Genomic DNA, 60,948 nt, shown 5'->3' with positions numbered 1-60,948 from the left:
CATCATTTTCAAAACATTTTCTTTCTACTTGAGCCCTTAGTACCAGCTCAATAGTATAGATTTTAAAGTACTATCGAGGAAAGGAAAATATACATATAAAGGAAAAAAGTTTTAGACTAAAATAAATGGGATGTTCACTTATACGAGTTAAAAAACTTAAGTAACTGAACACTGAGAAAAAATTCGGGTGAAATACAAGACAAAACTTCAATAATGCTCATTCACTAAGGCACATTTTTCTCCCTGCAGGATAAGATATGCCACACAAAATGAAGAAAGTCTGAAAATAGTAAGTATACCGTAGTCTTAAGTTTCCAATTATTGGGCTACCTCAAGAGCAGGAGAATTGAACCAAAGTCCACCGACTTCCAATTCATGATCTTGAGATAGCTTCTTCTTACAGTAGGGTGTTTCACCAATAAGGCCAAAGGAACATTTCAGATCATTTAATCTACCACAGGTATATTTAAGGTAAAGCCTGGTTCCTTGTGGGTTTCCAAATCTCATGATTCTAGTATTGTTTGTGAATAATGCTGTACAGTCCCAAAAGATAAACTCTAAAATTCAGGTTGTCCATACCACCCAGCCAGGGTCACTGAGGGCTGAAAAGAAACTTGGTCAAAGATGCATGAGTAAGAACATGATACAGGGCTGGTTTGCCCATTGGGAGTCTATATACATCATGGTAAGCCTTTTCCGCAAGTTCAGGCTGCCCTTCCTTTGATTACCCACCAGCAGAAGTGAAATCACCTTCTGAGAGAAAGACATCTTTCTGCCACTTGTCTGGTCATGAGTTCCCATTGAACTTAACTGATCATCATTATGGGAGGGAGAGTTACCAAATCAATGAAAGACGCTATATGGTGTCTCTCTGCCCTCGTAATAAAAAACTTACCCCAACCAAGGTGAGGCATCCTCTGAAAAAGGTTCATTTTTCTTTTTAGAATCATTTTATTGGGGCTCATGCAATTCTATCACAATCCATCCATCCATCGTGTCAAGCACATTTGTACATTTGCTGCCATTATCATTCTCAAAACATTTTCTTTCTACTTGAGCCCTTGTTATCAACTCCTCATTTCCCCCCCCTCACCCCCCGGAAAAGTGTTTTTTTTAAGATGTACAAATAAGGGAGTGATAAATGGATCATACGTATTAGATAGACATGCCACTACAGTGGTTGGGAGACTGGATTAAATGATTACATGACCTCAGAACAGATGTTTGTCTTTGTCTTGGGTTTTGTCCCTCTGGTAATGGTAACATACAATATTTGTCCTTTGTGACTAACTAACTTCTCCCATCATGTACCGCAGGTCCACCTATGTTGTGAGGTATTTCATAGTTTGCTCAAATTTTTTTAACAATGCATAGTATTCCATTGTGTGTATAGACCAAAATTTCCTCATCTATTCTTCTAGGCTCCTTTCAGCTTCTTGCTTTGTGAACAGTGCTGCTGTGGACATGGGAGTGCATCCATCAGTTTGTATTATGCCTCTTACTTTAGTGCATGTAACCATCAGAGGTATTGATGTAGCATACGGCATTTCCTTTCCGCATTGTTTTAGGTAGTGCCATATTGTTTCCCACAACGTTTGTACATGTTTCCAGGCCCACCAGCAATGTATGAGACTTCCAACCTCTCTGCGCCCTCTCAAGCACTTGTTATTTTTTTCTCTGTGAATGTGTGTGTGTGTGTTTAAATTGAGCTGCCATTGTTGGTGTAAAGTGGGATCTCACAGTTGCTTTGATTTGCATCTCCTATGACTGTGAACATTTTTTTCATGTGCTTGTTAGCCATTTGAATGTCATTTTGGGTGACCAATCTGTTCATGTCTTTCACCCATTTTTAATTGGACTGTTTACTTTTGGTTTAATTGAGGTCTTGCAGTATTCCATATATTTTAGTGATTAGACCTTTGTACATTATGTTGTTGGTAAAGACTATTTCCCTCCAGTCTGTGACTCTCTTTTGACGAAGTTTTTAAATGTACATAATGGTCTTAATTTTCTTTTGTCTTCTGTATGTTTTCATTGTTATATGTTGTAGATATGTTATATGTTACCTTTCACAGTACATGTATGCCATGCAATAAGGTCCTTAAGTTTGATCCTATTTTCTTTTTTTAAACACAAGGTTGCCCCAATATATTTAAGAGCATATTCATGAATATGCTCATCTTAAATGAATATTGAAATGAAGGTCTTCTTAGATGACTAGTGAAACAGAAAATGTTTTGTTATATATATAGTTACCACAAACAAAACAAAAACAGCTATATTCCCACTTTCTCCTATGCCTTACTATTTTGCTTTTCTGTTAATCTTTATAGAATCGTTAGACCATATAAAGAGGATTCATTCCAAACACCATCCAGAATTCTTCTTGCAGCTAATGGCCACTTATTCCTCATAAAATGTGGAAAATACTTCTTCCATTTATTAATCCAATTAAAAATCATGAATGTTAAACTAAATGTTTCAATCAGAATTCCAAAGATGAGCCTAGCACATGCCCCAACCTGTTTCCATGAGAGAGAGAAAAAAAACCCTTCTCTGCTAAACTTAAGATAAAAGAGTCCAGGGAATGAAAAATCAGGATATTGATATTTTGGCACCAAAGGCTCCAAGTACATTCCTAATGTCGGGAACATATCTTGCAAGTAAAGTGATTAGTGATCGCAAATACATAGCATGAACAAAGAATGGCGAATTCACGAGAATGGAAAATCAGAGGAAAGTTTCATGAGTGTTTTCCTTGCAGGGAAGTGGATTAGAGGAACTGTCAGAAGCACAGCAGGGAGTACGCATAACTTCATAGTCATGACAGCATCATGTGGCAAATATTTTCTATAACCTCATAGTAATTCTAACTCCACTTGCCATAAAAAAATGAGGTAGCCGAAGAATGCAGCTATAAAATAAGTGAGAAAACTTAGAGCAACTGCTAGTTTGCATTGCGTTCTGCATCCTTTTCTTTGACAGGCTTTGGAGTTCATGTATATGAGCAATACTGAAAAGTATGGCAGAGAAATGAAAACCACATGGCTGGCATGGCATACGTACTCTCTTTGTAGACTTGAAAGAGCTTTGGTTTGCAGTCTTCTGTAACATTTGAAATCTGGAAGTATTCCTTCATGTAATTTAATGTCAGAGGAAAAAGAATGGGCCAATTTTTAAAATGATTACCTATGCAAAACAATTAAACACTTCCTAGGTTTTAACAGAATTTATTTTGCTCCCCTCTCTAGAGATGCTCTATTCGAAATGCTGCCCCCTAAGCCACAGATGCAAAGAACACTGTAAAGAAAAACCATAAACTACTTGTGTCACTAAAAAAAGCCAATTTTGGGAAGAAGTGCAAGAGGGAACACAATGGCAGTGCAGAAATTATGAGTAGTCTTTGTCCATTAAGGCACCAAGATCCATTGTAATCTCCAGGTAAAAATTCTGAAATAGCTGCAGAAAGTCCAGTTTTAATAATTAGAAGATAAGATGACATAGCTCCAACATTCTGAATTATTATGGCACCTATCACCACTATTACCTTTCCAGGTAATCCAAATGCACAGTCCAAGCTGACCAGCCAATTGACTCTTCCACCTTTGCCTCTTCAGCCTGCCCCACTCAAGGTTGATGCTCCCCCAGTGTGCCTCCATGCTCCTGGCTTGTCAACTGCCAAGTTAATTTGTGGGGCCAGCACCCTAGCCATCCCATCCTTAGCAGTGCCAGGTGCAGAATTCTAGGCTTTGTCCTTCTGGCATTCTGTACCTCCACCAATGGCCCTATTTTCTATTGATTATCTTCATAGCTCTGGGATTTATATTTAGTTTTTTGGGTGCATCTTGAGTTTGTTTTGTGTCTGGGGAAAGGTATGGGTCCTGTTTTACTCTTCTGCCCAGGGAGATCCAATTTTACCAACACTATTGGTTGAAAAGACTGTCTCTTTCCTATTTAAAGTTTTTTTTTTTACCTTTGTTGAAGATTAGTTGCCTTCAGGTGGATGCATTTATTTATGGGTTTTTGAAGCTGATCTATTGATCTATGTACCAATCTTTGTAGCTATCAGGCTTTTGTGCCTATTGGGGCTGTATAAGAGATTTTGAGGTCAGGTGGTGTGAAGTCTCCCACTTTGTTTTATTTTTTAAGGAATTCTTTGCTGATCTTGGTTGCATAGTAGTTATGTGTTGGGCTGTGATACGCAAAGTTGGCAGTTTGAAACCACCCACAGCTCTGTGGGAGAAAGACAGGGCTTTCTACTCCCATAAATAGTTAGAGTCTTGGAAAGTCACAGGGGCAGTTTTACCGTATCTCATAGGGTCATTATGAGTCAGTATTGGCTCAATGGCAGTGAGTTTTGTTTTGTTTATTATAGTTCTCTTCATTCTCCACATGAAGTTAGTAATTAGCTTTTCCATTTCTTTATTGAATTAACTTGGAATCGAATCAGAATTGCATTGTACTCATTGATGGCTTTGGGTAATATTGACATTTTCACAATATTAAGCCTTCCTATCCATGATCATGGGTCATTCTTTTATTTTTGGTTAAGTTTGTTCTTAAATATTTCATCTTTTGTGAGGTTATTGTAAATGGTATCATTTTCCTGATGTCACTTTCAGAACGCCCTCTGTTAGCATATAGGAATCTGATTTCCTTCTTTTTTTATTTTTTACTTTCCTATTTATTTTGTTGAGAGCATACATTGTAAAACATAGTTTCTACATTTATAGTTGAGTGATACTGATGACATCCTTGCAGCTGTACAGCCATTTGCACCCTTTCTCATTAACATTATTAACCCATAAGTCTCTATCTAATCTTCCATGTATGTGCTGTAAATTTGATCCCACGTAGATTAGTGTTAAAATAGCATAATGCTCAAGCAGACAGGCTAACTTTAAGATGACTTCATGGTATATTTTTGAATGAAGAAGAAAAATTGTAATATCATTCCAGTATACTTCTATGATACACACCCAAACTTGACAAATGGTAGTTTCACCAATATTTTCCTTATACTATTACATTAAAATCAATTGAACTATTCCATTTATAATGGATTTTTAGTAACAACACTTGAAGATGTTGGTTCACCAAGTTAATGCATTACTTCTAAATGTTGGTATATGACATTATTCAAAAAGTTCATGCATATTAATGTCAGCATCTATCTCAACTGAGAAGAAGCTTGTGGCTAGAAAAAGCGTTCTTCATAATCCTAATTTCCACATAGTAAATTACATTTTTTCATGGAAATGAACACTACCAGTTGTTTAGTTGAAGTAACAGGCAGTTTGAGAAAATGTCTGCCAATTCGTTCTTTCAACAAAAATGCTCTGTGAATAAAGTGGGTAAGCCAACTCATGCTCAATCCCACGAGTGCTTTCTGCAATTAAAGCATCATATTTGAGTCTGCATCAAAGCACATTAAATGCCTCTCCCAAGTTGTCACAGAGGCTACTAAAATAATGTGTACTCTAGGATCAAGATTCAATAAATTAATGATTTTTACCTCTTCAACTACATTCTTAAGATTCTAAGTATTCCTGTTGATTTCTTTGATAACTCAATAGATTTTTATTTTAATCGTGTTTAATTTACATAAATTTATTTAGCTTTCATTCTTTTTGTTATTGACTTGTAGATTCATTCTATTATGACCAGATTCGATGCTTTCAGGTTTCAATTTTAAAAAAACAAACTGAAATTTGTTTTGCACCTGAAAATCGTTTGTACCAAGCATAGGTGCTATGAAGTAGAGTGTGTACCATGCTACTGTTGAATGCTGTGCTCTGTGTCTCTCAGGTTCAAATGGTTAATATTTGGGAGATCTTCTGTTTCTTTATACCCTTTTAAAATGGTTATATCCATCATTAAGTGGTGGTGCATATAATGTCCTTCCCTGTCTTATAATAAATTTTCTCTTAAAACTTCTTGTCATATATTAATATTGCCACTCATGTTTGCTTTCTATTATTGCTCATTTGTTATGTCAAGTATCTCAACCCCTACTTTAGTCTACGTATGCACCTGTGCTTAAGGTGTGCCCTTTGTCATATAAATATCTTACTCTTGACTAGAATATTTAATTTACTTATATTCATTGCAATTAATTATCAATAAAGAAGAATTTAGTTCAAACATTTTGTTAAACATCTCCCACCTCCACCTCTCTCCTGAAGAGATTGATAGCTTCTTTGTTTTCTGCCTTTATTTTTCCTTTATTATTATTATTATTTGGATACATTTTATTACTAAATCACTTAGGTTTCTTTTAACACCTGAAAGTTCTGTTATCTACACTAATCTTATCCATTTTATTCTTATGTTATTATAAATTACCACTGTGTAGCCCAGATCCCCCATCTCACTGAAAATTAATTTTATCATATGTACTCAGGTGGTTGTTTAGTGTCAGCACTTTGGATTGTTGGGCTGGGATCATGTTTTCTTTCTAGAGGACTTCCTTCAATATTTCTTGCAGGGCTAGTCTGGTGTTTACAAATTCTCTTACTTTCTGTTTACTTGGGAAAATCCTCATTTCACCCTCACTTTAAAATGATAATTTTGCTGGTAAATTATTTCAGGTTGATAGCTATTTTCTTTCAAGGCTTTGTATATATCACCCCATTGCCTTCTTGCATGCATAGTTACTTGTGAGAAATAAGCACTTAATCTTATTGGTACTCCTTTGTAAGTGACATTTCCCATATCTTGTGCTGCTCGAAAAAAATCTTTCTTTAGGCAGGGTAGAGTCTGGTGCTCCTGCTGCTGCCTGCACTGCTGTCAGTGCCTGTGTTGCCGCTGCCTCAGGATTGGCTATATGATAAGCCACAATCTCAATAAATAAATCTATTCCTCGGTTCTGAAGGGCAGTGGAGATTATTGCCAGGCACAGCACAAACTTTATGCAGACAAGTGAACTGTAGAAATTCATTACTACTCCCCAAGAAGTCCCCATAAGAGTGGGATAACTTGGACATAGAATGCTGAATTGAAATCCATTCACATGGCAATTTTCAAGGGTTCTGACCTGGATAGGGTAAACCTCAGTGCATCCCACCCCTACCCCCGCCGTCCCCCGCCAGTATTACTGGATTGGAGAAGAGCTGTTTCTTGCTAGGAGGCTCATTTAATTTTCAAGTGGAGTATTTTGAAGTAGATTTAATTTTTTTGCATTATTTCTGTATTAATTTTTTTTAAGTTATGTGTAGCCCTATTGAGTGTTTAAAAAAATTAAATTAACATGGCTCGAATGAACTGCCCAGCTTCTGTAGAAGTCTTATTATATACAATCCAACCAATGACCTCAAACAAATATATAGAGGAACTTAAGAAGTATGGAGTTACCACAATATTAAGAGTCTGTGAAGCAACTTGTGACACTGCCCTTGTGGACAAAGAAGGCATTTGATTGGCCTTTTGAGGATGGTGAGTCACCTTCCAACCAAATTGTTGATGACTGGTTAAGTCTTGTAAAAATTAAGTTTTGTGAAGAACATAGCTGTTATATTGCTGCCCATTGTGTTTCAGGGCTTAGGAGTGCTCCAGTGCTTTTTTCTCCAGCAATAATGGAATGTGGAATGAAATATGAATATGCAGTACAGTTCAAAGACAAAAGTGTCATGGAGTTTTTAATAGCAAGCAACTTTTGCATTTGGAGAAGTATCACCCTAAAATGCAGCTGTGCCTCAAAGACTCCAATGGTCATAGAAACAACTGTTGCATTCAATAAACTGGTGCCTAAGGTATTGCTTTGGAAGTGGAACTTTTAGCTAGGACCCAATTTGTCATGTATATTTACCAACATGTTAGTTTGGTGAATGTCTTATAAACCTTTCATAAACGTAATAAAGGCAGTTTAATTAGGCTATACGTGTGACAGAATTTTGAAACCTCCATGTTTGAGTTAAGATCAACTTATATGGACACTTGGTGTCTTACCGTTCAGCATTTAAAAGGTGGATATCATTTTTATTTATTGATCTGTCCTGAAATTCATTCAGTATTGTTTTAAAACTATTTCCATTCCAGAACCTTATCAACATACAAGAAATGTAGTGAGATTAGGTGGCAAAATATTTGTGTATTTTTAGGATCATACAGAACTAAAAAAAATGCCAGGAACTATGAACATTATATATGTGGCTTATTTTTGCAGTTATTTCAAACATTGAAAGTGGACCTACAATGCCTGGTGGGGCTAGATCAAGGGCAATGTAACCAAGAGGAAGTACTGAAACCCGAATGAAGGCTGGACATGATAGTGGGTCAAGAGGAAAGTAAAAGGAAATAGAGGAAATAACTAGGAGGCAAAGGACATTTATAGTGGTCTAAACACAGGCATGTACATATGTAAATATATTTATATATAATGATAGGGAAGTAGAGTTATGTAAATATATTTATATGTTAAGTATTAAGGTAGCAGGCAGACATTGGCCCTCTACTCAAGTACTCCCTCAAAACAGGAACACTTTGTTCTAGTAACCCGGCATTCTTTGATGTTCACCTTCCCGACATGATCGCTGAAAACAAACTGGGTGCATAAACAAATGTGGCAAAGAATGCTGATGGTGCCTGACTTTCAAAAGATATAGTGTCAGGGGTCTTAAAGGGTTAAAGATAAACAAGCAGCTATCTAGCTGAGAAGCAACAAAGTTCACATGGAAGAAGCACACAACCCCGTGTGATTATGATGTGTCTAGGGAATCAGGTATCAAAGACACAAAACAAAAATGTATATGGTTGTGAATAAGGGGGAGGGAGGAGTGGAGACTCAAAGTCCATCTGTAGACAATTGGATATCCCCTTAAAGAAAGTTCACAAGGAAGAGACTAGCCAATCAGGGTGCAGCATAACACCAAGGGAACATATAACTTTCCTCTAGTTTATAATGCTACCTTCCCCCCACTATCAAGACCCCAATTCTACCTTACAAATCCGGCTAGACTAGAGCATGTACACTGGTACAAATAAGAGATCACAACACAGGGAATCCAGGACATGTAAACCCCTCAGGACTAATAATGAGAGTAGTGATACCAGGAGTGGAAGGGGAAGATGGTGGGGAGAAAGGAGGAACTGATAACAATGATCTACATATAACCCCCTCCCTGGGGGGAAGAACAACAGAAAAATGGGTGAAGGGAGACAGCAGTTGTAAGACATGAAAAAAAATTTTCAAGGGTTCATGAGGGAGGGGGAAAATGAGCTGATACCAAGAGTTCAAGTAGAAAGAAAATGTTTTGAAAATGATGATGACAACATATGTACAAATGTGCTTGACACAAGTATGTATGGATTGTGATAAGAGCTGTAAGAGCCCCCAATGTGTGGGGGAACTAATGCTTAGGGAAATATGACTAGCATTATATTCCCTGAGTTATAACAGAGGAAATCCGGAAAGCTCGTAGTCCACAGTAGGAAAGCTCACTTTGGTAAATAGAGATAAAGTCAAAGTACATTATCCTGCTTTAAATGTCATTCCCACAGATTCCCCCTAACAGCTATACTGCCTTAAAATGAGCACATGGTCGATTCTATCTCCCTGTCGAAGCAGACATTCTATGGTCATCTCCTCCCGTCATGGCTCCAATCCCCCCTCATGTCTTCCCCCAATGCAGGTATTAGGTTTCCTCAGCTGTGAGCTCAGGGACTTTACTGTGGTTACCACCCACCTTGTGACATAAGTAACTACTGAATATGCATGTCTTATGGCTACCTATAAATATCCCAAGACAGTAAAGACTCTCTCCCCATGGACCTGGCTGCTGGGCTCATGACCGTCCTGGAGGTGAGCATGCTACTATGAAATGTGTCTGACTCATTTATTCTATTCTTTCTCCTATCTTCTATGACTTTACTATTGTCTTTAAATATTATTGCCATACAATTGAGCCTATGGACCCCTCTGTTGTTATAGGCTGGTTTCCTCTGACAAAAATGATTAAAAAGAAAAAAGAAAGTAGGCTATATTGTGTTTATTTGTCAGTTCACTTTCTGTTTACATCTCCCAGATTCATCAGGTTTGCAGAACCATTAATTTTGGGGAAGGAGGGATTGTTAGAAAGTCTTACAGAGTCTTTAATATCTTTAAATTCATTTTGTGCCTTCATGGAAAACCTTTATTTTGAAAACAAACTACACTGTACCAGCACATGTCTTTAATGTCTCTAGACAAACAAAAAAAGTAAAGCCTTAACAAATTCAGGGAGACTCATATGTGGATAGGAAAGAAATTTATAGACAAGAGTAGCTGAATATTGTGAAAACATCCCAGTCCAGTCCAGATCAAGTCCATAAGTCTGATATTAGCCCATATGTCTGATACCAATCTATAAAGTCCTTCAGACTCACAATACACATGTAATGATGTCAAATGCAAGGAGATCACGGGCCAGTGGGTGGAAGTTCTTGTGGATCCAGTGGTGGTGTGAGTATCTCAGCTCAGGCAGGGGTCTCCACATGGCTCCTCTGGGTCCAGACATCTAGCATAGCTCCATGCGTCTTGTCATTGGGTATGTCTCACAGGGAGTGAGCATGTGTCCTGCCTCCAGCGAGCTATTTGTCTCCTTAGTGGCTCCAAATGAGGTCATCAAGCTGCCACCTGATTGACAGGCTAAACTTCACCTCTTCACTCTTACTCCTCGCCAATTGACAACAGATTATGCAACAACCACACAGTTAATTTAATGTTTGCACTTTGGGTGCAACCTAACAGAGGGTGGGCATGGAAAAAAAGTGAGATGGGAGGGGCTATTAAATATTTTTAGTAAAATGTTGCTCTTTAATTTTGTAAAAATATATTAAAAGGTAGAGATGGTTTGTTGTAGCTAAAACAATTCTTAATTATAAAAATATCTGAAATTGTCTTCTTTTCATATCAATTGGAAACTGTTTACCAACTTTTTGTTTGAAGTGTGATTTACCCCCTTCTTTCCAAACTCTTGCCCCACCCCCCAAACATATGGGTTTCTGCTAATGAATTGAGCAGACTATATTTTAGATGCCTTTTGAGTGGTGTAACTTAATATTTGGATACTTAATAATTCATTTTATTATGTCATTGATAAAATGGTGATGTGTATTAATGTTAGTTCAACCATAAATTTATACTGTCTGGGAATGTGTGGTTATAGTTCTGTGGGAGAAATAATTTTTCCGTGTTCACCAGCTTGTAAAAACCTAGTTGCTAGTGGTTAAACATCTAAATAGATGATGTTTTACCTGATAAGTTGAATCATGTTGTTTCTTGGGTGTTTCCTTTAGGGTTTAACCTATATGGATTTCTTTGAGCATTTTGGATGATAATGTCATTGTGTTAGTCCAGGTTGACTAGAGAAACAAATTCATTGACAGTCATATATGTGTAAGAGAGAGCTTTATATCAAGAAGTAATTATTCATCAACAAATCATCCTAGCCCAGGACAGATCAAGTCCTTACGTTTGATACTAGTCCAAACGTTTTATACTAGGCCATAAATTCCTCTTCAGATTCACATCACTCTCTTCTCTTTCTGGAATCCCAATTATGCATATATTATTTCTCTACTTGTTGTCCCACAGAACCTTTATGCCCTGATCATTTTTTTCCCACTTGTTCTTCAAACTGAGTAATTTCAGCATCTTTGTCTTCTAGTTCACTGATTCTTCCTTCCAATTTACTTTGGTATTTTTCTAAGGAGATTTTTATTTCCATTATTTTATTATTAAGCTTTGGAATTTCTAGCTGCTTTCTATTTCTATATCCTTACTAAATTCATTGTTCTGTTCTTCTATTGTTTTTCTGAATTATTCTAAGAATTTCCCCATGTTTTCTTTTATCCTATCGAGAAAACTTATGACTAGTTTTTAGAGGTCTTTTTGAGAATTTCATAGCAATAAGTGCCTGAATGCTAGATATTTCTTTCATATGATTAAACAGAAGACATCCACTGACTTAAAGATACATAAGCTTCCATCTTTCACAATTCTTTCACAAAATTTCTTTTTTATCTTTCTGTTCTTAAGTGCTCAGTGATGTGAATGTTATGTGAGAAGCTACCTCCCTGCTGGTACTGCTGGCTGAAGCTCCAAACAGCAAAGAACCTACTGATAACATGCCTTAATCTCTGAACCTCCTCTGCCCCTGTCCCCCCACCAGGGTGCATATTTGGAGAAACTGCATGACTGGATGACACCAAAGTACCCCTGCTTTGGAGTGTACTACCCACATATGTTACTGCTTGTGGGCTGTTGCTGAGGTTGCTGCTGTCCCCTGGATGCACCTCTGGCATCAAAATGTTTATTCCAGCACCAATCTCCAAAGCGGGACTGTCCTTGAAGGAACTGGCAAATGGCCACAAACATGGTTAACTTACAGAGCGATTTTCATTAAGTGCCCCAGACAAAATCCAATTTATTTCTCTGTGTTAATATTATATCCTTCCACATTGATCTATCTTTTGATTGTTTCCAACAGTCTTTTTATTGAGTTTTTGTGGTTTTCTACATAGAAAATCATATCAACTGCAAGTAGTGTGAGTTTCACTTCTTTGCCCATTTAGATTCCTTTGATTTGTTTTTGTTGCTTAAAGGTTCTGGCTAAGACTTTAGACATAATGCTGAATAAGAGTGGTGATAGAGAGCATCCTTGTCTGGTTTCTTTTCACAGGGTAAATGTTTCCAGTTTTTACCTTTGAGTGAGAAGTGCCTGGTGGGTTTCAGACCATGGAAAGTCAGTGTGAATAGGTTTGTCATCAGACAGAGTATGCTTGAAAGTGGACTTTCCTCACTCCCCTGCCCACACTGGGAGGTGCAGTGTTCCCTTTGGGGAGCAGTGTCAAATGGTCACATGGTCATAAGTCACTCCCTCACTGCCTTAGCCAGAGGGCCTTTGGGAACCAATCTTATAAATTCTTCTCTCTAGCATAATGTACTTGTCCCCATCATGGTCCGATTCCCCCTTCTGTAGTCTTGCCGGTATCTGTGATATATTCACCTGCTGCCAATCATACTCTTGTGCCAGTTTCCTTTGTAATCCCATGTCCTGTTGAAATGGATGTGTCTCTGTAAAGATTGGACATCTTGTATGATGGTCTCCCTTACTAGGTGAATTGTCTTTGTCTTTTCTTTGTCCTGTGTAAGACTTAATAAATGTGTCTCAATAGATTATACTTGATATTTGGCATCTCTTTCATTACCTCTGACACCATTTAAATATTGTGAAGGATTTACTAAAATATTTACTCACCTGAGAAAATTTAGAGGAAGTGTGGAGAAACAGGCATTAATGCCTCAGCTACTTCACCCCCCTTGCTACCTGTCTTTTCTCCCCAGGGCCCCTTACGTTCTGCACTAATTGATCACTTTGGGGCACTTCATTCAGAGTGGTTTCTGTAAACAAGTCATGGCAACTTACAGATTTGACATGAGGGATCGATGCCACAACCTGGGTACAGCAACCTGGCTACTTATTATAAAAGCTGTCTACAATGATGAACCTAGTCTTTTAGACTGGCAGAAAGAACTCCCAGCCACACAAGTCAATCAAAATCATCTAGGTATTTGGGTATGTTGGATGGACTTTTGCTGAGAAGTGCCAGAAACTGATTTAGCTAAGGTCGTTTTTAGAAGAGTATAATGTCTGTCTCTGCCTCTGGGTGGGGGGTATGAACGAAGTGGGTAAGGGTGCTACTTGAGTTCTCAAACACTTTTCTGAAAGTGGGAGAAAGCAACAACCGTCTGGGGGTTGAAGCCGGAAGAACAAAGGCAGGGAAGGATGGCACGGGCAGCTTTGCTGATTCCCAGTTTGCTTCCCTGGTTCCTGCACTTGTAGGAAGTAGGTTTTACATGATGTGAAGGCTTGATAAGGGATCTTGGCAAATAGGGAACACATTTCTGTGTCCTGGCTGCTTTGACAGCACGTTTGTTTAAAACAGGGATATGAGATTGGTGTGTCTTGGAGAGTCCTAGATAATTTCTCTTCTCTCCTCACGGATTCAGATCTCTGACCCTCTACTAGGATTTTAAGCAGATAATAAAGAACATGAAAGACCTTGCTTTTTGAACCTGTCAGATTAAAAACTGTGTGTGGAGGTGAGTTGCGCTCTTTTGCTTTCAGTCTCTTTAGATTCCAACTTTCCTGAAAGGCGTCACAAAGCTGAGGAGGTTCTGCCCATGAGTGTACAGCTCAGAACTTAAATTACTATGACACTGACTTGTCAATGCTTTTAAGATTCCAAGAAACTTTGTTTGTTTGTTTTATTAAAAAGACACGTCACTAGATAAAGATGGGGATTAGCAGTTGATCTTTTCTCCTCTCTTTCCACAAGTCTGAGTGATCAGAATTGACAATAATTTTATTCAATGACTGAACTTTGACAATCTCCCTTTTCCCCTTTACTTTGTAAACTTTGAGTGCCTTCATATATGCCAGACACTGGGAGAAATAAACCATAAATGGATTATATGAGAAGCACCTAAAATAATATCTTATATATTAACGGTATAGTATGGTATGGTTTAGAGATTATGAGCTACTTCTGACTTTGGGCCCTAGTTCTCCAATATACTGGGGATGTGGCCTTGGCCTTAGAAGTAGGTCTCTATGAAGGGCTTGACATTTTCTCCATGAAAGGGGGGCAATGATAATAAAAATACATGATATTACATATGAACAATAAGTGACATCATGCAAATAATGCATGTTGCACACTAAGCTTATAGGGGGCACTTGAGAAATATTATTATAATTATTACCACTATTATTGATTACCTAGTGATAACCATTTAAATTTTCTATTTTTTCAAAGTAATTCTATGGAAATAATTACATGACTGTTATTCTTATATTACAGGCAAGAAAACCAAGGCTAAGAAAGGTTAAAGATCTTCCCAAGTTTGCACATGTATTTGAGTTAGAAGTTACCAGAGCTGCTTGATTTCATGCGTAACCTCTAGACTCTTGATCATTACCGACGTTCTCTAGTTCAGTTAGAATCATTTAGTAAATGTATTGATTAGGACATGTTTACCATAATCACTGATTTCCACAGCCTGTCTCAACCCTCTGATAACTTTTTAAATTAATCCCTTTCTCTTCACCACTCCCACACTTCTCTCGTTTCCTTATTCTCCCCGTGGAGAGGGTAAATAGTTTCTGCAGGAAAGAGACTATGTGGTGCAAGGTAATTAAACTACTCAGTCATTTTCTCCATTGTTATATAAGGTGTTAATATATTCTTTACCTACCTCCTAGGGTCATAGTGAGGTTCAATGAACATAACATTTAATAAAATAAAAGCGAGAGAGGCTCATATTTTGATCACAGCTAAGTTGTGTTAACAGAAATGAAACATTTAATTTTCTCTCCCTCCTGTCTGTGGGGTGTGGATGCCAGGCCTCTCTTTGTTGGTGTCTTCTTACTCAGGTTGATAATATATGCCAAGGTTACTGCCAGGAAGAGCATGTAGGAATTTGCAACAAAAAGCATAGAAACCTGCAGGGTCTTCATGGGCCTGGCTGAAGCTGTCTGTAACCGATGGGGCCACAGAATCATATGATGGCAAAACCTCAGTTTAGGCAGCAGACATTTGATGCCATCTCAAATGCCCATGGAGTGCAGACAGGCAAGGTAGACATGTCAGAGGGGTAGAGCAGAGGTGAGCAGGCAATGGTGAGAATGGAATTCGAAGGAATATCTATCTGTCTAAGATAAGCACTCACTGTTCACTCACTTGATATAAAATACTTGTTAATGAGATGTCTGAGTTCTTAATTTTAAGAAAGCTCTGAATTTTTAAAGCTTTGTGTAGGTCTAACAAAATGTGCCTGCACTTCAGATTTGATTCTAATATTACATATTTGGAAATTTAGGGCCAGCTATTAATAAAATTTTCACCTGTCACTTGCCAGACATCTGGCAATTGCTATGTATTTAATCGTGACCACAAGAATCCCTGTCTTCGACTGCTCTTCTTCCTGGGTTTCATCTCTGAATCCCCAGAGTGTCTGGAAGCCCAGTCGTTCTCTCATAAATGGAATCTTCCAGTACATCCCTGGCCATTATCCATCTTGCTCTGTCCAGTCCCCCCAAACCATGCTCATCCTTGTTTCCTTACCTTCTTACTCCCCTATCTTTAATTTTCTTTTTAAAAATCTGTGATTAAAACAAATTAATATGGATTAGTTTAAAACTACTTAATATTTATAGGTGTACACTTTCTTTGCCAAATTTATTTATCCATGAATTCTAATGAAGCATACCTCATTATAGAGGAAGATATTGAAGTGTGTTATAGATACACACCAGTGTCTAATCCTTACCATCTCTGTGTACTCAGTCCCCAAACATAAAATATAGTGGAACCAATAACTTATAGAAATCATGAGCTAGTTGCAAACAAACAAACAAAATAACCAAAGGAAAGATGGTATGCCATTTAATAAGTGAAAGATTAGTATCTACTAAGGAAAAGGCTTTCTTAAAGGAGCATTATTAGTGAAGAGGAAGAAAAATATTGGAAAGACCTAAGGCTAATTTAAGGTAATTGCTATAAAACAAATAAAAGTATTGATGTTTAACAGCAGAAAAAAACCATAGGGAGAACGAAGGTGGAAATTGCTCATGATAAGTATTGAAATAGCATGTTGTCTAATTGCCTGATTTTTCTCTTCAACTTTGCTCAAGTGGAATGGGTTTGTTGCCAATTTTCTGATTCCATTTTTGGTGTTTTATTTGCAATTCTTAGTGAAAATAAATGTCTGAATTCCTTCTCATTTATTTGATGTCCTTTACCTTCTTGTGACTCATTTTTATTCAGAGTCATGAGAAGAAACTACTATTATATTGATGTAATCACCACCTTTGGTCCCTAAGAGTCAGTATCTAACAAGATCTCTGCCTGTATTTGACAGCAATGGAAAGTAAGAGACTGTCATATGCAGAATTTACATTTAAAAATAATTTCATAAAAGCAGTCTTATGATTCTTGGGTTACTCACCCAAAATTAGCTTCATTCACTTGAAAAAGAAAAAAAAAGCACTGTCAAGGGAGTGGACAGGGGCGAGCGAACTAGTGAAGATCCATTTGGAGCCCCTGGAAGTAGGAACACAAAACCAGGCCTCCCCACAGGTACACAGTCCCTCCCCTCCAGAGACCTTGTGGTGGGAGATGTTAACAGGGCTACTTTCAGACTTCAGTAATGCTTGTTGTAAGTAGGAGGGGGCACGCCAGGGAAAGATAAAAGGGATGACAACTGTTATGGTGGTGACTGGAGAAAAGCCTTGGATCCCACAATGGTTTTGAGGAAAAGATCAAAAGAGATCACCTGTGGGCCAGAGGATGGCCACTTGGTTGTTTATACAATAGAGCCATCAGAAGGACAAAGGGACCAAGCAGCATGATGCTGCTAGGACACTGAATCTGCCAGAGGCTTAAGGTGTTGTTTGTAAGCGGCCTCTGCAGGAGATATAGCAGCCCAAATTGGAGAACTGGAGACTGTGAAGAATTCACACATTTTCTAAGAGATAAGAGTGAGCTCTTCAAATACCTGACAGGCTCAAAGAGTAAGAAGCTATCTTGGGACAGTAAGAGCTTCCTTTTGCCCCTTTGCTCTCTCAGCCGTGACCCACCCAGGAGCAGCCTGCAGTCACTGATGACGATGACATACTGGCAAAGAAGGATTGGACCTGGAGACGCTGCAGGAGTGTGTTCTCAAGCACAGGGGTTGTGGGAACGGAATCTAGCTGGGATGAGATGAATACGCAATGTCAGCCGACGCTCTGAGGTTTTAGCATTCATGGGGCTTGGATTTCAAATGACTAAATTGAGATTCTGCTTATAATAGAAATTAATTGTAACACGTTTATGATTGTAGAGTTCATGAGTTTGCTGGAGATTTTATCCAGTGTCAGGAGAAAGATCAACTTGAAGAGACAGGAGGAAACAAAAATACAGTAGATTTTTAAAATTCATATTTGCTTTAATATTACTTAAATGTGTATGAAATTGTCCACCTACAAAATTACTCATGTCTTACCACAGAAACAAACTGAAGAACTCATCCTTGTTCATATGCAAAGGCACATGCCATTTAAACAATAAGCCAATATATAGCTCCTTATTTACCTTAAACACCAAAGCTTGGTTGCTGGGGTACTTGATCACAAGGAGTTGACCCTCTTTTTAAGCGTGTGGCAATGATAGATTTTAAGCTACATTCAGGAGGCACGCTTGTCACAAAAATGACATTACATGTGTTAGTTACCCATCCTTTCCCCTTAAATCCCACTGCAGATGGCATTTGATCTCCCTCAATCGTAGGGGTTGAAGAGGAGATGGAGACAACCAATGCCAGTGCAGATGGGGATTTCATCTTAGTGGGCTTCTCTGAGCGGCCTGACTTGGAGCTGAGCCTCTCCCTCTTTGTCCTGACCTTTTACACCATAACCATTCTGGGTAATGTGACCATCATCCTACTCTCTATCCTAGATGCTCGACTCCACACACCCATGTACTTCTTCCTCAGAAACCTCTCTGTGCTCGACCTCTGCTTCACCACCAGCATCGTGCCCCAGATGCTGGTGAACATGTGGGGAAGCAACAAGAAGATCAGCTATGCTGGCTGCATGGTTCAGTACTGGGTCGCCTTGGCGCTTGGCTCCACTGAATGTGTACTGCTGGCAGTAATGGCAGTGGACCGCTATGTTGCAGTGTGCTGGCCTCTGCGCTATCCGTCAATCATGCACCCCAGGCTGTGCCATCTCCTGGCAGCCGCTTCCTGGTCCTCAGGCTTTGCCAACTCTGTTCTCCAGTCGTCCATGGCCATGATGCTGCCTAAATGTGGAAACCGTCGTGTGGACCATTTCTTCTGTGAGCTCCTGATCATTGTTAAACTTTCCTGTGTCGATACTGGCCCAACAGAGTCTAAAATGTTTATCGCTAGGCTCATTATTCTAGGGATACCCGTGTCCATCATCCTGACTTCTTATGCGTGCATTGGCAAGGCAGTGGTGAGAATGCGCTCTGCAGAGGGAAGGAAAAAAGCTTTCGGGACTTGTGCCTCCCACCTAATGGTGGTTTCACTCTTCTATGGGACAATTATGTTTTTGTATCTGCAGCCAAAAGACAACTACTCCCAAGACCAGAGCAAAGCCCTGGCAGTGCTGTACATGATCCTTGCACCTACCCTCAACCCCCTGATCTATACTCTGCGGAATAAGGATGTGAAGAAAGCAGTCAGGAAGGTGCTGGGGAAGGAGCAGGGTTAGGAAAATCAAGGGTGGCAAGAAGAGGTGAGGCACAGTTAGGGGTGCATTTCCTGTAACTGCACTCGCCTCATGTCTCTGTGGTGTAGAACACAATAGCTTCTGAGTTCCAGCCTCTGCCTATTCTGAGGGCTCTTTCGGAATGAAAATTCATCAGCAGAAAACTAGTCCTTCCTGAACTTCATCAAGGAAGTTCTCACTGATAGGTAATTCTGGATAACTCCATAATGCTTTTCTATTCGCAATATATAGATTCAAATGCTGCCCGATATCTGCCCAGATGTTATAATAACACGATGGTAACTGTATTTATTGAAGCAGTTACAGCTTTATCATCATCCTTACCTCACAGCTAAGCAGTCAGGACATAGTAAACTGCAGAGGATTTGGTCAGTATCTTCCAATGGAATGCATGTTTATTGTTTATGTTATATGTAAAATAGGAACAAAGAATAAAAAAATAAATAGACAAGATTTTTCAGGACATTCATGTAGAATGCCAAATTTTATCTAGTTTGGAATACATTTCTAGAGGAGATATTTGATTAATAGAAAACAAATATTCTTGAGAATGTAAAATTTTATAAATGTATTGATTATGAAAGTAATAATTGAATAAAGAGAACTTAATTAGAAAAAAGGCAAGTTGTCTCAATGAGCGGTCCCTACTCAACTCCCACAGAAGAGAAGAATCAAAAACTACTCTTTTGAAGGAAGAAATGAAAGCAACACGCGTCAATTGGCTTGATTTATACGTTTACATCTAGAGGGCTTCAGGTGACAAATCTCTCTAGTTCCAAACTCCATATTAGCATCAACAGGTTGCCCAACCATTGTGTGGCCCAGGATGGGAGTTGGGTTCATTCTGATCGTCAGAGCTGGAAATGGCATACACTTTTAAGTGGAGGGTCTATTGATTAACCCCCCGCTTGAGAAAACCATTCCCCTTCTTTCCCAAAAGAGCATAGTCATTTCTCATGTGGCTCTGGATCTCATGCATCTCCAGTTATGATGAACTGAGAGAACCATATTTTTGTCCTTTAAAAATTACTCATCCATATGTTTAAAAAGGAGCCTAATATTTTGAAATTGTGTAATAGATGTTAGTTGAATAAATGGATACTACAAGGAATTTTTACAATGTGGAAGCACAAGCTGTAGAATGCTATAAAATATCTTTGTGCTATTACATACATGTTAATGACATAAGCTGGGAATTTTGTATTAGCTAGTGACTGAAGGTGTACATTGAAAATAAAGTTACTTTATATATGACTGGCTGCAGATATCTTTATCGGACTACATAATAGCCACATTGGGACATAATAGGCAGGAATTAGTTTAAATATAAATCATTGCTTATAAGGAGAAAAAAATAATGTTTTTAATCAATTTTACAATGAGAGCAGTGGTTTTCAACAGGGGATAATTTTAGCACCCAGGAGATATCTGACATTGTCTGGAGACATTTTCATTGTTTTCATAATGGGGAAAGGTATGTTTTGTTGGAATCTAGAGGGTACCAGAGGCAAGGGATACTGATAAACATTGTATTATTTACAGAACAGTATCCTACAAGGAATAATGACTAATTATTCAGTCTCCAAATTTAAAAGTGCTGAGACTGAGAATCCTTGAATTAGAGAAATAGCTGTTATTGATGCGCAAAGGCATAAAAACGGCAAAGGCATCTTACTCATGGCCATGGGGTGAGTTGATGACATCTGAATTGTTTTGAAGTAGTGCGTATCATATCAGAAAGGTTCTAACTAGGAAAACAGAAAGCACTCGAAGTATTTCCAGTGGCGGTTATTTAACACAGAGGGTTGGTGACACAGTGATTAGCAACAGCCCGCTGCTATGATCCACCTGGATTTGAGTGACAGAGGGATGGGGTGGTAGCACAGATCCAAAAAGGTAGGGTCACCTGGCAGAAACAATAAGTAGCATGGGAGGCGCTGGTGCCATCTGAAGCACGGTGGGAACAAGTGATAGTTTGCCACCTCCCTTTATTCTGTCCTCTAAGAAATCTGTGGATCTCAAGGATGGGAAGGCAGCTTGCAAGTTTATCAATCCTCTTGAACCCAACTCACCACAAAATTAAGCGGATCAGGGGAAGGACAAGAAATATATATGGATACAAACAGGCTCAAATTTCAGTCTGACCTTATTTGTATACTTACCTGACATACAAATTCAGACGTCTGCAAAACAAGACGCAATCCTCCATCTTTCTTAAGACACGGAGCCAGAGTCAGCTTAGTCACAGCGTCCATCTCAAGTCTAAGGCAACGCTGTTGATCTCAGCTCTAGGTAATCTATATCATCCCTTTCCCTGGTGTAAGTCCCTTGTCAGGGTCTGATGGCCTATGAATGAAATAGAAAACAATTTGTTATTTTTACCTTAAAATAGCCACCGTCTTTGTTTCTATAATTGGTCATAAGTCCACTGTTGGTATTGATTTAAGTAACAAATTTTATATGGCCCAGCTCATGTTACCATTGCTTTAAATTACCACTTAAATTGCCTTTAGTGGTGAGTTGATCCAAATTTCCGTTTCTGGAAGGTGTGAGACCATTGTGACTGCCTTCATTGGACTGCGGTAGCCTGTTCGTGATATTAAATATCCAACATGAGAACAAGAAGTTCTGAATTAGAGAAATCGATGTTATAGATGATTCCATCAAAGGCATAAAATGGCTAAGGCATCTTATTCGTGGCATTGGGGTGAGCTGATATGAACTTTCATGAGACTAGTGCTTATCTCATGTCAGAAAGGGTCTAACTAGGATAATAGAAATCACTCTAAGTATTTACAATAGACTATTTAAGAAGTTACAATTTATTAAAAATAGCTCCAGGGATTGCATCGCCTTAAAACCTGGTCGCCCTTGGACCCATGACATAGCAACAAGCCTATTTCTTCTTGGTAATTGGGATTATTTACCTCAGAAAAGAAATTAATACTCTTAACTAATTACTCATCCAGTAGCAACATGATGTGAAGGGTCTACCCTACCAGGTAAAATAAAACCATTGTTGTGTTCACTGGGGGAATTCAAATAATTTAACAACTGATTCTCTGCCTTAATGACCAATTTAAGTTTAAACAAATAATATACAAAAGGTAGTTTATTATTTCATACAGTTAATAATTAAATAAGAACAATAAAAGAGTTACACAGGATTATGTTCTAAGAAGTATTTTAAACTATAATGAAAATTAATAAATAATACTTGACAAAAACAATAAAACTGTTATTTAAGATATTTCCATATTACCTCTTGATTGGTGTCTTCACTTGCAATATTCTCTGAGCATCATCAGCTCTGTGATTTATCCTTAATCACCTTTTCACTGTAGGATCCCATTCCTTTAGAGGTAGGCCAATTAGACAAGAGTCATTGCTCTTGATATATTAGAAATAAATTCTCTTCTCTGAACACATTATGTTCATCTTTGAAAAAACCTTTTCCCTTCTAAACTTACAAAAAAAAATTTTCTGACAACATTTTTAACTCTTTGAACACTTTCAGGAGTTGCATAATTTCCTCACCATCTTGCATGGGAATTTGGGGCTAGGGAGTAACACACAGCTGAAACAAATGACAGTGTGTCACCCTCTGGCTGTTTGACACTTTTTCTCTTCACATTAGATGTTTGTTTCCGAAAGTAGCAAACACCTAGGAGTAGAAATATAGTATTTCATCAAAAGAATAATGAATTTGATGAAATGAATAAATATTACAAGCATAGTCCCATCTAAATTGTTATACCTGTGTGTAGAATGGACATTGCTACACAAGCTTAGAATACGCTGCCGTGCAGATGAACATCACAAAAGAGTGAGGGATGTAAATTTGTGACCCTCACATGAGAGAGAGAACCACCTTAGAGAGCAACCTGATTACAGGTGCCATGTTCACAAGCAGCTCGCCAAACTCAACAAAAATTTTGGCATCAGTTCTGTATGAAGCAGCTGAATCTCATCACTGGTTGATCTCCTGATGACTATATTTACTTTAGGATGGAGGTTGTTTAAGACCTCAAGATCTTCAGAACTCAATTGTGGATACTAGAAATAAAAACTGAGCATCTTATCAGATGAAATAAAGGTAGGATTCACCTCTGCTTCTGTTCCTTAGCATCTAGATCTGTGTATTTTGGCTTTGGCTCACGCGAGCGGGTTGTGGTGGCAGGGGGCGAGAAAGCATACCACACGTAGATAAAACATGTACTACATGATGTACAACAATGTCCCAACCTCCTAGATGCAGTCTTAAAGTTATTAATAATATATTACTTTTCAGTAGCTACCCTGATAATTTATCAGGTCATTTGCTCCCAGGTAGTGTGTTCAATGGAAACAACAATATTTCTTGAGATGATGAACTCATTGTACATATTTCTTTTGCTGAAGGGAATTTCAGGGTTAGAATCATGCTATGTGATATACCATGATTGTGAAAAAGGCATTTTATAAGTTCACATGTAATGATACAGAAGCAACAGAGAAGGAAAACAAATCCCCATCTAGAGTAATTTAGCATGAATACAATCTAGTGCTCCTTGTAGGAGGGAAGAGGCCTACTGTAATCAGGCTACCCACAGAAAGCTAAATTTCCTCCAAAGAATGACAGCTACAAAGGGCTTAGTGCTCAGTTTTGTAAGATAAGACATTCAGTTCTAGTGGCAGGCAGACAATCTTTGTGAGGACAAATCCATGGATATGTATAGTTTATACTATACAGATTGGCCATTGCTAATTTAACCAAAGGCCTATTGAGCATGCCCTGAAATGACTGAGGAAAGATACTGATTTTAGATTTCCTTGTCCATGTGTTGGGCTGCTAACTGCAAGGTCAGCAGTTTGAAACCAACCAGCTGCCCCATGAGAGAAAAATTGGGCTTCCTACTGCCGTAAAGAGTTATAATCTCAAAAACAACAGCAACAACAACAACAGCAGTAGCAGCAGCAGCAATAAAGAGTTACAGTCTCAGAAACTCACAGGGGAAGTTCTAGTCAGTCCTACGGGATCACTATGAGTCTGTATCAAAGTGGATGAACTTTACTGATAATTCACATGGTTAAAAGACTGTCATCTCTTGTGCCCACACTGAGAACTTCATCAATATATGCCTTGTCCAGACTTTTACAAACCTGTACCAACCGGAAAAACGATTATTTACTTCCTATGAATTATAATAAAAAAGAATCAGTGCATTTGAATTATGGTACTAGTGAAGAATATTGAAAGCGCTGCCTAAACAGAGCTGTCTTAGAAATGCACAGCCAGAACACCCTTGAAGGAAAGATAGTGAGACTTCATCTCATATGCATGTTATCAGGAGAGATCCATCCCTGGAAAAGGACATCATGCTTGATAAAGAAGAGGGGTACTGAAAAAATGAAGACCCTCGACAAGATGAATTAACATGGTGACTGCAACAATGGGCTACACATAAGAATAATTGAGAAGACGGCACAGGACCAGGCAGTGTTTTGTTCTGTTGTGTATAGGGCCATTATGCGTTGGAACAGACCCAATGGTCCCTAACAACAACATCATAAATTGTTATATAACCATACCTCTGGACATGCCTCCTTCCACACAAATTAAGCATTTAGATATTCTGTTCAAAATTATGTTCATTTGGGTTTCAAATAATATGGTTAACTTCCATCTTATGATAGAATTCCATGTATGCCTATCTGTAAATCAGTTTGTGAAATGTAAGAGAACCATAAAAAGTGATGGGTGTGTGATGGATATTGCAATAAATATTGAAAGACAAAAAGGCATATGTCCAACCCATTCAACTTATTGCTATCTTAGAATTGTATAGCTATAGTTACCATTGATTCTAGCACGAGGTAGAAAGTAAAAAAATTTTAAATATATATTTAATACACATTTTAATGTGTAATATAATAAATCATACAAATTTAATACATAATATAATAGATACTCTATGTAAATCAAGCATTTTATAATAAATAAAAAATAACTTTAAGCAGGAAGCACAATAGAGACCATTTACCAGTCGTCTCAACACAAAGTGCTACATATTTGATTAGAAACATAATGGGAACGTGCATAAATTTCACCATGAACATGCAAGAGTTCATGGTAAAAAATGGAATTTTTCCACTGTGAGATTAACATTGGACTCCTAATTTTAAGATCATTGATTCAAACCCACTAGCTGCTCTGGGGAGAGACGAGGCTGTTTGCTCCCATAACGATTTCCATTCTCAGAAACCCAATACAGAATTGGTATGAGTTGGAATTCTATCAATTCCCATAGCCTTGTTTTTGGCTAATGCTTTCAGTGCAGCCTGAACTTCTTCCTTGAGTACTACTGGTCCTTGCTCAAATGCTACTTCCTGAAATAATTGAAGGTAGGTTAGTTCTTTTTGGTACAGTGACTCGGTGTCTTCCTTCCATCTTCTTTTCGTGCTTCCTGCATCATTTAATACTTTGTCCATAGACTCTTTCAATATTTCAGCTTGTCTTGACTTTTTCTTGAGTTCTTTCAGTTTTAGATATGCTTACTGTGTTCTTTTTTGGTCTTTGCCAATTTCATTATTATATTTGACTCTGTCTTCTTCAGGTGTGTTTACATTTTTTCTGTTCAGCTCTTTTACTTTGCTATTTCCAAAAACAGGCTCCTGGAATTGATGGAATACCAATCGAAATGTTTCATCAAACTGATAAACACCGGAAGTACTCCCTCATCTAGGCCAGGAAATTTAGAAGATAGCTTCTTGGTGAACAGACTGGAAGAGATCCATATTTTCACCCATCCCAAAGTAAGGCAACCCAATAGACTCCTCAAATGGTAGGACAGTATCACATGAACCAAGAAGCAGTTGTGTGACCAGAACAAGGGAATACAACATGGTTTAAAATCAGAAAAGGTGTTCAATGGGGTTGCATTCTCTCATCATACTTATTCAATCTATATGCTGAGCAAATAACCAGAAAAACTGGATCATGTGAAGACTGCATCAGAATTGGAGGAAGGCAGATGACAGAACTTGCTTGCTGAAAGTGAGGAGGATTTGAAACATTTGCTGATGAATATCAGCCTTCAGTATGGATTACAGCTCATTTTAAAGAAACTAAAATCCTTACAAGTGGACAGGATAAACAGAGTAGGCAAGATCATGACAAACAGAAAAGACTGAAGTTGTCAAGAATTTCATCTTGCTTGAATGCACAATAAGAAGATCAAAGGATGCATTGCATTGTGCACATCTGTTGCACAAGATCTCTTTAAAGTGTGGAAAAGCAAAGATGTTACTTTGAGGACTTAGGTGTCCCTGACTGAAGTCATGGTACTTTCAATGGTCTTATATGCATGTAAAAGTTGGACATTGAATAGGGAACAGTGATAAAGAATTGATATATTTGAATTTTGGTGCTGACAAAGAATGGTGAACGTACTATGGACTACCAAAAGAGCAAACAAATCTGCTTTGGAAGAAGTACAGCAAGGGTGCTTCTTAGAGGCGAGGATGATGAGACTTTGCCTCATGTACTTTGGACATGTTTTCAGGAAAGACTAGTATCAGGTAAAGTATTAGGGCAAAACAACAACAACAGAGGATGACCTTCGACAAGATAGATTGACACAGTGGCTACATCTATGAGCTCAAACAGAAGAACGATTGTGAAGATGGGCCAGGACTGGGCAGTGTTTCATTTGGTTGTTTATATGAGTAGAAACTGACTTGATGGCACCTAACAATAACATGGGTTGGAATTGACTTGATGAGAGTGTTTTAAAATATATTAATAGATATTATAGAAATATGCATCTAGCTGGAATATATATGTGCATATATACACATATATACTACATGTGGATAAACACATATCTATGTGTGTCTATATCTAGCGATAGGTCGATATTTCCATGCATATGTCCATATCCATATCCATATTTATATCTATCTGAGTGGGAATGTTGTCCTCAAAGTTTGGTGGGCCAGGATGCTGTCCTCTCATTCTCTGTCTCTGTCTCTCTCTTGGCCATTTTGAATCAGAAAATCACATGATTAACTATGCTGGGAATGACACAATCAAGAATGGCTTTGCATTCATTGTCAAAAATGACATTACAAAATCAATCCTAAAAGACAATGCTGTCTGCAAAAGGATTTTATATATATCTGCCTTCAAGGAAATCCAATCAGTACAACTTTTATTCAAATTTATGCACCAGCCATAAAAGTAAGTGAGGAAGCAATTGAAGAATTCCACCAACATTTTCAGTTTGAAAATGATCAAACATGCAATCAAATATATTGATAATTATTGGTGACTGGAATACAGAAGAGGGAACAGTAGTTGGAAAACATTAACTTGGTGATAGAAATGAAGCTGGAGATCAGATGATAGAATATTGCAAAATGAATGACTTGTTCGTAGCAAATACTAAAGGTGACTATACACATGAACTTCTCCAGATGGAATATATAAAAGTCAAACTGATTACATCTGTGGGAATTGATGATAGAGAAAGCTCAGTATCAGCAACTGAAACCAAGCCAGGAACTGACTGTGTAACAACAGGCCATCGATTGCTTATTTTTAAATTCAGATCAAAGGAGAATATTAAGACATGAGAGCCAACTATTACCTTGAGTCTATTACACTTGAAATTCTAGAACATCTCAAGAACAGATTTGATGCATCTTATTAGAGAAACAAATGACATACAAAAAAGTGAAAAATATTCCTTCAAGAAACTGAAAAGAACTTACACAAATGGAATAAATTACCATGTTCCTGTATAAGCAGACTAAATATTGGGAAAATGCCAATATCACCAAAATTACTTTACAAATTCAATGAAATTCTTATCCAAAGCAACCACAAGTTCACAGAGAAATGAAAAATTAATTAGATTTAAAGAGAAAGGAAGGAAATCTAGGGTAATGAAAGCCCTATAAAAAAATAAAAGCAATGTAGAAGCATTTGACCCCCAGACTTTAAAACCTGCTATATGACTACAGCAATCAAAACAGCCTGGTACTGGCACAATGACAGATAAGAAGACCAATAGATTAAACTAGAGGATTCAGAAATACAACCAAATTCTTATAGACACCTAATTTTTAATTAAAAAAACATTATATGGGCAAGAGACAGGCTTTCTAAAAAATGGTGCTGAAAAAAAAAACTGGATCTTCACCTGAAAAGAAATGAAGCAAGACCCATAACTCACACCATGTACAAAACCAAATCCAAGATGGACCAAAGACCTAAATATAAATCACATCATTATGAAGCCCGTCAATGTAAAAATAGGGACAAACTTAAGGACCCCAATACAAGGCATCAACACACTGCTAAACCTAATGAAAAATAACAACATTATAGAAGACAATATAAAAAACTAGGACTTAATAAAAACAGGACATTTATGCATAACAAAATAATTTATCCAAAAAAAAAAAAGAATCCATCAAAAGGGTCAATAGAGAACCCACAAATTGGGGAAAAATATTCAGTAATAATACATCAGATGAAGGTCTAATCTACAAAATCTATAGAAAACTATAACGTTTTAACAAGAGAACAAAAAATGGGTATAAGACATGAATAGACAATAAACAAAAGACAACAGACAGGTGGCCAACAACCATGCTAAGAAATGTTTGAGATCATTAACAATAAGAGATATACAAACTAAACAACAATGATATCACCTCACACAGACATGTTTGGAAAAATCCAATAAGATAGATAACTCCTCAGGACCAGTAATGAGAGTAGTGACACCAGGGACGTAAGGGAAGGTGGGGGGAAATAGGGGGAACAGATCACAATGATCTACACATAACCCTCTCCCTGGGGGATGGACATTGGTCACTGTAAGACATGAAAATTGTTTTTATAAATTGTCAAGGGTTCATGAGGGAGGGAGGGAAATGAGCTGGGAAATGAGGGCTCAAGTAGAAAGTAAATGTTTTGAAAATGATGATGGCAACATATGTACAAATGTGCTTGACACAATGCATGGATGGATGGATTGTGATAAGAGCTGTATGAGCCCTCAATAAAGTGATTTAAAAAACACCCAGAAAATAACAAATGCTGGAGAGGATGTAGAGAAATTAGAACACTTTTATATTGATTGTGGGACTATTGTGGGACTATTGTGGGACTATTGTGGAAATTGTACAGTTACGGAAATCAGTATGGTACTTCCTTAAACAAATGCAAACCTAAGAACCTTATTGTAGTAGCTACACAATTTCATGTCAACTTGATAAATAAGAATGAAGAGGTGGAGTCTAACCTGTCAATCAGGTCACATCCTGGTGACCCCTCCTTGTGGGCATGGCCTTCTCTTGAGGATTCTGGGAATTTTCCTTTATTACTCCTTGGAGGCGGACACACTCTGTTTCATCTTCCTGTTGACAAGCCAAATGGGGACATACTAAAGGCAGGCAGAGCGCTGGAGATGCATCCACAGGATTTTCCACCCACCGGCCTGTGACTTTCCTGTATTTGGCATCATTGTATGTGCTGCAAGAGTCTGAAGAGGAATTCATAGGCTAATATCAGATTTAGGGGCTAATATTGAACTTAAGGACTTGATCTGAACTGGACTGGGATGTTTTATTGATGCATAATTATTCCTGAAATAAAGTTCTCTCTTACATATCTATGAGTGTCTGTGGATTTGCTTCTCTAGTCAACCTGGACTAACACACTTATGATCCAGCAATGTCTTTATTGGGTAAGTACATTAAAGAAATTAAGAATACAACACAAACAGAAATATGTACACCTATGTATATATGTCCAGAAATTTCCACAAAAGCAAAAGCATGAAACAAATCCAAAATCCCAACTATAGAGGAATGGATAAACAAGCTCTGGTACCTTCATATTATGGAATTTTATGCATCATTAAAAACAATGATAACTTTTGTAAACATGACAAGACACGGAGAAAACTAGTGAACAGCATGCTTAGCAAATTCAGTTTATCTTACAAAGAGAACTATTTAATATCACCATTTTTATAAGGAAAAGCAAAGAAGAAAAAAGTTGTGAGATTTTGATGACTATAAGGAAGCCAGGGGCAGGTTGGGAACAGGACAAGGGCACACATGGGAGGAAATGACACTAAAAAATAATGGATGTTTAAACCGGAAAAAATTAAAATAAAATAAGTAAAGAAAAACAGTGTGATACTTACATATACTAAATTCAATAATGCTCAGGGCTTCTGGAAAATTAATAAAACCCCAGTGACATAGTAAATGAAGTAGACCTAACAGACATAGATCTATCATTCCACCTAGCAACCATACAATAAACATTTTATACTAGCCTATACGAATCATACTCCAGGATACACCACATGCTAGGTCACAAAACAAGCCTGAATGCATCTAAGAAATTTGAGGTTATGCAAAGTCACATATCTCTGACCAAAGTGATATGAAACTAGCAATTAACAGAAATAAAACTTGAAATTGCACAGTATTAAAAAACAATGGGTCAAGAAAAAACACAGTGGGTCAGGGAAGAAATAAAAAAAGGAAATTAGATATTACTTAGAATAGACTGGAAATGACGCACAATATATCAAAATCTATGGGAAAAAAGAAATTCATGTTCAAGGAAAACTTCATCGCTATAAATGTCCGTATTTTAAAAAAGAAGAAAGAACATTCATCAAACACCTAACTGAAAGCTTGAGACTTAAAAAAAGGAAGAACAAGCCAATCCCCCAAACCAGAAACGAGGAATGATGAAGATCAAGGCAGAAGTCAATGAGGATAATAAGAAAAACTATATAAAAATCATAATAAAAAAAATCATAATCAATGAAAGCAGAACTTGGTTTCATAAAGGTTCGATAAAATAAACAAAACTTTAGATGTTCTATCAAAAAGAAAAGGAGAAGAGATTCTATTAACCAAACTTAGAAATGAAAATAGGGACATTTGAACAGATTTCAATAAAATAAAAATGATCATTATATCATACAAAAAATTGAATGCCAATAAATTTGACAACTTAAATGAATAAATTCCTAGAAATGCACAAACTTTTTATACTAACACAAGAAAAGATGGAAGCTTTTAACAGATCTATAAGTAAAGAGCTAAAAAAATAATTAAAAATAAACTCCCAATGAAGAAATGTCCAGGTATAGATTCCTTCCCTGAAATATTCCACCAAACATTTACAGAAGTGCCATCAATTCCTCTCCAACTCTTCAAGAAATCGAAGAGGAGTTAATTTTCCCCGAATTCTATGAGAGTAGCATCATCCTGATACCCAAAGCAGACAAGGACACCGCAACAAGGAACAAGGCAATGTTGGCCCAGATCACCCCTTCTGATCAATACTATATTAGATGTTCTGGACAGGACACTGAAACAAGGAAAGGAAATGAAAAGGTACCCAGATTGGAAAAGGAAAAGCGAGTTATCTTTATTCTTAGTGAACATTATCGTACATCTAGAAAAATCAAAATAACCACAAAAATGTAGTGTGATTAGCAGCCCAACATGTCAATCACTATGCAACCATTGTACGAGCTCACTCACATACAATGAAAATAACAGGAAAATATACACAGGCCCATATATATTAGTGATTACTAGGTATAGAAAAGATGGGGAGAAAGAAAGTGGTGAGTTTTTGCTTATGGTGATGGAAAATATGCAGCAAGGGTACAAGATAAGTTGTAGAACTGATTGATATAATTGATTTTACTGAGCTGTATACTTGAAAAGTGTTAAATCGGTAAACGTTATTTGTGAGGTGCACGCACACATTTTAAAATAGGCAGCCAAGGCGGGTGGCTAGGCACAAGCAAATACCTCAGCAAACTTGCTTTCTTGGTTTGTAGGGTGAGGGTCAGTTTGGAGGGGCCTCCCAATTGACTGGCCTGCTGATATTTCTTACTACTTTTGTCCTACCTCCCAGTTCACTGTATATTGACTGTGCTCTTCTGTCTAAAGGTGGACACCCAAGGTAAACAATTGATCTAAACAAAAGATTCTATAGACGAATCTTGATTAGAAGGGAGAAGTATGAGAAACAGAATAAAAAATTCTTAATATGAATTCAGACACTATTCCTCTGAAACATACATTAAACTTTACACCTTCACAAAAACTATTCCCTGTTGTCTTGAGTCCAAAAACCTTAGCTTCCCTTAATTAGGAAAGTGGGTCTGCTTTGAGCATGTGCTTTTTCAAAGAATTGTCAACGAGAGATCAACTTGAAACCTGCAACTCGAGAAGTTGCATGGGAAGTTTAGCAGGCTGTCAGTTTAAGATAAAGGAGATGGTATAATCTGGAAATAAATATCAAGAATGGTAGTCCAAATTGAAGAATGTCACCAAGTGTCCATCAACAGATGAGAAGATAAACAAAATATAATATATATATACATATATACACACATAAATATATAATGGAATATTATTCAGTCATAAAGTGATGTAAAGTTCTAATATATACTGCATGATACATGGGTAAACTTGAAAACATTATGTTAAGTGAAATAATCATTTATAAAAAGGCAATTATTTTATGATTCCACTTAAACATGAGATATGTGGAATAGGAAAAATTCATAGAGACAAGAAATAAATGTTACCAAGGATAGGAATGGGGCTTATTGTTTAATGGCAGGGAGTTTCTATGATGTAAAAATTATTGAAATAGATTGTGGTAATAATTACACAATATTTTGAATACAATTAAGTCCACTGAAGTATACCCTTAAAATGGTTACAGTGGCATATCTTATGATATATATGTATCCATATAATTTTCAATTTGAATATACACCAAACACTAAAATATTTATAAAATTAGGGACAAGGTTATTTGGATATGCCTTCCAATTTGCTCTTTCAAATAAAATAATTCTAAATACATCATTCATTTTCTCATAAAATTTCTCATCATTCATTTTCTCTCTCATAAAAATAATTCCCATTTTAAAATATGACCAGGTGCCCAAGGTGAGTAGCATAATAGGGGCAACTACAGCAGATAAAGAAAATAAACTTTTATCAATCTCCTGCAAGATGGTGGCACGATTGGTTCCATGCTCCCCTCCCTCCTACAAGTCTCTAAAGAAAATAATCAGAATTGGCAGATTCAACTTTGTAAGAACAATGAAAGGCAGTCACAGGCCTGCAGAACTAATCAAACCGTGAATTAAGAAAAAGGCACGTGGTGGGAAAGCGTCGGTTTGCACTGTCTGCTCCCTGCCTCTCCTTGGCTCAGTGACTTGAACATCTGAAAGCGGCGGGAGCAGACCTGACTCTCTGAGAGCAGGTCTGATTTCTACTGTTGATGATTCACGTTATATTAAGTGAATTTAATAAATTATAATTACATTATAGCCGATTATGTATGCATGCTCTGGCCTCTCTTGGTGCTGTCTGAAGGCCTAAAGTGAGATGTTGCTTTGGTCTGTCCTGACTGGAAGCTGGTGGGGAGGGTGCTGGGGGTAGAGGGGGAGAAGAGGTAAAAGGACTGTCCTGACCACTGTGACTTCTTGTCATTGCCAGGGGAACAGACCATTAGTACATAAAAGCTGAGGAGAAGCTGGAGTGAGGTTTTATCTGTTGTTGTTTTGCAAATTAGGGCTGATAAGCAACCTCGGAGAAACACAGAAAGCCACATGCATGCTCAGTGCAAAATGCATGTATGGAAAATACCCCCAAAGACCCTAGTTTTCACCTCCTGCTGACTTCTAATCCTACAATGACTCAGCCTAAGGCTAAGTGATGAAGGAGAGAGAGGCCTGGAACAGCGCCAGCAAGGACTGGAAGGCTTGTGCTACTTTTCTTAATCCGTGGACTACAATTAAATGTCTTCCAAAACACTAGTTGGACACAAGCTGTGGAACATAGCCTTTTTTTTCTTTCCATTTCTTTATTGGTAGCTCTTACAGATGGTACAACAATCTATAGATCCATAGTTCAATTAGATCAAACATGATTGTACAATTGTTGCCGCCATCATTTTAAAAACATTTACTTTCTTCTTGCCCTCTTTGATGTCAGCTCCCCCTTTCCCCTACCCCCTCCCCCTCTCCACCGTACCTAAGAGGACCCTTGTTATTATTGAAATATTATTAACATTGTTATTCCTCCCTCCCCCATATTGTACACCATGCAGTGTATCTGTTCACCTGTCATTCTGCTATTTGTTTCTCCTGAGTAGCATTCAATCTCCCGTGTCCACACACATCCAATAGGGTAGTCTTTGCAGACACAGTTAGGGGAAGTTGCTGAGCAGATGGACAATTGCAGCTTTAATAATTACAAACCGAACAAAGAAACTTAACCTTAGGACAGGGGAAGAATCTGAGTTCCATATGAACACATTATAAATGGAAAAACAAAATGTAGTACGTGTATGAATATTGTGTATTAATATTACTTGAATGTTTTAATTAATATTGAATATGAATATTACTCAGAAATAAAGATCTGAGATATGCTACAAAAACTCGAACCTTGGAAACAGCATGTTCAGTGAAAGAAATCAGACTCCAAAGGACAAGTAGTGTACAGTCCCACGTATATGAAAATCTGAACTAGGGAACTACATAGAGATAGAAAATAGATGAGAGGTATCCAGGACCTGAGGAGAGGGAGGAATGGGAGTCACGCTTAACCAGTATAGAAATTCTATTTGGGAGAGTGGACAGTGATGTGTGCACAGCATTGTGATGTAATTAATGGTTAAAATGGCAACTTTGTGTTATATATTTTACTTCCATAAAAATAATAAAACCAGGTAAAATAAACAGGTAAAACCAATTTTAATAATAAATTTTATTTAACTTATTTTATGCTTAAGTGATTTCAATATAAAAAATTAATGAGATCTTTTACATTTGTTTGTCATACAAAGTCTTCAAAATTTTGTGTGTGCTTTACTAATGCTACACATTTCAAATCAGCTTTTGTCTGTATGTCTTCATGTCAAAATACTTGATGTCTGTTAAGAATTCATAAATTTGCCTTGGAAAGAGTATATTGACTTACCCACTTTTTAATTAAATTAAGTGATTTTTCCAGATTTTGATTGGCACATAATTTACATATCATACAACTGAACAGCTCAGTCGTTCAATCACATCAAGGGGAGTTGTACAATCACCACCACCTCTTAGAGCCTTCTCCCCACCCCACCGGTTATATCGCCTTTACGCTGAGTTGTGCAGTCATGATCTGTTCTAGAGCTCCCTCCCCCTCCCGCCTTCATCGTTTACTCTCCAAATCCCCTTTCCTTTCCTATGGCCCACCCCCCACCCCTGCATTCCCTATAACACCTTGCATCAGTTACTATCATTATACTTCCGTTCCTCCTTCACTGCACAGTTGGGAAACCCAACAGAAAACAATGAAAGACAAATCGCACAAAGGTGATAAGGATAAGAGCATATTAGTCAAAAGGCAAAAACACAAATAATGCGTAGGAGGGAGAAGACCCCCATCAACATTCAAAAAGCCATGGAAGAAATTTCTGACATGGGGAAAATTAGATACTTTCACCCAGTATAAATTTAGGTCGTGCCTACAGGGAGGACAAACTGGCCTGGACCCATTCAATCCAGCATAATAAAGATTACAGTGGTTTCTGCTAGATAGTAAGGGCGATCGGGACTTGCCTTCGGCTGGAGCAGGTCTGCCAGCATGTCGGTCTAGATACTCATTAGATGGGGTTTGGGCTCCCACTGTCGTCCATAGCCTTCTCAAAATTGGGTGTTCATAAATTTAGCGCTGATACTTTTTTCTTTATCATAAATGAATTTTGTGATTTGATTGACCCAATTTTTAAAGAAACATCCTTAAAAGTTTTACAGCATCTGAATGATCAGTTTTTAAATTTCAGTTAAATTAGAATGAAATAAAAGATGAAATTCAGTTAACAGTCACACTAGCCACCTTCAAGTGCTGGACGCCAGACAGCAGAGACTGTAGCTTCACTCACTAAGTAAAGAAGATCTAATTCAGTAGCATAACAATGAAAATGGCTGCCCAGCGAGTTCTCTTTACAGAGAGAGGTGGCTAGTTTATCACACTAGATCACACTGTTTAACCCTACTTTTAAAGCTAGATTTATTTTTCCCGGCAGGTCTCCTGTCCAACTGCATTTCTACCTGTTATTACATAATGAGGTCTCACAACATGTTCAGTCATTTCTGTTCTTAAGACCGTTCCGTATTCCTATGGGACTTTGGGATTTCTTTATTTTTGCTATCTCACATAGATACTAATACATTTCTAAAGAGACAGTTACTTAAGGTGCACATATATAATAGAAGGCACAAATATATTAATAAATATAGCAACACATTCTCCCTTATTGATATCAAGTTAAAAATTAAACATATAAACACCATTCTTTTTTATTGCATCAGCCTTTTCTAGGAGTACTGAGTGACACAAATAGTTAAGCAGGGGGCTGCTAACTGAAAACTTGGTTCACTTGAATCACCCAAGAATGCCTTAGAAGGAAGAAATGGTAATTTACCTTTGAAAGCTGACTAACCAACTCACTCACTCACTCACTCACTCACTCACTCACTCACTCACTCACTGCCATTGAGTCGATTCTGGTTTATAGCAACCTTATAGGAGAGGGGTAGAACTGCCCCTGTGACTTTTTACAGAAATAGAAAGCTTCCTTTTTATACCATCGATAAGCTGGTAGTTTTGAACTACTGACCTTGTAGTTATGTGTAAGGCACTTCATTAGGCCTCTCTTAAAGACCAGAGCCATTGAAAACTCTACAAAGCATAGTTCTCTGAAACACAAGAGGTCACTATGGGTTGAATTTGGCCCAAGGAAGCTTAGTGTATCCTCTTGTGTGCATTATATAAACCTGAGTATCATTATGAACTCTGGTCTTCATGATAAACTCGATCTTGTTCTAATAGAGACCCCCTTTCGTGCTATTATTTTTCTTATTGTCACAATTTGGCCAGTTTCTTTCAGGTGGATCACTTTACTTTAAAGCACTGCCCTAATGATTTTGTTATTCTTTGGCTATTCCTGGTTAGCCAACTTTGTTTTTTTCAGTCTGAAAACATGGAATTAACTACTGTCCAAGGAGTCTGGGTTTCTTTTAGTGGAAAATAGCACAAAGGACAAAAATATGATGTGAATAATAAAGTAGGAGTGGATAAATTAATGTAAGCACTGAAATGAGGCCATTCGTTTTTCTGACAGCCAATAAATGATATTGGTGCAGTACCATTGGCTCCAGGGCTTTTACCTACATTTTAATCAGTTTGTAAAAACTGTTCATTATTTTTTTCAAAAAAGGTTTGTTTTTTCCATGAACCTTTTGGAACCCTCTTTTATGTTTTCTCTGTATAGGAACTCTCTCCTGAGTTTACACCCAACACCACTAGGCCCCTTAGAGATTCAGGCACTTGTTACAAAAGTTACACAAAGACATAAAAAAAAAAGCAAGAAAAAGATTTCGATAGTACCTGGAGAGTGAAGTGCTCAGTCCAGTCCAAAGGGCTCAGCTCAGATTACAAAACAGCTTTATGATATCCAAGGATAATGGGAAACACACAAGATAATAGTAGCTGCAGAAATGTATACTTTATTTGCAATCTCATGGGATTGATCCCCTTGTGATCAATTAGGACCAAGCATGAAGTATCCCTGAGAGAGAGAGAGAGAGAGAGAGAGAGAGAGAGAGAGAGAGAGAGAGAGAGAGAGAGAGAGAGAGAGAGAGAGAGAGCCAAAAAAGATAAGGGGAGCCTCCCCAGAGATTCTTTCCTGATGAGTAGAAACAACATAATCTATTTCACCATTGTTTTGTTTATATTCCAGTTTACCATCCCTAAATTAAAATTTGGTCCTTTGGGGGATTCTTCACAGGATCAAAATAAATCAGATTCCCAAAGCCAATATGATACTTAACTGCGTAGAATGTCGAATTATCATGAAATATATCTATATAATCTTTTCAATAAGTATTAAAAATACTGTATATAGCCGTGTATAGCAGAGTTTTTTTAGCACAAAAATGTGCTGAAAAACTGGGGTTCGGCTTATACACGGGTCAGTGGTACCCCAGTGAGGTGTAACATCTCGCTGGTCCCTACTGACCCCTCAGGTAATGGTATGAGTTCTAGTTATCTCGCGGGTGATTGCCATTTCTCCGCTGTTCATTCAAAGCCCCGCTGACACTTCAGGGCTTTGAATGTTTGTTTGTTTACATTTAACTAATCAGAGCCGTCCTATGACGTAGATGGCTCCAATTCGCAGAAGCACCCACCCATAGTGATTCACTTACACCAGCAGCTGAACTGGTAAGGATGTGTCTGTGGCTATGCTCTGTCTCTCCCCTCTGGTCTCTGTGTTAATTCACATCCTGCATCCCCCACCTGCATGGACTCTACCCGCTCCTCCCAGCTAACACGTCCCATGGTGGTGGTGGTGGTGGTGGGGGCATTACCATGAAAGTTCTTTTTCAAAGTCTTTTTTTTAATCCTATTAGAAATGGATACTCTTGAACCAAAAGAAAAACACCGGTCAAATGAGGCTGGTTTCCAAATGAAGGTTGTGTCAAGAGCGGAAGAGAGCAATAACAGTATTGCAAGTAGGGAATTCTGTGTTGACGAAAAGCAAGTGAGGGGGTGGCAGAAAATGAAGGTTGGCTTGGAACAGATTCCAAAAGCTAAAAAAAAAAGCTCGTCGTCGTGGTTTAATGTCTTTTTATTGGGCTATAGAGAGTGAACTGCATAAATGGGTTATGGAGTGACGTCAAAATGGTTACTGCATAACACGCATGGGAATCTGCATATGTGTTCTACAAATGGCTAAGGATAACAAATATAAAGCACCAGGCATTGAAAAATTTGCTGTGTCAGCAGGATGGTGTACCTGTTTTGTGAATAGGTTTGGCCTACTATGTTTGAGACAAAGAACAAAGATTCCCCAGAAATTGCCACAAGACCTTGAAGAAAAAATTATGTCATTCCAGTCATTTATTATAAAACACAGAAGGATTTATAATTATGACCTGGCAGATATTGGGAATATGGATGAAACTGCCATGACTTTTGATCTTCCAAGCAAGAGAACTGTGGCAAGTTTAGGAGAAAAAACCCCCATTTTTTCTCAAAACCATAGGAAATGAAAAAACAAACAACCACTTTACAGTTGTTCTATCATGTTTGGTTAATGGAACTAAGCTGCGTCCTGTCATTACTTTTAAAAGAAAGACCTTGCCTAAAAAGATCGATTTCCCACCAAGAATTACTGTGCATGCACATGTTAAAGGCTGGATGGATGAAGACGGAACAAAAAAATGGCTGGAAGAAATTTGGAACCAATGACCAGGAGCAGCCTTAAAGAAAAAGCCATCATTACTTATTTGGGATATGTTCAGAGCCCACCAATCGGATGATATAAAAAAAATTGGCAAAATCTAGTAAAGTTACTTTAGCTGTTATTCCAGGTGGGCTTACATCTGTATTGCAGCCTCTGGATGTATCTTTGAATAAGCCTTTTAAAGACCGTGTACAAAGGATGTAGCATGAATGGATGTCATCTGGTCAAGCCCGACTAACAAAAGGAGGAAATCTCATGAAGCCTGACATAGAGTTAATAGCAAAGTGGGTTCGAGATGCATGGGAAGACATTCCAGAAGACATGGTGTGACGTGTCTTCCAGAAATGTAGTCTTAGTAATGCTATGGATGGCAGTGAAGAGTGCGCTTTGTATGAAAATGACAGCAGTGATGGTGATGATGGTGAGCTCAGTGAGGACAGCGTCTCTGATGAACTCATACCAGCTGAAGCTCTGCATTGGGATATGATGATGAGAAATTCAGTTTTGAAGGATTTTAACTCTACATTTTCGCTTGTTTGCTGATTGAGCTCAGGGAATAGTACTCTTAAAGTATCACTGTTGATACCTTATTGTTTTTGTTGAACCTATTTTCCACTGAATGTGCTGGTTTACTAATGTTAAATGACTTGTTGTGCTTTTATTTATGTTTTTATTTAAAATAAATATCTAAATACATTATCCCACCAATGTCTCAATTTTTAGTAATTTTATTTTCATTTGTTTTGATTATTGAAACTCACCAATAACTTCTGTATTTTCCACCCTAGGTTTATACTCGAGTCAATTAGTTTTTCTGGTTTCCCAGGTAATAACTAGGTGCCTTGGCTTATACTCAGGTCAGCTTATATTCAAGTATATACGGTATGTAAATTTTTTAAATTTAAAAAATGAATAATAGACTTTCCAGGTACACTGTTCAGGGTGACCCTGGCTCTTTCACCAACTACTGTCCAAGACACACAGCTGCAGCAGCCCTAGTTAATCCAGCTCTCCCATCTGTGCACTGGAAGAAGACCCACTGCTGGCTCCAAAATAAATAGGACAAATATTGCTAATACAGCAGAGCCTTCAAAAAGTACATTCTGACCAAGTTGAACACAGCCTTTGGTCTGACCAGACCCAGAATGGAAGAGGGAATGATGATAAAGGATTGGGACCTATATCCATCTCATGGCATTCTATTCAGGGAGTATTTTCCAGTTGTTCGGAAGCCATTAAAGAAGTTCCTCATGGAACCCTGGTGGCATAACGGTTACTCATTGGGCTGCCAATGATGAGGGTCAGCAGTTTGAAACCAACAGCGTCTTTGCTGGAGCAAGAGGGTGCTTTCTTCTCCAATAAAAAGTTACAGTCTTGGAAATCCACAGAGGAAGTTCTACACTGTCCTACAGGGTCACTGTGAGGTGGAATCAACTGGATACATGTGAGTTTGAGAATTTTGCAGAAGTTCATTCCCACAGAAGAGGGGGAGGGGTGGTAAGTCAAAGAATAAAGACTGCAGTGTATGTGTTCAAATCATTTTTTCACTTCTGAAAAAATAAAACCATAGTCTTGTCTGAGCTGGAGAGACAGCAAATCTGAAGACAGTGTCATCCTAGATACCTCTCGTGGAAATCTGTGCTGTTGAAGCACCGTAGTCTCAGGGCAAGAGAAAATGTCCCAGATTCAATGGAATTTGACAAGGAACGTTTTAATACTTGAAATGATGATCCAGTGAAATGAACAAGATGAAAAAAATATGCTTATGGTAACTTGAATAATGAACAAATCAGACGACCTAATAAAAATTAAATAAGTTCAACAAAAGAAAGGAAAATGAAGATAAAGAGCTAAAGGAATGGATGAACAAAATTAGAATATCAATTTTATACAGTAAAAATTAGAACTGCATGACAAAATAACTGAATAGCACAAACTCACTGGAAGTATTAAACAACAGACTGGAACTAACAGAAGAAAAAGCAGCAACGTAGATCGTAGGCCATTTGAAATTTCAGAGGCTGAAGAGCAGGACTCCTGGAGAATGTTGAGGAGGCTCAATAGTACTAAGTATAGTCGAATGAAAATGTGGCGCACCTGATCTAATTCCAACCTAGGATAGAGGAGGGGCTGTGTAGACGGTGAGAGGCTATAACACTTTTTCTTATTTTAAACCACGCAGTGATCCATGGTTCTGTGAGCACAACTGCCTCTTAGTCCATGTACTAGCTTTGGATGGGCACCATAAAGTGTTCTTGCATTTCCATTCTTCTCGGGGTTATCCACAGTTTTCTATGGTCCACACAGTCAATGGAACATAAGTAAACATCTTTCTGGTAGTCTCTGTTTTAGCCAAGATCTTTCTGACATATCCCTTGTTCCACATCCTCTTCTGAATCGGTCTGAACTTCTGCAGTTCCACATCAAAGTAATGCTGCAACAATTGTTGGATGATTGTGAGCAAAAATGTAGTTGGGTGCAATATCAGTGATATAGTTCTATAGTTTGAGCATTCTATTGGATCCTGTTTCTTTGAAATGGGCACAAATATGGATTTCTTGCTGTAAGTTGATCAGGTAGCTGTCTTCCAGATTTTCTGCACAGATGAGTGAGTGCTTCCAGTGCTTCTTCAGCTTTGGAAACATTTCCATGAGTATGGCATCAGTCCCTGGAGCCTTGTTTTTTTGCCTAATACCTGCAGTGCAGTTGGAACTTCAGCACTTTGCTGAAGTTCTTGCTCATATGCTACCTCCTGAAATGGGGGACTGCTGACTAGATTTTTTTTGGTAAGATGACTCCGTACTCCTTCCATCTTCTCTTGATACTTCCTACATTATTCAGTTTGCCTATACATTCTTCCAAAATTGCAAACCGAGGCTTGAATTTTTTCTTGAGCTCTTTCAGCTTCAGATATGTGGGGTGTGATCTTCCTTTTGGTTTCTAGTTCTAGGTCCTTGCACATTTTGTTATAATACTTGGCTTTGTCTTCTCAAGCTGCCCTCGAAAATCTCCTCTTCAGCTTCTTGACTTCATTCTTTCTGCCATTTGCTTTAACTAATCTATAATTAAGAACAAGTTTCAGAGACTCTTTTGACATCAACTTTGATGTTTTCTTTATTTTTATCTTTTTAATGATCTTTTGTTTTCTTCATGAATGATGGTCTTCATGTCCTCAACTCTTTATGCTCATCAAGTCTTCTGCCATTTGTGTTCAATACATCAAAACTGTTCTGAGCTCTTCTCAAAAGGGGGGATAGATTCAAGATGGTATTTTGGCTCCTGTGAACTTGTTTTCCTTTCCTTCGCTTTTTCCTGAACTTACATATGAGCAATTGATAGTCTACTCCACAGTGTTGATTTTAAACCATGCAATATTCCCTTTTTCTCTTAGCACAGCTTCTTGATCTATTCGCAAATTAATTCATAGTTTATTATTATCCACCTAGTCAAACTCTTTGTGTAGTCAACAAAACATAAGTAAACATCTCTCTGGTATTCTCTAATTTTAGCCAAGATGCATCTGACATCAACAATGTTATACCTTGTTCCATGTCCTCGTCTGTATTAGGCCCGAGTCTCTGCAGCTCCCTGTCAATGTATTGCTGTCACCTTTGCTAGATGATCTGCAAAACTTTACTTGTACATAGTATCAATTATATTATTCTGTGATTTGTGCATTGTGTTGAGTTACCTTCTTTGAAATGGGTACACATAAGAATCTTTTGCAGTCAATTCACCAAATCTCCTAGCCAGAGGAGTGAATGCTTCTAGTGTTTGTTGAAACATTTCACTGGTATTTCATCAATCCCCAGATATTTTTTTGACTAGTCATTTCAGTGTACTTTGAACTTCTTTCCGTATAATTTTGAAAGGATTAAATGTCAACTAGTTCTTTTTGGTACATCAATTCTGTGTATCCTTTCCATCTTCTTTAAAAAAATCATTTCATTAGGGGTTCTACAACCCTGATCACAATCCATACATACATCAATTGTGTAAAGCACATTTGTACATTCATTGCCCTCATCGTTCTCAAAACATTTGTTCTCCACTTAAGCCCCTAGCATCAGGTCCTCATTTTTTAACCCCCCCTCCCTCTCCACTCCCCGGTCCCTCATGAACCTTTGATAATTTATAAATAATTATTTTGTCATATCTTTCCCTGTCCGATGTGTCTCTTCACCCACTTTTCTGTTGTCCATACTCCAGGGAGGAGGTTATATGTAGATCCTTGTAATTGGTTCCCCCTTTTCAACCCACCCTCCCAGTATCGCCACTCACACCACTGGTCCTGAAGGGATCATCTGCCCTGGATTCCCTGTGTTTCCAGTTCCTATCTGTACCAGTGTACATCCGCTGGTCTAGCCAGACTTGCAAGGTAGAATTGGGATCATGATAGTGGGGGTGGAAGGGTGGAGGGGAGGAAGCATTGTTCTATCTTGGTTTAGTTCATGTTATTATCTCCACAGATCTGTCTAAATAAGATAGGCTGGATGAACAATCAGGAGGAGAAAACAATGGGACCAACTGTTCCGGGGATACATGGGAGAGGGGAAAGTGGGGGGAAAGGTAATGGTGTTAACAAACCCAGGGATAAGGGAACAAGAAGTGATCCAAATCGATGGTGAGGAGGGTGTGGGAGACCTGGTAGGGCATGATCAAGGGTAATGTAGCCAAGAGGAATTGCTGAAACCTTGGTGGGGACTGAGCATGATAGTGGGACAAGAGGAAAGTCAAGGGAAATAGAGGAAAGAGCTGGGAGGCGAGGCAAAGGGCATTTATAGAGGTCTAGATAAAGACATGTACATATGCAAATATATTTATATATGAGGATGGGGAAATAGATTTATGTGTATATATTTATAGGTTTAGTATTAAGGTACCAGATGGACATTGGGCCTCCACTCAAGTACTCCTGCAATGCAAGAATACTTTCTTCTAATAAATTGGCATTCTATGATTCTCACCCTCTCAACACAACCACTGAAGACAAAGTGGGTGAATAAGCAAATGTGGTGAAGAAAGCTGATGGTGCCCAGCTATCAAAAGATATAGTGTCTGGGGTCTTAAAGGCTTGAAGGTAAACAAGTGGCCATCTAGCTCAGAAGTAACAAGCCCACATGGAAGAAGCACACGAGCCTGTGTGATCACGAGGTGCCGAAGGGATCAATTATCAGGCATCAAAGCACAAAAAATCATATCATTGTGTGCTCACCTCCATGATACGATCGCTGAAGACAAATGGGTGCATAAGAAAATGTGGTGAAGAGAGCTGATGGTGTCTGGCTATCAAAAGATATAGCATCTGGGGTCTTAAAGGCTTGAAGGTAAACAAGCGGCCATCTAGCTCAGAAGCAACAAAGCCCACATGGAAGAAGCACACCAGCCTGTGCGATCACGAGGTGTTGAAGGGATCAGGTATCAAGCATCATCAGAACAAAAAGTCTTACCATAGTTAATGAGGCAAGGAGTGCGGAGTGGAGACCCAAAGCCCATTTGTAGGCCACTGGAGATCCCCTTGCAGAGGGGTCTCGAGGAAGAAACGAGTCAGATAGGGTGCAATGTAGCAACGATGTAGTTCCTAAATGCTTCCTCTTCCCCTCACTATCATGATCCCAAGTCTACCTTGCAAGGCTGACTAGACCAGAGGATGGACACTGATACAGATAGGAAGCAGAAACACACGGAATCCAGATCAGATGATCCCTGCAGGACCAGTGGTGTGAATGGTGATACTGGTAACGTGGAGGGAGGGTGGGTTGGAAAGGGGAACTCGATTACAAGGATCTACATGTGACCTCCTCCCTAGGGGATGGACAACAGTAAAGGAGGTGAAGGGAGACGTATGACAGGGCAAGATTTGACAAAATAATAATTTGTAAATTATCAAGGGTTCATGAGGGAGGGGAGAGCGGGGAGGGAGGGGAAAAAATGGGGACCTGATGCCAGGGGCTTAAGTGGAGAGCAAATGTTTTGAGAATGATGGGGCAATGAATGCACAAATGTGCTTTACACAATTGATGTATGCATGGATTGTGATAAAGAGTTGCATGAGCCCCTAATAAAATGATTCTTTTAAAAATTACTGAAACAAATTAATCCTTTGTTGACCACCAAGTTTTTACCCTAACTTTGCCTTTTTATACAAAAAAATTGCACAGAAATTTCAAGGTAAAAAAGCTCAGAGTTAAATAATATAATTTAAATAAGAAAAACAACATTTAAAAAGTTTTTAACAATGAAAGTATGGCACCTACCTTGAGATTGATGAGGATCTGGATCAGTGGACACAGATGTGGAGAGGAGGTATGGAGGGAGAGTCATTGTTTGGAAGGGGAATTCCCTACCATAAATTCAACTGGGAGTTGCTTTTCGGGAGTTATTTTCCCCCTTCTTTGACTTTTTCACTAGGACCTGGCTGTGTTTCTCTAAAAAAAAAAATTGGCTAATGTGATCTGCTGCTGGCATTTTCTTAACTGTTTTCTAAAAGGGTTTACTAAATTATCAACAATATCGATAACAGTTAGCCAGTTCCTTATCATGATGATTCTTTTCATAAAATTATTTCTTAGGAGCCATGTTTTCTAATCTAAAAACAGTAAAAAGGCCACAAACACTAAGAAAAATCATAGCAAACATTTGGAACACAGTCACGAAATGTCTAAAAAACGCTTGCTAACAACGCCAACTAATTCTGACTGACCAAAATACGAATTACTTTTGTTTACAAAAATCACATGATTGGGTCGGATTCAGATGTTTTGTTCGAGCTCAGATGCAAAATTTTCTCAACATTTCGTGCTGAAATGTGATTATGCGTAGTACTGATGTGGTGGAGGAATGGGATTTTACTGTAATCCCTCATCCTCTGTGAATGTTCTAATTTTCTAGATCCTTATTATTACTTAAAAAGGCTATTTCTAATTTTTTTTGTATTGTCTCTTATTTTGGAGTATTCTTCAGATACTTTGTGCAAAGACATTTTTTAAATCCTCTATTTTTGTTTTCACCTTTATGTTTAGTGCCAGCATTCTCTTATCACACCATATGTATTTTATTTGTGTTATAATTCTTTACATTAATTTAACAAACTTTCTAATATTTGTTCAGTCTTCCAAAATTAAATTTGACATACTAATTATCTTTTTAAAAAATAGAATTTTATTGTGTTTTCTGTGAAAGTTCACACAGCAGATTAGATTCTCATTTAACACTGTCTATACAACTTGTTCAATGACATTGGTCACATTTTTTTCAATCCAAAATAAAGCAGAACATAATTTTAAAAAGAGAACAAATTAAGAATGGGTTTAAAGAGAATACAAATAATAAGTTGTTAAATTTTAACCGAACTATATCTGCAATAACTCCTGTCTTATGTACTCTACGTCAGGCTTTGCACATCCCTGGTCAAAAGTCTGAGGATATTCCACCCTAGATGCTATTCTTTATTTTTCATAGCAGAGCACTATCTGATTTCTTCATCACACTTGGCTATCGCATCATAATCTCCAGTAGCCCCATTATAAGTGCTCAGTGAGGTCCCATCATAAGAACTGTTTTTCCTTAGGTTAGGGTTTATAGTTGAGTGCAAGTTCAAAATCCATTCTTATTTCTAAGATATATATATATTCCTGTTTCACCTTAGTGGAAATTTTTTTGAGGGATACTATAAGTGACTTCCATGGAACTTTTTGTTGTTGTTGGTTGTTTGCTTTAGAACTTTTAGTAATTCTAATAATAATATCATTAAACTTGTGGCAGGCATAGAATTGAGAATATCAATAATGAAGAAGTTCAGAAACAATTTGTTAACTATTAGTGTCATTTGTAAAAAATTACATATAGAAATATAAATTAATATATACATAAATGAACAAATACATAGTTGTGTATTTATTTATTCTACAGAGTGAGAGAGAGAGAACCAACCATCTGTCAGCTTGTCTTATTCCAGTGTCTTTCATATTGCTGTGATGCCGGAAACTATGCCATCAATATTTCAAATCTCAGAAGGGCATCTATGTATACAAGTTTTAATGGAGCTTCTAGACTGAGACAACCTAGGAAGAAGGGCCTGATTATCTACTTCTGGAAATAGATCACAACAGAACATTGTGAGTAAATAGAACTTAAAGTCCCACTTGAATTAAACTTCCATTAATGTCCACTGATCATTGACTAGGGATGTGAATAATATTGCTCTCTGAGCCCATTGGAAAGTTCATTAACTCCATCTCCCAACACCAGTCCAGGGAGAGGCAATAGCCTTTAGGAGCTTATCTGGTGTCCTTGATGGAGAGCACCATACTGGGGGTTGTATTGTCCAGAGTCTTGGGAAAGCCCCTAGACCAATATTGAGAGCTCTTCTGCCTTACATAATGCAAGTGTCCCAATCATGGTTCCCATCTGCCCCAGGAGTGTCACTGCCACTAATCATGTTTATGTAACAGTTTTCTCTGACTCCGTGTTCTTTTTACAGCCGTGTATCACAGCAAACTCTTGGACACTATTATGATCTTGTGCTAATGGCCTCCCTCATTCAGGTTACAAGTCTCTGAAGTTGTCCTGGCCGTGTCCCACTTAAGACTTAATAATGTTTTCTTGAGAAAAAAGAAAAGAAAAGAATAAAACACTATTGGAACTCAAGAGTCTAGCCCTTAGCCATCTTTCGAGTCAGGAACTGAGCTTACTTTCATGCTGAACTGACTTTCATATGAAGTGTTCAAGAGCAGAGGGGCATCATTTACCCTAGGACCAAGGTCAGTGGCTTAGGAAAGAGGGAGGAATGGAAATGTAAATCTCAGGATGGAGGGGGAATGTGTGATGACTCATTGACAGAATTGCAGCGTACAAGTTGAGACAAAATTTGTATGAATTGTTTAATGTAAAACTTATGATCTGCCCTGTAGACCTTAGCCTAATTCACAATAAAAGTATCTTGTTTCAATTTGTTTTTTAAAGAGCACTGGAAGCACTCCTGATGGAGATCACTGATGTAATCTTTTGATAAAGATTACAATGAAAAAAATTGTTGCAACTGGATCAATAAGCATCATGATAAACTCAGAAGCTAATGAAGCTGTCAGGATTTCATTTTACTTGGATGTATAATCAATGACTATGGAAGCAGCAGTCAAGAAATCAAGTGCTATATTTGCATTGGGTAAATTTGTGGCAAGAGAACATTTTTAATTGTTAAAAAGCAAAATTTTCAAGGCACTGGATAATTTATATCTGACCTAAGCCATGGTAAGTATTCTCAATCACCTCATATGCATGCCAAAGGTGGAAAATGAATGAGGAAGATCAAAGAAAAATTGATGCCTTTAATTAAAGTGTTAGCCAGAAAAATAAACAAATCTGCCTTGAAAGAAGTAAAGTTAGAAGAAAGCTCCTTAGAAAGCAAGGTGACAAGAATTGTCCTCATACTTTGTATATATTATCACAGGTACCAGTCCATGGAGAAGACATCATGCAAGGCAAAGAAGAGGGTCAGCAAAAAAAAAAAAAAAAAAAGGATGACTCTCAATGAGATAGACTGTCACCCACTGTGGATGCAACAATGGGCTCAAACGTAACGACAATTGTGGAGCTGGTGCAGGGCTGGGCAGGGTACGTCACTGTAAGTTGGGATGGACCCAACGGTACCTACTAACAATAATCCCCTTGCTTTATTCTATATGTTAAGGGTAAATGAAAATATAATTAGCCACACTCCAGTTCATGAATAAGTTTGTAGAGTGTGCATGGTATCTATAATGAAAAGGATGAAATATATTATTGCTGTCACATGCCATCAATCTAATTCAAATATATCAGTCTTTTTCTTGCCTTCTGCATTTATTGCCCAGCTTTTACATGCACATAAGGCAACTGAAAATGCCATGTTTTGGGTCAGGAACACCTATCTATCTCCTATCTATATTATCTACAAAATACATTATATTGGTGTGTATATATAGTACATAATTCTATATTCATATGTAAGCTACCTTAAATGTAGAACTAAACAGACAGTGACTGCATTGGTGGTTTCCTGGGGGTTATGGCGGGGGAGGTAGGGGGGAATTGGGGAGCTGATGATAATGAGTGCAAGAAAGACACAAATGTTCCGAAATTCTGGAGAAGACTGTACAACCCTTTTTAATATGATTGAACTATTGAACTGTATGATATGCAAAATATATAACAATAAAACTCTTATATCAAACCAAGTGACATGTTCATTTTATCACTTTCAAGAGATCTTTCCCAATAAATTTGTCCAATGCAATGTAACATCTGGTTTCCTGCCTGTTGCTTCCATGAACATTAATTGTGGCTCCAAATAACATGAAATCTTTAACATAATTTTCTCCCCTCTTGTTGAGTTAACTGATCTTATTCATCCTATTCACAGCTTTCAACCAGGCTTTTAGGATCACTCACAGGTACAACTCTAGCCCCCTGTAAAGCCACTCTGTGCCTCTTTTTTCTCAGGAAGCCCCCCATGTCTAATTATGCCACTTGCTTGCTTGATGCCCTAAAGCAGGCTGTGACAGATCCTATACAATGAAATTAGACTACCAGGCAAACCACACCTCACACTCAGCATGATCCTTTCCTTTGTCTGCTTTGGCCAGCTTGAGAAATGGAATCCATCATTTGAGGTTTGCACCATATACCTTCTACTTGACAGAACCAGTGGCCAAGTCTTACTTTTTCTATACATGGTTCCATGCTATGTTTGCCTTTGTATTTTCAGTCTATTTGCCTATCTACAGTATTCTGTGCTCATTAAAATCATTGTCTTATTTATATCCATGCCACCTGTGATAGGTAGGTTTATTGTGCCAACCTGCCAATAAGAATATGCGGGATTAATAAATTGGCAGTTTGATTGAAGGACAAAGAGATCAATGGCTTGGCAAGTTTCTCTCTCTCTTGCTCTCTGGTGATCAGACCAGTTTTCGGAGCTAGTTCTCTGCCTCAACTTGTGAGCTATACTATCGGTGAGACATCCAACCTATAGATCATGTCGCTAGAGCTTGAGGTTCCTTTAAGACCTGCTTCACCACACTGCTGGTATATACATCCCTTGAGCAGGGGACTGTCAGATCCTGTCGTCTGGCTGACTGTTGGTGACCTGCCCTGCTGTTTGCTGCCTGTGGCCGCACTATCTGCATTGCTCTGCAGAAGACTCAGCTGTCTGCTTCCTTCTCCTTGAACCCAGCAGCCCTCATGAGTTGAAGGACTTCCAGTATATTAACTGTTCCACAGAAGTGACTTGAACTCCATCGTGCTCTATCTATCATCTATCTATCTATCTATCTATCTATCTATCTATCTATCTATCTATCTATCTATCTATCTATCATCTTAAGTGTCCTGGTTTTGTTTCTTTAGAGAATCCTGTCTAACATACCACCTGTGGTAGTTACACAATCTGGTGTCAATTTGAGGATTAAGAGTGTAGGGGTGGAGTCTAACCTGTCAATCTTTGTATAGCCAATGAGGCCTCTGTGTAGGCATGGCCTTCTCCTGAGGATTCTGTGAACTCTGGTAATTCCTCCCTGGAGGCAGAAGACATATTTTCTCTCTGCTCACTCCTGAGAGATTCTCTACTGACAAGACATAGAACCATGCTAGTGCTCTGATCAGGAGAAGCCATGCGGAGATCCGTGCCAGCCCTGAGATGATTACACCACCAATGGATCCACAAGACTTCCCACCTACCAGCCTGTGATCTTCCTGCATTTGGACTCATAGCATGTGTTTCATCAGTCTGAAGGGGACTTTATAGATTAGTATCAGCTATATGGGCTAATGTTGGACTTATTGACTTAATTTGGACTAGGCTGGGATGTTTACTCAATATTCTACTGGTCTTGTACATAAAGTTCTTCCTTATACACATAAGAGTGTCCATGAATTTGTTTTCTGGTATACCTGGACTAACACACCATCAGTCCTTAAAATACTTTTAAACATTCATCCTCATCAAATGAAGGAATGAATATGGGGGCTTCAAAATTTTCATGGAAAAACTCCATTATCTTTCCATTCTATTGGACCATATATTTGTTGGTAGCCTCCTTGTATTAGAAATCAAATAATTGTATTAGAAATACTAGTTCACACTCCTTTTCATGATGTAGTGAATGTGCTTTACTTCATTGCCACACAAATGAGCAAGTCCTAAATACCTATTTAAATGTGAGTTAAAATATCTTGTATTTCAGGGAATTTTCCTCAATCTGTCCAAGAAACCACATGGAAGAGTTTTACTCTTTACTGTGAGCCAAATAGGATAGCAACAACGGTCCAGAACATAGTGTGATATTATCTCTGAATTATTTAATTTTCTTTTGTAAAATGTATTGATTGGAATTTTTTGTTACTTATATTAATGTCCACATTATCTATCTTCATATGTAAGATGTTTCAGAAAATATTTCATATCTTGCATGTCTTCTTTCTCTCAGAATCTCCAAGCACACTATGGCTTCAATACTCTCACAAGTTAATAAACAAATAAAGCAAATATCGAAATTACAGATTTGATGAGAGTAAAAATGTGAATGTCTATAGTATTCAATGTTTTATAAAGCCATTTAATATTTAGTTGGTGCTGGTTTCATTTGTTTTCCAAATAGGTTGGGCTGAAATCTTAAATGTCAATTACCCTTCTACTATTAAAACACTGTCCAAAAATGTCTATGGCCCAAGTACAGGAATCATAATTTCTTAACCTAAATCTTCCATAAAACTTTCCTCATTGCCCTCTTTACATCTTTGTTCCTCAGGGTATAGATTAGCGGATTCAGAGTGGGAGCAACAATGGTATATACAAGGGCCACAATCATTCCCTGTCTCTGAGAGTAGTTATTCTTCGGCTGAAGATACATAAACATGATAGTTCCATAGAACAGCAAGACCACCATCAAGTGGGAGGCACATGTCCCAAAGGCCTTCTGTCGTCCCTCAGCAGAGTGCATCTTCATCACTGTCCCGGCAATACAGCCATAAGATGTCAGGATAATGCAGACTGGAATGGCAAGAATGATCAGGCGTGCGATAAACATTTTGTATTCAATTGCACCAGTATCTGCACAAGATAACTTGATAATGATTAAGAGCTCACAAATGAAATGGTCCACATGTCGGTGGCCACACAGAGGCAAAACCATGGCCAATGATGACTGAAAGAGCGAGTTGGCAAATCCAGAGAGCCAGGAAACAGCTGCCAGAATGTGGCAGATCTGTTGGTGCATGATTGAAGTATAGCGCAGGGGCCACAAGACAGCAAAGTAGCGGTCAACAGCCATGACAGCAAGAAGCACACATTCTGTGGAGCCAAGAGCCAAGGCCACTGAATATTGAACCATGCAACCTACATAGCTGATCCTCTTGTTACCACTCCAGATGTTCACCAGCATCTGAGGGACTATGCAGGTGGTGAAGCAGATGTCCAGAAATGACAGGTTTCGGAGGAAGAAATACATAGGGGTGTGGAGTCGACTGTCCAGGAGAGAGACCAAGATGATAGCTGTGTTGCCTGCAAGTGTCATGGTGTAGAAGCCAGAGACAAACAGAGAAATGATGAACTCAGCTTTCGGATAGTCTGAGAAGCCTACTAAAATGAAGTCTTCCCATGAGCTGTCACTAATTTCCATTGTCTGTTTACTTCATATGACTTGAAATGTAATCCCTTTATTACAAAAATAAGAAAAAAGAAGTTAGTCAATATTTATAAAAGTCTTTATAATTTCATAGCTTTTCCAAATAAATCCAAATAAAAGAAACTCCAATTTTTTTTGGTTTAGAAAGTCAGTTAAATATAAATCCGATTTCATGAAGAATATAAAAATTAAAATGAAAGTAAAATTTAAATATTTTATAAAACACATTCCAAAATACATATATAAAATATTGTATTAAATATTTTATTTGAATGAAGGTAAAATTATAATATTTTATAAAATATTTGAATTAATATGAATATTTTAGCTCTGCTATCCTAATGAAGAACATTCCTATGATCCTTGCATAAATTGAAATAGCATAAAACAAATAAGGAATTGTCATTAGTTTACACGGTTAAATTTTTATAGTGTTCCCAGAACCAAAAATAGCCTTTCAAATCATGCTGAATGACACACAGCCAGTTGAAAGGCTTGCTGAGGGCACAGAGAGCACTGAATAGGTGGGAGAAGAAGTTAATTCTCAACAGCCATTAGGCAAACATGACTACTTGCAGATACCAGGACTGGCATTGCTAGGAGTATTATATATATATATATAAATGCATATATATGCATTTAAATACCTTTATTTTTGTCCTTATTTTATTCCATTACTCGTTATGAAAATGAGATATAAACAGGGCTAGTGTGTTTTCAGCTATAGGCATGTTAGTTATATCATGTTAGTCACAAGTATGTCTCTACAATGATCTTTATTCAGAGTTTATGTATGATTTAAGGAAATGTGTGCATATGTCAAATGAATACAAGGTGGAATGGAATGGTTAATGTTATGTGTCTTGGCTAGGCTATGATTCCCAGTGGCTTGGCAGACACTATGTAATCACATCTGATTTGTGATCTGATGTGAGTAATTAGTTGAAAAGGGAATTTCCTTGGAGATGTAACCAGAATCCATGATATGAACTATAAATGGATGTTCTAGCAAAGTTCTCTCTCTTTCTCTCTCTTTCTTTCTTTCTTTCTTTCTTCCTCCCTCTTTCTTTCATTCTTTCCTTTGTCTCCTCATCCTCTGACCTAGTTATTGGAATGTGAGAAGTTTTTAGCCTCCTGACTGATTTTCAATTTTCATCAGTTCCTCAAACCCCAGAAGCCAGAAGCCAGGTTAGAAGCGAGGTCAGTTTAAATAAAAACAAACCTTGAAGAAATCAGCAGAAACCTCCAGCCTACTGCTGGACCTATAGATTTGAGATATACCAGCCCCCACAATTGCACGAGCAATTTTGTTGAAATAAATCTCTCTGTATATATTTATTCCCACTTACCTAACAGTTTGTCATGCGTGGTGGCATGTTGCGGAAATGCTGGAAGCCATGCCACTGGTATATCAAATACCAACAGAGTTATCCATGGTGAACAAGTTTCAGGAGCACTTTTAGCCTTAAGAACAGACTAGGAAGAATGAACAGGGGGTCCACTTCTGAAGGATTAGTCACGGGAAACCTTATGATTACTAGCTAAATATAGTCAGATAGAGTGTTGGAAGATGAAAACCTCAGGTTGGAAACTATTCAAACTACACCTGGGGAAGAGCCGCCTCCTCAAACAGAGTTGCCCTTAAAGGCACAAAAGAAGCAAAGTGTTTGGAAATTTCATTTGTGACTCGACTACAAGTCAAAATGAGAAACAAAACAAAACAGCTGCAAACGTCCATGACAAATGGGGCCACCAAATAGAATCTATAACGATCAATATTCTAAACAGTAGAGAGTGTAAATGGACTGGGATTGGCCATTTTGAGTAGGAAAATTATTTGGCTTACAAAGCTGAGAATGGCCAATTCAAGAGTAACAGCACTGCCTTCATCAGCAAAACAATATTTTAAGATCTGTCTTGGGCCTCAACACAAGAATACTTTGTTCTAATAAGTTGGCATTCCATGATGCTCACCTGACCAACACGATTGCTGAAGACAAAATGGGTGCATAAGCAAATGTGGTGAAGCAAATGCCCGGCTATCAAAAGATATAGCGCCTGGGTCTTAAAGGCTTGAAGATAAACATGCAGCCATCTAGCTGAGAAGCAACAAAATCCACATGGAAGAAGCACGCCAGCCTGTGTGATCATGAGGTGTCCAAGGAATCAGGTATCAGGCATCAAAGATGCAGAACAAAAAATCCTATTGATGTGAATGAGGGGGAGTGCAGAGTGGAGACCCAAAGCCCATCCGTAACAATTGGGCATTCCCTTACAGAAGGGTCACAAGGAAAAGACAAGTCAGTCAGGGTGCAATATAGCACCAATGAAACATAAAACTTTCCTCTAGTTCTTTAATGGTTCCTCGCCCCCGACTATCATGACCCCAATTCTACCTTACAAATCTGGCTAGACCAGAGCATGTACACAGATACAGATAAGAACCAGAAACACACAGAATCCAGGACAGATAAACCCCTCAGGATCAATAATGAGATAGTGATACCAGGAGGGGAAGGTGAAGGTGGGGGGAGAAAGGGATAAGTGATCACAAGGATCTACATATAACCCCCTCCCAGGAGGATGGGCATTAGAAAAGTGGGTGAAAGGAGACATCAGACAGTGTAAGACATGAAAAAATAATCATAATTTATAAATTATCAAGGGTTCATGAAGGAGAGTGGGGTAAGGAGGGGAAAATGAGGAGCTGATACCAAGGGCTCAAGTAGAAAGAAAATGATTTGAGAATGATGATGGCAACAAATGTACAAATGTGCTTGACAAAATGGATGGATGCATGGATTATAAGAGTTGTATTAGAACCCAATAAAATGATCTTTTTAAAAAGGTCAGTCTTAAAGTACAATTTTGTACACAATAGAATAATATTTATATGTCTGCAAGGAAGACCAATTGATATGACTATTAAATTAAAATTTAAGGAACAACCAGTAAAATTAGGGATGACGAAGTCGAAGAATTCTACCAACTTCTTCAGAGAGGTTGGAGAGGGAGCAGTCCCATTTGGGGGAATATAGCTGCCTGTCTGTTGTGGGAAAGGAGCGAGGGAGGAGTGACTGGAAATTCTTTGGGGGATATTTGGTGGGGCGTGTCTTTAGTGGCGTGCAATGGCTGGGCAACATTGAAGTAGGGCATTTGGGGGTATCCCAAGAACTTAGGCAGGGTACTGTGGACCGCTGGGACACTGAATCCTGGGACTTTGGGCCACGGCATGCTCCAGAGGTTGCATCAGTGAGATCGATGTGGAAACTCCACAGCGAGAACTGGACTCTACCTCTGACACACTTGTAACCTAGGACTTAAGTTGGAAAATACATAGTGTCTGAGGTAGCAGAAAACACTGTACCAAGAGTGGTGTACTGGTGGTTAGCGGACAAAAAGTTCTTGTTACATCTACACCCTATGTGCTGTATGTGTGCTATCTGTATTATTCCGGCAATCCTGTGATAGACATTCTGTTTTATTTGACTTATGCTTGCTCATATTAGGGTGTATTCAGAGGTGCAATGCAAGTGGGGGTCACCCTATTGAAGTTGGGCTATTTGTGCTCTGTTTGTCAGTAAATGAAACGCAAAAATGTTGCGCCTGTAGGAAAAGCAATAGAATAAAGGTTTCGGAGGGGAGGGGGAGTAGAACGGGAGAGATGAGGTCAAGAAATATAGGAAGGAAAAGTATGTTCGGAGACTAATTACGGAAGCAATTGTACAATTCTGTTTCATATGATTGAACTATGTATTCACTCCTAAGTTACAGCAAATTAAAAGAAAAAAAAACATAGATCCATGAATAGGTTTTGGTCTTGCACTCAACCCTAGCTCCAACTTAAGAAGAATTAGTTCTTACATGACCCTGCTCAATACTTACCCTCTGGAAATCAACATAGAAGATACGGGTGCTGTAGCCAAATGTGGCGAAGAATCTAGATGGTGACATGCTATCAGCTAAAATAGTGTCTGGGGTCTTAAAGGCTTGTGCCCAAACAAGCACCCATCTAATGTAGATGTCAACTACATCCACATGAAAGAAGAACACCATCGCCAGTATTGGCATCCATATCCTCCGAAGTTGAAGAAGGAACAGTATCAAAGCCTAAATTGTGAGAATCCGGTGTGCAGGAGCCGATGAATGACAGTGGGAACCCAAGAGTCATTTGTAGAACTTCATAGGAAATAAGCCTCCTGGGAACTCCCCCTGTCTGAAATTGCGGGGTGGGAGGAAGTGGTCACTAAACAGAGTGCTTGGGAAAGAGGAGTAGAGAAGATCAAAGGCACAAATCTGACCTGAGCAGTTAAACCTTTGCCATTAGGTTCCCCCACCCGCCCATCATGTAGGCTAGACCTGATCTGGTTTCCCATTTTGTCTGTGTTTTGGGTTTGTATTGTTTGGTTTGGTTTTTGTTTGTTCATAGTAGTGTGTATCTCAAAGGTGTTATATCAATGAAGGTTACTGTCTTGAAGTTGTGTTATCTGCTTTTCCATTTTTCAGTATATGAAACCCAGGATTGATGAACCTCCAGGAATAGCAGGTAGAATAAGGGGTTTAGGGGAAATGGGATACAGTAGCCGGGCCAGAGGTGGTGGTGTAAAAGGGAGATGATGTCAGGAAGTCCGTGTAGAAAAGGACTATTTGGAAATTGATCGTGGTAGCAATTGTACAATTCAACTTGACATGATTGAAATATGGAATGATAGTTATATGTAATAAATCTCAACTGTTAAAAAAAGAGTGTTTCATTAAAAATATGGCAGAAATAAAACTTTATAAAATTTTTCTAATTTTGATTTTGTTCATTGTCAACAGTATATGAATACACTGTATTCTTTAATCCTGATTGCTCATGGTACAGGGTTTAAAAATTGAAAGACAAGAAAACTTATTATTTTCCTAAGGAATCCTCCATATTATTATCATTATTAAAAGAAGGTCATTTTACTAAAAAAGAGCGAGAAAGAGTTTGGTGCCAAAAATTCACTTGATATAACCCAACATTCTTTCATGATATAAATAGCCATAAAACTAGGAACAAAATGGAATTGCATGAAAATGGTAAAAAACATTTATTGAAACCCTACATTAATATCATACTCAAGGGTGAAAGACTGAATGCTTGATACACAGATTCCCAATTCCACCACTGTGGTTCAGTGTTGTGGTAGAAAGATGGGGCTTTCTACTCTTGTAAAGATTTAGAGTGTCTGAAACACAGAGGCACCTCTATCTTATTCTGAAGGGCCCCTATGAGTCAGCATCCACTTATGTCAGCGAGCTTGGTTTTGTTGTTGTTCGGTGTTGCACTGGAAGTTCCAGCTGGATGAATCAAGCAGGGGGAAAAGCATCCAAATTGGAAAGAAAGAAAAACTACCTACATTTTCAGGTGACATGATCTCACATATAGAAAAGAGCAAAGAATTCACAGGAAAGCTATGAGAATGACTAAGTGAATTTAGTAACACTTCGGGGGGGGGGGTAGACAATATATAAAATTTAATTATATTTCTATATATCTGTGATTAACAATCAAAAAAGATAAATAATACAATTACATATACAATGCACCTAAAGAATAAAATACATAGGAATAACTTTAATCAGGGGAATAATATACTTATATATTGAACAGGGCAAAATTTTTCTGAAACAAAAAAACTGAAAGAAGACATGAATAAATGGAAAGCCATTCCATGTTCATGAGTAGGACAGACCAGTATTGTTGAAATGACAATATTGCCACCCAGATTATGGCCCCTATACACTATTCAAATCTAATACTGAGTTCACCTGACTGAGTCTACTTTAAGCCAAATTCAACTAAGCATAAAAAAATACATCACAATCAAGCGTGCTTCATACCAAATATGTAAGCATGGTTTAAGATTAGAAAAACAATCAATGTAATTCATCACATAAAAAAATAAAGAACTATAAAATTATATCAGTTGATGCAGAAAGGCATTTGATAAAATTCAATATCCACTTCTGACAAAAACATTTAACAAAATAGGTAGAGAAGAGAAATTTCTCAACATAATAAAAGCCATATATGTGAAAACAAAAACCTACATCTCACTGAATGGAGAGAAATTTAAATAATTTCTCTTCCATTGGAAGCTAGACAAAGTTGGTTTTTATTAACACTTTTATTTAATATAGTCCTGCCATAAGAAATCAAAAAGAAATTAAAGGTATCTACATAGACACAGAAGAAACAAAAAATATATTTATTTGCAAGATAACATAATACTATATATAGGAAACCCCAAGGACTCAATTAAACACTTGCTTGAACTAATTGGGAAAATATTCTGCATAGGAGCCATAAAATCAGCATACAAAAATCAATTGGGGTGCTATACCATAAAGATGGTGATGCTGATTATATATATGTATATAAATATACATATCTATAATACCATTTACAATAAGCACTCAAAAGATAAAGTATTTAAGCTTTAATTTAGGAACAAATCTTACCAGAGAAACAAAAGACTTATAAAAAATTCAAAATAGTTCTTCAAGAAACTGAAAGGAACTTACACAAATGGAACAAATTACTATGTTCCTGGATAGGCAGACTAAATATTGTGAAAATGTCAATATTACCAAAATTACTTTACAAATCCAATGTAATTCTGATACAAATCAACCACAGTTTTTCAATGAAATGAAAAAACTAATTACCAACTTTATATAGAAATAAAAGAAACCCAGGATAAAGAAACCACTACAAAAAAATAAAAGCAAAGTAGGAGGCATTTGATTCCCAGACTTTCCAGCCTGCACTACACTCACAGTAATCAAAACAGCCTGCTACTAATGCAATGACTGATATTAAGACCAATGAATTAGACTAGAAAATTCAGAAATCCAACCAAATATTTAACGATACCTAATTTTTAATAAAAAAAGTAAAACACACTAAATGGGCAAGAGACCACCTCTCTAATAAAGGGTGCTGAAAAAACTAGATTTTCGCCTGCAAAAGAATGAAGTAAGATCCATACCTCACACTATATACAAAACCAAACGCAAGATGGATCAAAGACCTAAATATAAATCACATAATTATTAAAACCATCTATGTCAGCGGTTCTCAACCTGTAGGTTGTGACCACTTTGGGAGTTGATCGATCCTTTCACAGAAGTCGCCCGATTCATGACAGTAGCAAAATTATAGTTATGAAGTAGCAACAAAAATAATTTTACAGTTGGGGGGTCACCACAACATGAGGAACTGTATTAAAGGGTCGTGGCATTAGGAAGATTGAGAACCACTGATCTATGTAAAAATAGGGACAAACTTAAAGACCCTAACAACACCTGCCAAATACAATGAAAATTACCCACACTACAGAAGAAATATTTTGATGACTAAAAGGAGGTTAGGGACAGGTTGGGGACAGGCTGAGGGCACAGATGGGGGAGGTGACATGCAAAAATAATGGATGATTTAACAGGAAGAAAATAAAATAAGAAAAGAGAAACAATGTGATGCTTCTATGTAGCAATCTCAATGCACAGGACATCTAGAAAGATTAATGAAACCTGAATGACACAACAAATGACGTAGACATAACAGATACAGATCATCATTCCACCTAGCAACAGTACGATACACATTCTACTCCAGCTT

General features: G+C 37.9%; 2 protein-coding genes and 2 pseudogenes across 2 annotated transcripts; 2 read left to right on the top strand and 2 right to left on the bottom strand.

Annotated features, from left to right (window-relative positions):
* Window positions 1-2,327: 2,327 nt before the first annotated feature.
* On the bottom strand, window positions 2,328-5,874 carry LOC142440271 (solute carrier family 38 member 6-like; annotated as a pseudogene).
* A 153-nt stretch (window positions 5,875-6,027) lies between these two features.
* On the top strand, window positions 6,028-7,738 carry LOC142440270 (protein tyrosine phosphatase type IVA 1 pseudogene; annotated as a pseudogene).
* Window positions 7,739-18,326: 10,588 nt separating this feature from the next.
* Window positions 18,327-19,259, top strand: LOC142441169 (putative olfactory receptor 2W6). The gene has a single exon (XM_075543230.1). The coding sequence runs from the start codon at window positions 18,327-18,329 to the stop codon at window positions 19,257-19,259; it is 933 nt and encodes a 310-aa protein (XP_075399345.1).
* A 33,108-nt stretch (window positions 19,260-52,367) lies between these two features.
* LOC142440269 (putative olfactory receptor 2W6) lies at window positions 52,368-53,291 on the bottom strand. The gene has a single exon (XM_075542752.1). It carries the CDS (start codon window positions 53,289-53,291, stop codon window positions 52,368-52,370), a length of 924 nt encoding a protein of 307 aa, XP_075398867.1.
* Window positions 53,292-60,948: the final 7,657 nt, after the last annotated feature.

Source organism: Tenrec ecaudatus, chromosome 2 (genome assembly GCF_050624435.1).
Source record: "Tenrec ecaudatus isolate mTenEca1 chromosome 2, mTenEca1.hap1, whole genome shotgun sequence".
NCBI classification, from domain to species: domain Eukaryota; kingdom Metazoa; phylum Chordata; class Mammalia; order Afrosoricida; family Tenrecidae; genus Tenrec; species Tenrec ecaudatus.
The sequence above is the reverse complement of the archived record's forward strand: the minus strand, read 5'-3'. Positions and strand labels throughout refer to the sequence as shown.

What these genes read in the sequence shown, in the direction of transcription:
- LOC142441169 (XM_075543230.1), top strand. Translation starts at nt 18,327, where the DNA reads ATGGAGACAACCAATGCCAGTGCAGATGGGGATTTCATCTTAGTGGGC.
- LOC142440269 (XM_075542752.1), bottom strand. Translation starts at nt 53,291, where the DNA reads ATGGAAATTAGTGACAGCTCATGGGAAGACTTCATTTTAGTAGGCTTC.